This window comes from Coregonus lavaretus (assembly GCF_964263955.1).
Source record: "Coregonus lavaretus genome assembly, chromosome: 24".
In the NCBI taxonomy this organism is placed as follows: Eukaryota; Metazoa; Chordata; class Actinopteri; order Salmoniformes; family Salmonidae; genus Coregonus; species Coregonus lavaretus.
Genome location: NC_140011.1, coordinates 42165644 through 42237732, shown reverse-complemented (window position 1 = coordinate 42237732; position 72089 = coordinate 42165644). Strand labels below are relative to the sequence as shown.

At 44.7% G+C, this 72089-nt stretch overlaps 3 protein-coding genes, 2 long non-coding RNA genes and 1 pseudogene across 6 annotated transcripts in view; 2 read left to right on the top strand and 4 right to left on the bottom strand.

The window, feature by feature from the left end:
- The window catches only part of LOC311099887 (olfactory receptor 1E16-like), a gene marked incomplete at both ends in the record, with an annotated part of 7903 nt that extends 4038 nt beyond the window's left edge, over nt 1-3865 (bottom strand). Inside the window, 5 exons of the mRNA XM_084140607.1 lie at nt 1-117; nt 1443-1581; nt 1780-1944; nt 2666-2843; nt 3649-3865. The exon at nt 1-117 is cut by the window's left edge and continues 10 nt beyond it. Of these exons, the coding sequence (XP_083996733.1) occupies nt 1-117; nt 1443-1581; nt 1780-1944; nt 2666-2843; nt 3649-3865 (816 nt within the window). The remainder of the gene's footprint in view (nt 118-1442; nt 1582-1779; nt 1945-2665; nt 2844-3648) is intronic.
- Nucleotides 3866-22188: 18323 nt separating this feature from the next.
- On the bottom strand, nt 22189-23169 carry LOC311099886 (olfactory receptor 6N1-like; the record flags this gene model as incomplete). The annotated part of the gene is made up of 1 exon (XM_084140606.1): nt 22189-23169. The coding sequence occupies one exon, from the start codon at nt 23167-23169 to the stop codon at nt 22189-22191; it is 981 nt and encodes a 326-aa protein (XP_083996732.1).
- A 5884-nt stretch (nt 23170-29053) lies between these two features.
- On the bottom strand, nt 29054-30072 carry LOC311099930. The gene is made up of 4 exons (XR_014609769.1): nt 29739-30072; nt 29581-29643; nt 29440-29505; nt 29054-29316 (listed from the first exon to the last, which is right to left on the bottom strand). It is a non-coding gene; the product is annotated as an uncharacterized lncRNA (long non-coding RNA).
- Nucleotides 30073-31387: 1315 nt separating this feature from the next.
- On the bottom strand, nt 31388-32665 carry LOC311099802. The gene is made up of 3 exons (XR_014609768.1): nt 32605-32665; nt 32050-32068; nt 31388-31897 (listed from the first exon to the last, which is right to left on the bottom strand). It is a non-coding gene; the product is annotated as an uncharacterized lncRNA (long non-coding RNA).
- Nucleotides 32666-35021: 2356 nt separating this feature from the next.
- LOC311099746 (olfactory receptor 10G4-like) lies at nt 35022-35972 on the top strand (the record flags this gene model as incomplete). Its single annotated transcript, XM_084140486.1, has 1 exon — nt 35022-35972. The coding sequence occupies one exon, from the start codon at nt 35022-35024 to the stop codon at nt 35970-35972; it is 951 nt and encodes a 316-aa protein (XP_083996612.1).
- Nucleotides 35973-42983: 7011 nt separating this feature from the next.
- On the top strand, nt 42984-47346 carry LOC311099885 (olfactory receptor 52E4-like; annotated as a pseudogene). Its single transcript has 6 exons — nt 42984-43130; nt 43794-43846; nt 44661-44882; nt 45073-45189; nt 45308-45505; nt 47088-47346. The product of its transcript is annotated as an olfactory receptor 52E4-like (transcript).
- Nucleotides 47347-72089: the final 24743 nt, after the last annotated feature.

Sequence of the window (72089 nt, the reverse complement as noted above, 5' to 3'; positions counted from 1 at the left end):
GTCCTGGCTGATGGACAAGTTGATGATGCTAATGGTGTAGACGCAGCACCGGGGAACGTAGTACAGAGAGATGATACACAGCTGGGAACTACAGGTGGAGAAGGTCTTCCACTGACTCTGGATGGCAGGGGGTAGAAAGGGACAGGAGGGGAGGGGAGAGGAGAGGGGGAGAGAGGGACAGGAGGGGAGGGGAGAGAGGGACAGGAGGGGAGGGGAGAGAGGGACAGGAGGGGAGGGGAGAGAGGGACAGGAGGGGAGGGGAGAGAGGGACGGGAGGGGAGGGGAGAGAGGGACGGGAGGGGAGGGGAGAGAGGGACGGGAGGGGAGGGGAGAGAGGGACGGGAGGGGAGAGGGGGACAGGAGGGGAGGGGAGAGAGGTACAGGAGGGGAGGGGAGAGGGGGACAGGAGGGGAGGGGAGAGAGGGACAGGAGGGGAGGGGAGAGAGGGACAGGAGGGAGGGGAGGGGAGAGAGGGACAGGAGGAGAGGGGAGGGGAGAGGAGAGGGGGGAGAGAGGGAGGGGAGGGGAGAGAGGGACGGGAGGGGAGGGGAGAGAGGGACGGGAGGGGAGAGGGGGACAGGAGGGGAGGGGAGAGAGGTACAGGAGGGGAGGGGAGAGGGGGACAGGAGGGGAGGGGAGAGAGGGACAGGAGGGGAGGGGAGAGAGGGACAGGAGGGAGGGGAGGGGAGAGAGGGACAGGAGGAGAGGGGAGGGGAGAGAGGGACAGGAGGGAGGGGAGGGGAGAGAGGGACAGGAGGGGAGGGGAGAGAGGGACAGGAGGGGAGGGGAGAGGGGGACGGGAGGGGAGGGGAGAGAGGGACGGGAGGGGAGAGGGGGACAGGAGGGGAGGGGAGAGAGGTACAGGAGGGGAGGGGAGAGGGGGACAGGAGGGGAGGGGGAGAGAGGGACAGGAGGGGAGGGGAGAGGAGAAAAGGACAGGACAGGAGGGGAGGGGAGGGGAGGGGAGAGGAGAAAGGGACAGGAGGGGGAGAGAGGGAGGGAAGGGGAGAGAGGGACGGGAGGGGAGAGAGGGACAAGAGGGGAGGGGAGAGAGGGACAGGAGGGGAGGGGAGAGAGGGACAGGAGGGGAGGGGAGAGAGGGACGGGAGGAGAGGGGAGGGGAGAGAGGGACAGGAGGGGAGGGGAGAGAGGGACAGGAGGGGAGGGGGAGAGAGGGACAGGAGGGGAGGGGAGAGAGATGGACAGGAAGGAAGGGGAGAGAGAGGGACAGGAGGAGAGGGGGAGAGAGGGACGGGAAAGGAGGGGAGAGAGGGACAGAAGGGGAGGGAGGGGGAGAGAGAGAAGGTCAGGTGGGGAGGGGAGAGAGGAGAGAGGTTTAGTTCAGATGGGGAGTTCACAGACAAAACAACGCACACATACTGTTTACACACACGCACGCCCAACATATGCACACACACACACACACACACACTCCCGCTCACCTGTGTGCTGGCCATTCTGAGCACGGCCATAACTATGTTGACATAGGAGAAGATGATGAAGCCAAAGGGGAGGAGGAGGACGAACATGGCTATTGAGAAGGATACTCTGCTCTGGGACGAGATGTCAGCACACGAAAGCCTGTTGAGTGAGTGATTGTTTGACTGTCTAATTGATGGATTGATTGAATTTGTCAATTTTAAAAATCCATACATGTGTACAGACAGTAAACACTGCACATTAAAGGGCCAATCTGGGATTCAAACAACAACAAAGCGGACACCCCTCCACTTTTTGGGGGATAAATTTAACCACAAGCAAACACGCATATACACTGACTTGTTGAGAGATATGGTGTCGCAGTAGCAATGGATGATGCGGTTGGGCCCACAGAAAGGCATCTGGGATGACTGGATGGTGGTGATGCCTGGAGCTATCATGGCTGACACCCAGGACATGGCTGTTAGGAGAGACATGGTCCTGTTGGTCATCAGCTTAGTGTACCTGGTAGAGAGGGAGAGGGGTGGGAGAGGGGGAAGAGAGGTATGGGAGAGGGCGGAGAGAGGGGTGGGAGAGGGGGAAGAGAGGTATGGGAGAGGGTGGAGAGAGGGGTGGGAGAGGGGGGAGAGAGGTGTGGGAGAGGGTGGAGAGAGGGGTGGGAGAGGGGGGAGAGAGGTGTGGGAGAGGGCGGAGAGAGGGGTGGGAGAGCGGGGAGAGAGGTGTGGGAGAGGGGATGAGAGAGGGGTGGGAGAGAGGTGTGGGAGAGGGCGGAGAGAGGGGTGGGAGAGGGGGAAGAGAGGTATGGGAGAGGGCGGAGAGAGGGGTGGGAGAGGGGGGAGAGAGGGGTGGGAGATGGGGAAGAGAGTTGTGAGTGAGGGGTGGGAGAGAAGAGAGCAACACCAGGGTTGTGGGTTTGATGTTTTGTGTGCTTGGTGTTATCTTTAAGTTGTATTGCATAAAAGGCTGATTTTTATCTTAACATAATATAATGTATGCCATTAAGCAGACACTTTTATCCAAAGCGACTTAGAGTCATGCATGCATAATTTTTTTATGTAACAAACCTGATGTTGCAAGAGCCATGCTCTACCAACTGAGCTACAGTGGACCAAAAGTGAAATAGACAGGTACCGGTCCATAGCCATGGTTATCATGATGAGAGAGTTAGGGTTAGGGTAAGGGTTAGGGTTAGGGTTAAGGTTAGGGTTAGGTAAATCTATGTTACCTGAGAGGGTAGCAGATAGCCAGGTACCGGTCCATAGCCATGGTCATCATGATGAGAGAGTTGAGCGTTCCAAAGTAGTGGATGAGTTGTTTCTGTATCAGACACAGATAGAAAGAGATGCCAGCGTCGTCCCACCACCACCGAGCTATCACTTTGGGAAGGGCCACCGTGCAGAACCCTGGGAAAGGACAAGCACCACAACATATCAAAATTTAAATAAATATAAAAAAATGTTGTGCTATGCAGATTCGAAAACAGGCCACACATTTGAACAGGAAGTTCATGGTAACGTCCTTACAGACACACATTTTAACAGGATAACCTTTCTGTCATGACTTCTTCCGTGTCTTACCTATATCTGACAGAACCAGGCTGAGTATCTTACCTATATTTGACAGAACAAGGCTGAGTATCTTACCTATAACTGACAGAACCAGGCTGAGTATCTTACCTATATCTGACAGAACCAGGCTGAGTATCTTACCTATATCTGACAGAACCAGGCTGAGTATCTCTTACCTATATCTGACAGAACCAGGCTGAGTATCTTACCTATATCTGACAGAACCAGGCTGAGTATCTTACCTATATCTGACAGAGCCAGGCTGAGTATCTTACCTATATCTGACACAACCAGGCTGAGTATCTTACCTATATCTGACACAACCAGGCTGAGTATCTTACCTATATCTGACAGAGCCAGGCTGAGTATCTTACCTATATCTGACAGAGCCAGGCTGAGTATCTTACCTATATCTGACAGAGCCAGGCTGAGTATCTTACCTATATCTGACAGAGCCAGGCTGAGTATCTTACCTATATCTGACAGAGCCAGGCTGAGTATCTCTTACCTATATCTGACAGAACCAGGCTGAGTATCTTACCTATACCTGACAGAACCAGGCTGAGTATCTTACCTATATCTGACAGAGCCAGGCTGAGTATCTTACCTATATCTGACAGAACCAGGCTGAGTATCTTACCTATATCTGACAGAGCCAGGCTGAGCATGATGATGTACATGGGTTTCTGCAGGCTGCGCTCCAGGGCAAACAGCACCACCAGCAGGAAGTTCCCCACCACCGTGGTCACATAGATGAAGAAGAAGAACCAGGCCACCAGCTGGTAGAAGGATGGATGAAGCCCCGGGAAGCCCACGATCACAAACTCTGACACACGCGTGTAGTTACTTGGGAGCATACTGCACGGGGAGAGAATATTATGGATTGATCCCACCGCTGCCACCAATGTACTGAGGAGAGAGTAATATGGATTGATCCCACCGCTGCCATCAATGTACTGAGGAGAGAATAGTATGGAGTGATCCCAGGGGCGTCATGCACCCTAAAAATCTGAGGGGGCGCAAAGTACATGAGGGTGGTCTGGAGGGGGGCTAGAATTTTGAATTTTTCAAACACCCGAAACAGCTTTTTCTTACAATCTAGAGCCATAATAATGTATCTGCGTCTCCTACATTCTAGAGCCATAATAAGTTATCTGCGTCTCTAAGCGTACCACTTGTGCTCTTTGTGTCGTGATTGGCTTCGCTGCATCTCTGCTAAAATGTGGGTAAAAGATTGAAAGGAATGTGAGTCTTATTCAGTACATTTAATTGTTGCTTGCTTTTCTAAAGTCTACCAACCTTGGCAGCAGGCATGCCAGCTAAGATAGTTAGACAAGCTGGCTACTCTAACTTGATTGATAGCCTGAAATGGCTTCTTGGTAGCTAGTTATGAGGTTGGGAGATTGGGAACCTATCTGGTATATAGCTTCATAAAATTGCTAGGTGGCTAATAGCATTACAGAGAAACAACAACAACAACAATTAATGGGCATGACGCCTCTGATCCCACCGCTGCCACAATGTACTGAGGAGAGAACAGAATGATTGACAATACAACACCATTATGATAGACAATACACCATCATTATGATAGACAATACACCATCATTATGATAGACAATACACCTTCATTATGATAGACAATACACCATCATTATGATAGACAATACACCAAACACAAGTCAAACACAAATCTAACCGCTACTGTACTCAACTGAGTACAGAAGCAGTCACTGAAAAATGTTTGCCCTGATAAAAGACCATCAGTTAAAAAAGACCTTCCAACACTACAGTATAGTAACAGGTATAATATAACATAATATAGTCATAACATAACAAACAGTATAATGATAACATATATAGACGTACCTCTCTTTTTGATGGTGGCCAGAGAATGGACTCGCCTTCACACACCTTCTGATTTAAATACTATCGACAGGGGCTCCATCCTAAAGAGGGAGTGTGTGTGCATGTGATGCTCTTACTGTACGGGATGGGAGGGGATAATTATGTGACTGGTACAATATGTGCCTTCTATGAGGTTACAGGCCATGCCGCCTCTCCCATTACAATAAATTCATGTGTGTATGTGTGTTTGTATGTTTATGTGTGTGGTAAATATCTGATTCCTTGACCATGTAGATAATGTATTGTATACTACTAGAATGTATAGTCCCTGTAAAACAATATTATTCAAAGTCAAGGTCGCGACCCCGAATTGCAGTGGGGTTGCCAAAATATACTGTACAAAAATATCAACGCAACATGTAAAAGTGTTGGTCCCATGTTTCATGAGCTGAAATAAAAAGATCCCAGAAATGTTACATTCGCACACAAAGCTTCTTTCTCTCAAATGTTGTGCACAAATGTGTTTACATCCCTGTTAGTGAGCATTTCTCCTTCACCAAGATAACCCATCCACCTGACAGGTGTGGCATTCAAGAAGCTGATTAAACAGCATGATCATTAAACAGGTGCACCTTGTGCTGGGGACAATAAAAGGCCACTCTAAAATGTGCAGTTTTGTCACACAACACAATGCCACAGATGTCTCATGTTTTGAGGGAGCGTGCAATTGGCATGCTGACTGCAGGAATGTCCACCAGAGAATTCAATGTTAATTTCTCTACCATAAGCCGCCTCCAACGTCGTTCTAGAGAATTTGGTAGTATGTCCAACCGACCTCACAACCGCAGACCATGTGTATGGCGTTGTGTGGGCGAGTGGTTTGCTGATGTCAACGTTGTGAAGAGAGTGCCCCATGGTGGCGGTGGGGTTATGGTATGGGCAGGCATAAGCTACAGACAATGAACACAATTGCATTTTATCAATGTCAATTTGAATGCACAGAGATACTGTGACGAGATCCTGTGGCCCATTGTGAAGGACATATTTTTTTAAGGTGTCTGTGACCAACAGATGCATATCTGTATTCCCAGTCATGTGAAATCCATAGATTAGGGCCTAAATAATTAATTTAAATTGACTGATTTCCTTATATGAACTGTAACTCAGTAAAATCTTTGAAATTGTTGCATGTTGCATTTAGATTTTTGTTCAGTATATGTTTATACAGTGTATTCGGAAAGTATTCAGACCTTCACTTTTTCCACATTTAGTTATGTTACAGCCTTATTCTAAAATGGATTTAAAAAATGTTTCCCCCTCATCAATCTACACACAATACCCTATAATGACAAAGCAAAAACAGTTATCTTTTAAACGGAAATATCACATTTACATAAGTATTCAGAACCTTTACTCAGTACTTTGTTGAAGCACCTTTGGCAGCGGTTACAGCCTTGAGTATTCTTGGGTATGACGCTACAAGCTTGGCACACCTGTATTTGGGGAGTTTGTCCCATTCCTCGCTGCAGATCCTCTCAAGCTCTGTCAGGTTGGGATGGGGACCATCGCTGCACAGCTATTTTCAGGTCTCCAGAGATTTTCGATCGGGTTCAAGTCCAGGCTCTGGCTGGGCCACTCAAGGACATTCAGAGACTTGTCCCGAAGGCACTTCTGCATTGTCTTGGCTGTCTGCTTAGGGTCGTTGTCCAGTTGGAAGGTAAACCTTCGCCCCAGTCTGAGGTCCTGAGCGCTTTGGAGCAGGTTTTCATCAAGGATCTCTGTACTTTGCTCCGTTCATCTTTGCCTTAATCATGACTAGTCTCCCAGTCTCTGCCGCTGAAAAACATCCCCTCACCATGATGCTGCCACCACCATGCTTCACCGTAGGGATGGTGCCAGGTTTCCTCCAGATGTGATGGTTGGCATTCAGGCCAAAGAGTTCAATCTTGGTTTCATCAAACCAGAGAATCTTGTTTGTCATTGTCTGAGATTCTTTAAGTGCCTTTTGGCAAACTCGAAGCAGGCTGTCATGTGCCTTTTACTGAGGAGAGGCTTCCGTCTGGCCACTCTACCATAAAGTCCTGATTGGTGGAGTGCTGCAGAGATGGTTGTCCTTCTGGAAAGTGCTCCCATCTCCACAGAGGAACTCTAGAGCTCTGTCAGAGTGACCATTGGGTTCTTAGCCACCTCCCTGACCAAGGCCCTTCTCCCCCGATTGCTCAGTTTGGCCGGGCGGCCAGATCTAGGAAGAGTCTTGGTGGTTCCAAACTTCTTCCATTTAAGAATGATGGAAGGCACTGTGTTCTTGGAGACCTTCAATGCTGCAGAATTTTTTTGGTACCCTTCCCCAGAACTGTGCCTCGACACAATCCTGTCTCTGAGCTCTACAGACAATTCCTTCGACCTCATGGCTTGGTGTTTGCTCTGACATGCACCGTCAACTCTGGGACCTTATATAGACAGGTGTGTGCCTTTCCAAATCATGTCCAATCAAATTAATTTACCACAGGTGGACTCCAATCGAGTTGTAGAAACTTCTCAAGGATGATCAATGTGAGCCCCTAATTGAGTACCACAGTTTGAGTCATAATAAAACCTAGCGGTAAAACCTGGAAATGTTTCCAATCATTATTTCACCATTCATTTTTGCTTCAGGGATTTTAGAACTACTTCATATAAGGTTTGTGTTTCGTGTAGGCTTACCCTCTCTCGGACAAGGTCACTTTTATCAATATATTTGATTGTAATTACCCCTGCTAACAAGCAATTTTGGCAAGGTCAAATATCGGTGGTTAGCTAGGTGCTTATGAAAATTCGCTAGATACCCACCGACTGTAGTTACGTGTACAACACACATTACCTTCCTTACAAGTAAAAAGAAAACCAGCATAGGCTAGCATAATGACTGTTGTGACCTTTTTAGTCTTTAGTGAGCTAGCCAGCTACTTTTTCATATGGTGACATGCTAGCTAGTGTTAGACCAACAGGGAAGGGATATTTAGCTAGCTAGTTAATATTTAGCCAGCTAGTTAACCGTTTGTGTAGTCAAACTTGCTAGCTAATGATAGGCTGGTACCATGGCAAGGATAGTTGGTTAGCTAACATGTCACCACTTAGAAAAGTCTGATTACAAGAACGATGAGCTAATGTTAACTAGCTAGCTAGCTAAATATTGCCTGGTGGGCTAGCTAGTTAGGCACCTTGATTGGCTAGTTAGCAACATTAGCTAAAGTTGGCTAGCTGCTCACAAAGGACTTGTGGGCTCAATGCTTTCCCCATACAAAACACAGAAACGGTTTTGTTCCACGAGTGCATCTGTTGTGACCTTTTTATTGACAAGTCTTTAGTGACCTAGCCAGCTAGTTAACTATTTAGAACCCATAGATGCCGTCGACTGCTTTTCTTTAAATTACTATAGCAGCCGCCAACGGCCTTGTTCTTCTAACAATAATATCTATGTCAATATCGCAAAATTAAAAGCTATCAACCTGGCTGTTCTCATCAACCAGAAACCGAGTATGCTGTCATTTGACTTTTCAACGTTTTTTTCACATCATTACTCAAAATGACAGCACCGAAGCGGACCCGACTTTTCACTGTGAAAGTTGGTGATACGGATTCGGACACGTCCTTGCACTTTGAAAAGCGATGATGTCGAGGTGAGTGAAATAAATCAACAGCAGATACATGTTTGGTGTTGTCGATGTTTGGTGCTTTGAAATTTGGGGAATAGCTCTCAGATTAACAAGTCCTGTCATGATAACTTGGTTGGTACAGGTGAGCACATCAGCGGTGAAGCTCGATTGTTTGCTCTCTGTCTCATGGAAATAGTTGCAGTGTTTAGCTGTATATAGTCAGCTAACTAGTTGGTTGTTTTGTCTTGTTTCTACCGATTTAATTAATATGGGAACAGCCCAAGCTGCTTGTTATAGCTAGCTAGCAAGCAAACTAGTCAGTCTGTCAGGCAAGAAAAGCTGGGTGTAGTGGTAAATTTGAGCTCTGCTCACAAACCTCAGCTGTCCTTTTCACTAGCTAACGTTAGCCATACAGACAAGCAGCTAACTAGCCACTGAAATGAAGGCTTGTTCCACCATTGGGGTGCCAGAGCAGCGAATAGCTTTGACTGGGCTGACCGGGAACTGTGCTCCCGTAGGGGAGCTAGCAGGCCAGAGGTGGATGAACGTAGTGCCCTCGTTTGGTTTTAGGGTTTGATTAGAGCCTGAAGGTAAGGAGGTGCCGTTACACACACACACAGAGAGACAGAGAGAGACATAGACAGAGACAGAGAGAGAGAGAGGCGCACAATGCTCTTAACCACTAAGCTACCTGCCGTTACCTGTAGTTACCTGTATAAAAGACACCTGTCCACAGAAGCAATCAATCAATCAGATTCCAAACTCTCCACCATGGCCAAGACCAAAAGACCTACACAAGGCTGGAATGGGCTACAAGACCATCGCCAAGCAGCTTGGTGAGAAGGTGACAACAGTTGGTGCGATTATTCGCAAATGGAAGAAACACAAAATAACTGTCAATCTCCCTCGGCCTGGGGCTCCATGCAAGATCTCACCTCGTGGAGTTGCAATGATCATGAGAACGGTGAGGAATCAGCCCAGAACTACACGGGAGGATCTTGTCAATGATCTCAAGGCAGCTGGGACCATAGTCACCAAGAAAACAATTGGTAACACACTACGCCGTGAAGAATTTAAATCCTGCAACGCCTGCAAGGGCCCCCTGCTCAAGAAAGCACATATACATGCCCGTCTGAAGTTTGCCAATGAACATCTGAATGATTCAGAGGAGAACTGGGTGAAAGTGTTTTGGTCAGATGAGACCAAAATGGAGCTCTTTGGCATCAACTCAACTCGCCGTGTTTGGAGGAGGAGGAATGCTGCCTATTACCCCAAGAACACCATCCCCACCGTCAAACATGGAGGTGGAAACATTATGCTTTGGGGGTGTTTTTCTGCTAAGGGGACAGGACAACTTCACCGCATCAAAGGGACGATGGACGGGGCCATGTACCGTCAAATCTTGGGTGAGAACCTCCTTCCCTCAGCCAGGGCATTGAAAATGGGTCGTGGATGGGTATTCCAGCATGACAATGACCCAAAACACACGGCCAAGGCAACAAAGGAGTGGCTCAAGAAGAAGCACATTAAGGTCCTGGAGTGGCCTAGCCAGTCTCCAGACCTTAATCCCATAGAAAATCTGTGGAGGGAGCTGAAGGTTTGAGTTGCCAAACGTCAGCCTCAAAACCTTAATGACTTGGAGAAGATCTGCAAAGAGGAGTGGGACGAAATCCCTCCTGAGATGTGTGCAAACCTGGTGGCCAACTACAAGAAACGTCTGACCTCTGTGATTGCCAACAAGGGTTTTGCCACCAAGTAGACCCAGGGCCTAGAGCTTAATGATGAGCTTGGAGGGTACAATGGTGTTGAATGCTGAGCTATAGCCAATGAACAGCATTCTTACATAGGTATTCCTCTTGTCCAGATGGGATAGGGCAGTGTGCAGTGTGATGGTGATTGCATCGTCTGTGTATCTATTGGGGCGGTAAGCAAAGTGAAGTGGGTCTAGGGTGACAGGTAAGGTAGAGGTGATATGATCCTTGACTAGTTTCTCAAAGAACTTCATGATGACAGAGGTGAGTGCTACGGGGCGATAGTCATTTAGTTCAGTTACCTTTGCTTTCTTGGGTACAGGAACAATGGTGGCCATCTTGAAGCATGTGGGGACAGCAGACTGGGATAGGGAGAGATTGAATATGTCCGTAAACACACAAGCCAGCTGGTCTGCGCATGCTCTGAGGACGCGGCTAGGGATGCCGTCTGGGCCGGCAGCCTTGCGGGGGTTAACATGCTTAAATGTCTTACTCACGTCAGCCACGGAGAAGGAGAGCCCATAGTCCTTGGTAGTGGGCCGCGTCGGTGGCACTGTGTTCTCCTCAAAGTGAGCGAAGAAGGTGTTTAGCTTGTCTGGAAGCGAGACGTCGGTGTCGGCGACGTGGCTGGTTTTCCTTTTGTAGTCTGTGATTGTCTGTAGACCCTGCCACATACGTCTCCTGTCTGAGCCGTTGAATGACGACTCCACTTTGTCTCTATACTGATGTTTTGCCAGTTTAATTGCCTTGCGGCGTGAGTAGCTACACTGTTTGTATTCTGCCATATTCCCAGTGTCCTTGCCATGGTTAAATGTTTGAGTTTCTGCCTATAGGAAGGGAGGAGTAAAATGGAGTCGTGATCAGATTTGCCAAAAGGAGGGTGGGGGAGGGCCTTATTACCATCCCGGAAGTTCGAATAACAATGGTCGAGAATTTTAGCAGCCTGAGTACAACAGTCGATATGTTGATAGAACTTCGGCAGCCTAGTCCTCAAATTTGCTTTGTTAAAATCCCGGCTACAAGAAATGCAGCCTCAGGATATGTGGTTTCCAATTTGCATAAAGTCCAGTGAAGTTCTTTGCGGGCCGACATGGTATCGGCTTGAGGGGGGATATACACGGCCGTGACTATAACCGAAGAAAGTTCTCTTGGGATATAATACGTTCGGCATTTGATTAGTTGGCTGCTTTGAGCAAAACTTGTATGTAATATAATCTATTCTGGGAGCCTAGTGTGTGTGTGTGTATGAACTGTGTGGAATATATTTTTGAACCATTGGCTTCCCTGAAAACTGGTACTGACAGGAGGAGCAATACGAGTCTGTCAGAGGTTGCTGGATGGGGATGGTGATGGAGGCTTTGGTGGTCCACACAACGAAGAAGCAGGTGTCCCTTCCAGTGATGTGGAGCTGACCTTGGACATGGTGCCAGTAAGGATGGTTTTCACGGAGGCGGTAAGACCCTCCCTCCTTGATATAGAAATACTTCGACTTCACTGCCTCTTCAATGGTAAGGTCCCTTGCACCATAGGGACAATTGACCTCCACCACTGCTGTGGTGCCCACCAGACCATCCAGTGTGGTACCCCAGGATCCCAGACCCTGTGACCCAAAGCCCTGACTCCTGCACATCCATCCCTGTAGCCATTTTGAATGCTTTGATGTCCTCCTCTTCATTATCTGTGCCCCACTTTATAGACAACACCCCATCCAATGACTGATCTGAGGACCCTTTTTAGCAGCGACGGAGTAACACGCTCGGTGCTAACCACTGCTCCATAATTGCTGGCCGTCAACCTCCCTCTCCTCATGGTGTGCCAGTTGGGGTTGGTGCACTGTCCAACTGTTGCCTGCCGTATAGCCTCCTGCTGCTCCACCGACAGCGCCATGCCAGCCAGGATGCCTGCATGCCCCAGGGGTCCTTGGTTTTTGACAATGTCCGGAACAGACAGGGATGACAGGGAGGGTAGCGGTTGTTCTGGCTCAGGTTGAAGGAGACATGCTATTCTACTGTACCTGCCCCGGAGACGGTTCCTTTGCCACTGAAGATTCTCCTCGGTGGGCTCTCGGGACAGAGGGTTGTAGTCTTCGGCCAGGTATAGGCCTTCCACTGACTGCACCTGGTTGGGCACGGCTGGCTTCCTCCAATCGCATTCCACATCTGTACGGCAGATATTGTGAACCGCCAAAATAGGCTGCATGGCTGCACTTATGAGCTCCGCGGAGGCATTCGCATGTGGCAGAGAGAATCTCCTGCTCACCTATAGAGACCTGCCAAAAGGAAGGAGGTTAAGTGCTACATGCCTTTCAATGCAGGACTTTGAACACCGTGAAATGCATTAGTTGTAAGAAATGTTCAGTTTTTCTATAACTTTAATTGATAATTTAGGATGTTATCACTTGACTTATCAATCTTTTAGTGGAAGGATCCTATAATAATAATAATAATATAATATGCCATTTAGCAGACGCTTTTATCCAAAGCGACTTACAGTCATGTGTGCATGCATTTTTACGTATGGGTGGTCCCGGGGATCGAACCCACTACCCTGGCGTTACAAGCGCCATGCTCTACCAATTGAGCTACAGAGGACCACAAGAAATCAAGACTGTGTGAATCCATGTACCACTCCGAATAAATAAATACTGTGCCTTTTGAAGATTTGTCTCTGGTCATGAAACTACAATACAGGCTGGATGTCTAAACAAAGTCAATTCTGAATGTTAATTCATTTTTTTATTAATTCTCATCAATGACAACATTCTAGAACTGAGTTATCACTCATCGAAGTCTGGTATCCGGGGTAATCTGGTTAATGATTATATAATTGATTAGGTGTCTCTTTCCTTGTAGAATGTTGACAGCTGTATAGAACACATTGTATTGCTAAGATGCTCAAACTTAACTTAATAGCTACACTCACCGACACAGGATAAACTGTATCCCTCATGCTGGCCCTTACCAAAACAGTAAGTTGCCCCTCACTATAGCTGCACTTCTCCACATGGTCAGACTTCTAGTGGACTTCTCCCCTTTTAATGCTCTGATGCTCATCCTTGAAGAATGCCATAAGGTCTGAAGTAGACAGCAAAGTCAACATACTCTACAAACTATTATCTAGGCTAAGTAAAACAAAACTATTTTTTGATCTACTGCTCTGCTAACTAGCTAGCTAAAGTGTAGTCAGTGGCTAGCTAAGACAGAGAAAGGGGACGTAAATTAATGGATTGGGCACAGAAGGTCTCTGGGCACAAAGGTCTCTGATCACACTGGTGAATGGTAGCTCACAGTGTTGGCTAGAGATGACGTGGATGAGCTTCCTGCAGGAATTTGTAGTCTCTTGTAGCTGAGGTCTCCGTGCTTCTACATCTGCATTGCTTGCTGTTGGGGGTTTTAGGCTGGGTTTCTGTATAACACTTTGTGACATCTGCTAATGTAAAAAGGGCTTTATAAATACATTTGATTGACTGATTGATTGATTCTCTGTTGCTAATTAACATTTTCGAATTTTTGAAAATAAATTGAGGCAAATATATTGAGAGAACTCACCTTGTCCTAGAGAGAATTACACGGTTATCAAAACTTCACGCCAGGGTAAGCCCACCCAAAACGGGGTTTTACCGCTAGGTTTTATGGGTATTATGACGCGTCCACTGTGCCGGACTATTATGGAAATGTGTTTAAAAAATGACTTGAATGATAGAAAAGTGTATTTGAAAGAATCTGTCCCCTGTTTGCCCTTTCTCTAACTTTTCCTCTCTTTTTCCTGTTTGGAGGACAACTTTAATCCCCTGTCAATCAATGTCCAACTAAAGGAGCCCTGCCAGAAGAGAGTGAATGAGAGAGAGAGGAGGTGGAGTGGGGCTCAGGTCTCAGGTGTGTTAGGCTCCTAATTGAGTGACTAATGAGCACCTGTTGTCTAATTAGCATCTATTCCCAGAGTGTCTGAGGCGCGTAGGGAGGGGGAAGAATGGAGTGTACAGGTGTGTATGAATAACATACTACAGGTGGAAATACAGGACAGGTAGCAAGAGAGAGAAACAGTTGAGGAGGAAGTGATGTCACAATGGGTAGCTTTAGAATCTTGTTCGTTTGAACAGTGTTTATCAAATCAAATCAAATTGTATTTGTCAAATGCGCTGAATACAACAGGTGCAGACCTTACTGTGAAATGCTTACCTACAAGCCCTTAACCAACAATGCAGTTAAAAAAAGAGTTAAGAAAATATGATGAGGAGGGTGACTGTAGACTAACAGGTCCTCAGGTGAGCGCTCCCTCCCCAGACTCAGCTTGTTGTTGAGATGACAGACAGACAGGTGAGTGTCGCTGCTGCAGGTGAGACCAAGGTTCAGCTGAGTTCAGGGCTCGTATTCACAGTCTCAGTGCTGATCTAAAATCAGTTTGACCTTTTAGATCCCAATGAATGTACGTTTACATGGAATGTGGGGCGGGGGGGGGGGGATCTGATCTCAGATCAGCACTTCTGCTTAGAGATGCTTTATTTATACAGGCCCTGGAGTCATTGTGTCTGTATTCTGAGTGCTGTAATGCAGGACTGCCCAACCCTACAGGAGCTACCCTCCTGTAGGTTTTTGCTCCAACCCTAATCTATCACACCTGATTCTAATAATTAGCAGGTTGATAAGATGAATCAGGTTAGTAACACCTGGGGTTGGAGCGAAAACCTACAGGAGAGTAGCTCTCCAGGAACAGGGTTGGAGTTAAAACCTACAGGAGGGTAGCTCTCCAGGAACAGGGTTGGAGTTAAAACCTACAGGAGGGTAACTCTCCAGGAACAGGGTTAAAGTGAAAACCTACAGGAGGGTAGCTCTCCAGGAACAGGGTTGGGCAACCCTGATGTAACGGATGTGTGATGACATCACCATGTTTAACCTTTCACCTCTACAGTGCTCTGTACTGTTCCCCTTTGATCAAACACACCAGGCAGTCACATGCTTCCCCTGTATTACTGGTACCAGACTGGACACTTTTCACCAGGGCCTGTATCTAGGATCAGGTCCCTGCTGCCCATATAATCCTACTGAGTTGCTTTGTGACTACGTGCCTCGGCCTGCTGATTCTCCTCCTCCTCTGGGTTTCATTTACGTCAGTCAAAGGGGACTAACCCTAACTCCCTGTAAGTGGCCCAGTGTATAATAGACACAATGGGTGACTAAAATGTAGCTTGTTATCAATTCAGTGAACAAGGCCCTAATACTAATACTGCTCCTAATGATGTGTATTAGTTAGAGCAGTGGTGGGGCAGACCACTACTCCTGGGGGACTACTGGTGTTACTCCCAGGAGGTGCAGGGAGCCCACTACTCCTGGGGGACTACAGGTGTTACTCCCAGGAGGTGCAGGGAGACCACTACTCCTGGGGGACTACAGCTCTTACTCCCAGGAGGTGCAGGGAGACCACTACTCCTGGGGGACTACTGGTGTTACTCCCAGGAGGTGCAGGGAGCCCACTACTCCTGGGGGACTACTGGTGTTACTCCCAGGAGGTGCAGGGAGACCACTACTCCTGGGGGACTACAGCTCTTACTCCCAGGAGGTGCAGGGAGACCACTACTCCTAGGGGACTACTGGTGTTACTCCCAGGAGGTGCAGGGAGCCCACTACTCCTGGGGGACTACTGGTGTTACTCCCAGGAGGTGCAGGGAGACCACTACTCCTGGGGGACTATAGCTCTTACTCCCAGGAGGTGCAGGGAGACCACTACTCCTGGGGGACTACTGGTGTTACTCCCAGGAGGTGTAGGGAGCCCACTACTCCTGGGGGACTACAGCTCTTACTCCCAGGAGGTGCAGGGAGACCACTACTCCTGGAGGACTACAGGTGTTACTCCCAGGAGGTGCAGGGAGACCACTACTCCTGGGGGACTACAGCTCTTACTCCCAGGAGGTGCAGGGAGACCACTACTCCTGGAGGACTACAGCTCTTACTCCCAGGAGGTGCAGGGAGACCACTACTCCTGGGGGACTACTGGTGTTACTCCCAGGAGGTGCAGGGAGACCACTACTCCTGGGGGACTACAGGTGTTACTCCCAGGAGGTGCAGGGAGACCACTACTCCTGGAGGACTACAGCTCTTACTCCCAGGAGGTGCAGGGAGACCACTACTCCTGGGGGACTACTGGTGTTACTCCCAGGAGGTGCAGGGAGACCACTACTCCTGGGGGAATACTGGTGTTACTCCCCAGACACACCATATCTCTATCCTGGTTCCAGATCTGTTTGGCCTGTCTTGCCAACTCAGGCTGTGACAATGCTGGGCTCCCGAGTGGCGCAGCGGTCTAAGGCACTGCATCTCAGTGCTTGAGGCGTCACTACAGACCCCCTGGTTCGATTCCAGGCTGTATCACAACCGGCCGTGATTTCGGAGTCCCAGAATTTTTGTTGTCCTAGGCTACCTGACTAAATTAGTAAATATGATGTGGCTTGTAGAGAAAAGCCTATGCCATCCTCCTCTTTCATGTTGCCTTTGTCTAAACAGTCTATGACTCTGTCATAGAGTACACAATTTGAATTTTTGTTGTCCTAGGCTACCTGACTAAATTACTTTCTCGCTAGCCTAACTTCCTTTCATGCACAACGATATATCAGGCCAGCTAGTTAACATTAGCATACTACATCTGAACTTCCATCCTCTCAGGCCAGGGGCACAATGTATGAATTTATGGTTGGATCAAAATCGCTGTTATAATCATTGGCCAGTACGGAGAATTAAGTAAGTCCAAAACCTTATTTCCATCTATGGCTAATTTAGGAAAGGGACGATTTTAGCTAGCTAGCCACTGGAGGACAACAACACAATGAGATGCAACAATTCAAGTTTTTTTCTGTCAATAGTGATGTTTGGCTTGTGATGTGATTGGTCTGAAGCCAAATCCAAACAGGCTTCCCTTGACAATTGTTTTATTGTGCGCCAGGACCATTCACAGCTGAGCTCACTCAGTATAGCGCATCGCTGATTGGCTATTATTTTATGGCCAGACAGCATCAGATAGATACGCTACACATACAGAGACAGAGGGGCGCTGTTTCGTTTGCTTGGATGCTTTCTCTGGTGAAATACATTCAGCCTCCTGTGAATTTAAAGAATTTCATGAAACACAGAGAGATGAAAGATAATTATGTTTTTTTCTTTGTCAATTTTTTTGGGGAAGCTTGACTTCCATTGGCTTCCATGAATACACGCCACTAGTTATCTCCCGTTAGTAGCGTTTTAAGAAATCCAGCGCTAACCTGCAGATGCCCGTTAAATTCTGCATGTTCATTGCAATCGACCCCATGTGTCATAAGAAAAGTACAACAATACCAAAACACTTGTAGGGAATTCCCTTAAAAGATATGCTAGACATTAGATTGTTTACCGACAACAAGATTGGTTTTAGTTAGGTAAAACCTGTTGCCAGATATCTTGCCGAATTTGTCTAATGTATCTATAGCGATGGGGATTTAATTACAACGGCAAGAAATAAACAACCAATAGATCATCCGCATAAAACAAAAGTTTATTAGCATCTGTTTGTACCAACAAATTGTTTGTTTGCTCATGGGAATATCCCTGTCTCGTGCCTCTATGCAAAGAAAAGTAGTCTCAATAATATTTTATTTGTTCAATTAAATCAAATGTAAAAAAAATAATTAAAAAAAGATAGTGTGATTGTTTCTTCTCAAGAATGGACTAAACAAACCACACCTTCCCCCAGAAGGACAGCAAGGCAGAAATATCAGTGTAATGCTTAACAATTTTTGGGGAGAAATTAACTTAAAGGGCCAATCCACAGTAGAAATAACAAATCACACCCCGCCTATGTTTTGGTAAAAAGCTAAGGGATGGCCTGGAGAAATGTAACCACTCTCAAATTCATAGACAGAGCTATGGATGCAAGGACTGACCATCCCATGATATCTAAATGATCGTTTTAACCATGTTTTGAGGCTATACGGTGTTTCTTTAGATTTACAATGTTTACAAACGTTGGAGTGAAACAAGCTCATATTTTGGGTTCTGATGGGGTACGACAGTTGAACTAAGCTGATGAGGCATTTAAACGTTCTATTCTTCAAGAATCAATGGGTATAAAATGGATGTAGGAACTGCAGATTTCCCCTTTAAGAGTGAGAGCTGTACCTGTTAGAATGTGCATATTATAATGTGTTAGAATGTGTATTTATATACTGGATTCTTATTTATATATTGGATCATATACCAGATTCTTATTCATATACTGTATTTTTCACATAGCTCATTCTAATATATCTACTACTGTACATTGCATTGTTGTTACACTGTTTATATACTGGATTCTTGACATAGCTCATATCTTCAGTATTTAAAGTGTATATATAGGCATAGATTGCATTTGGATTACTGATAGTGTTATTTGGGTTGTGATTTTTTGTTTATAGTTGTTATTATTATCTGTGTACCTGTTTGACATTCGTACTGCACTGTTAGAAGCTAGTAACACAAACACGCTATTAATCAAATCAACGTTTTTTGGTTGCGTACACAGATTTGCAGATGTTATCTCAGGTGCAGCGAAATGCTTATGTTTCTAGCTCCAACAGTGCAGTAATATCTAGCAACAAAATAACAATACACACATAACTCCCCCCCCCCCCCCCCCCAATTTTTTAATTTTTTTACAAAATATCAGAACGAGGAATATCAGAATGAGCAATATCAAAGTTTGGAGTAAAAATATATGTATATACAGTGAGCTCCATAATTCACTGGACAGTGACCATTCTTTTGTTATTTTGGTTCTGTACTCTAGCACTTTGAGTTTGAAAGGATACAATGACAATGAGGGTGAAGTGCAGACTGTCAGCTTTAATTTGAGGGTATTTTCATACATATCGGATGAACCGTTTCCGAATTATAGAAGCTTTTGTACATGGTCCCCCCCATTTTCGGGCATCAAAAAACATTGGACAGTTTAACATAATGTAGAATAAAGTAATCATTGTTAATATTTGGTCGCATATCCTTTGCATGCAATGACTGCTTGAAGTCTGCGATGCATCGCCATCACCAGACGCTGGGTATCTTCCCTGGTGATGCTCTGCCAGGCCTGTACTGCAGCCATCTTAAGTTCCTGCTTGTTTCGGGGACTTATTGCCTTAAGTCTCCTCTTCAGCATGTAAAATGCATGTTCAATTGGATTCAGATCTGGTGATTGACTCGGCCAGTCAAGGATTTTCCACTTTTTGGCCATCAAAAACCCCTTTGTTGCTCTAGCAGTATGTTTAGGGTCATTGTCTTGTTGCATGATTAAGTGCCGTCCAATGAGTTTGGAGGCATTTGGTTTTATCTGAGCAGATAAAATATTTCTGTAGACTTCAGAATTCATTGTTCTACTTCTGTCTGCAGTCACATCATCGATGAAGACAAGTGAGCCAGTTCCACTGGCAGCCATACAGGCCCAAGCCATAACACCCCCTCCACCATGTTTCATGGATGAGGTGGTATGCTTTGGATCATGGGCATTTCTTTTTTTTCTCCACACTTTTGTCTTTCCATCACTCTGGTACATGTTAATCTTTGTCTCATCTGTCCACAATACTTTTTTCCAGAACTCTTGGGGCTCTTTTAGGTGCTTTTTAGCAAACTGTAATCTTGCCTTTCTGTTCTTCAGGCTTATCAGTGGTTTGCATCTTGTAGTGTACCCTCTGTAGTCCTGCTGGTGTAGTCTTCTGCGTATGGTAGACTTTGACACATCTACACCTGCATCCAGGAGAGTGTTTTTGATCTGTTGGGCTGTTATCAGGGGTTTTTTCTTCACCATAGAGAGTATTCTCCGGTCATCCACTACAGTGGTCTTCCTCTGTCTACCGGGTCTTTTGACATAATTGAGTTCACCGGTTGTTTTTTTCTTGTTAATGATGAACAAAACTGTTGACTTGGGCATGGCCAGGGTTTTTGCAATGTTCCTGAATGATTGATTTTCATTTCTGAGCCTTATGACGGCCAACTTCATTTGCATCGACACGGCTGTCTTCCTCATGTTGTCACACCCCAATAACAACCTCCAAAGGCAATAGCAACGTCTAGAATCATTACTATTCATCAACAGCTCTCCTGCATTCACTAACGACACAAATGAATACACCTGCCTAACGACACACATCTGTGAAGCCAATTTAACAAATACTTGTAGTACCTTAAAATGGGGGGACCATGTACAAAAGGTGCTGTCATTTCTAAATGGTTCATCCGATATGTATGAAAATACCCTCAAATTAAAGCTGACAGTCTGCACTTCACGCTCATTGTCATTGTATCCTTTCAAACTCAAAGTGCTAGAGTACAGAACCAAAATAACAAAACAATGGTCACTGTCCAATGAATTATGGAGCTCACTGTATAATGGTGTGTATCGGCTGTATGGTGTGTATAGACAGTGTGGTGTATGGTGTGTATGTATGGACATTATATGAATAGAAAAGGTGTGTACAGCAGTAGTTATATAGGATGAGCCATGACTAGAATACAGTACATACATATAAAGTTGGTAAAACAGAATGTTAATATTATTAAAGTGACCAGTGTTCAATGACTATGTACATAGGGGCAGCAGTCTCTAAGGTGCAGGGTAGAGTACCGGTGGTAGTCGGCAAGTGACGGTGTCTAAGGTTCAGGGCAGGGTACCGGGCGAAGGCCGGCTAGTGATGACTGTTTAACAGTCTGATGGCCTGGAGATAGAAGCTGTTTTTCATTCTCTTTGTCCCAGCTTTGAGACACCTGTACTGTCGCCGCCTTCTAGATGGTAGAGGGGTGACTCGGGTTGTGGCTCGGGTGGCTGAGGCCCTTGATTATCTTCTTGGCCTTCCTGTGACACCGCGTGCAGTATATGTCCTGGAGGGCAGGCAGTGTGCATCTGCTAAACTAAAGCACCTGATAAACTATAACATCTGCTAAACTATAACATCTGCTAAACTATAACATCTGCTAAACTATAGCACCTGATGAACTATAACATCTGCTAAACTATAACATCTGCTAAACTATAACATCTGCTAAACTATAACATCTGCTAAACTAAAGCACCTGATAAACTATAACATTTGCTAAACTATAACATCTGCTGAACTATAACATCTGCTAAACTAAAGCACCTGATAAACTATAACATCTGCTAAACTATAACATCTGCTGAACTATAACATCTGCTAAACTAAAGCACCTGATAAACTATAACATCTGATAAACTATAACATCTGCTAAACTATAACATCTGCTAAACTATAACATTTGCTAAACTATAACATCTGCTAAACTATAGCACCTGATAAACTATAACATCTGCTAAACTATAACATCTGCTAAACTATAGCACCTGCTAAACTATAACATCTGCTAAACTATAGCACCTGCTAAACTGTAACATCTGCTGAACTATAACATCTGCTGAACTATAACATCTGCTAAACTGTGTACACGACCAATAAACACTGATTTGATAAGTCTGAACGACCATAATGATCCTATGCCGTGACCCCACTCTGTCCCAGGGGGAGTGGGATATGCTAAAAACACATTTCTATTTCACCAAACAATGTACAAGTTACACACGTGTAAAATAGGACAAATATAAGCACCCCCTATTTGACCTTTTTGATAATTAACATCCCTTAAAATTAATTTGACAATATTGTTGCTATTGATTTCATGCACAATTATCAAACCATGCAGAAACTCGTTTTTTTCTGACGAATACCTTTATTGTGTGTCAACATTTTAACCATTTAAATTTTTTCTTGGTTTGTTATTTTGTTGATATTTAAGAAGAGGGCAATTTCAAAATATGTTAGTGAGGGGTTCATACCTGACTCTATACATTCATATTGCATTTGAGATTTGATAAAACATGTCATTCAAGTCACATCTGTATTTGATTATGTGTATCCCAAAATAAATAATAATAAATAAATCACCCTTTTTGACAGTTTATCGATGCAGTTCTTTTTCTAGACAGAATCTGAACCAGTCTCATCCTGATCTTTTTGGTCTTCAGACAGTAGACTGTAGGGTTGATTAGAGAAGGCAACAGCGAGGCTATAATCAGTGAGGCATTACGCTCCGTCAGATCCAGCCTCAGCCCTATCCTCGTCAACAACACAGAGACTAACTTGGGAGCGTAGTAACACGACATCACAATGATGTGACAAATACAGGTATTAAACCCCTGTGCTCTGCTCTCATTTTTAGGAAGTCTCAGTAGTGTGTAGATGATTTTCACGTATGACAGTAGAATTAAGGGAAACTGGCCTGCGATGAGCCATAGAGACAGAATGGTGGGAAACAGGAAGTAAGGTTCAGGGTTGACACATGCAGCCCTGATTAAGGCTGGGTAGTCACAGAAGACGTATCTAATGATGGGCTGGCAGTATGGAAGGCTGTCAAAGTCTGCCCAAGCAAGCTCAATTCCTAAGCACATTATACCTATGAACCAGGAAGCTATGATTAACACAAATATTCGTGGGTTGGTCAGGATGCTGTGGTACCTAAGAGGGGTGCTGATAGCGATGGTTCGGTCCAAAGCCATCAGGGACAGGGCCAGACACTCTGTGATGTCACCCAGGTGGTAGATGTACATGCGTGATATGCAGGAGTAGTAAGAGATGGTTTTGACCTCGGCCAGCAGTACAGAGATCATGGTGGTGCTGGAGCTGGTGGTGAACATGATGTCCACCACGGCCAGGTTACAGACGAGGAGGTACATGGGCGTGTGCAGCCGTCTGTCCGACACGATGATGCAGATGTTGGTGCCGCTTCCCAGAAGCACCAGGAAATAAGTGATGAAGATGAGGAAGCCCAGGAGCTTCTGGTGGGAGAGGTGGTCGAAGCCTGTGATGGTAAACTCCTCCACATTCTGCCCCGTGAAATTCACTAGAAGTTCACTAAAATACATCTTCAAGCATCGACCCTTACGAGTTATTAAAACACTTAACTAAATCACTATATTCCTATAGTTTCAAATAAAAAATGAGTTCATTTGAAAATGTATTTGATTCTTCAAACGAAGCAGTCTCCACAATGCAAACCCTCCATCACCTGTTAATGTTGTGGACCCAACTTAACCCAAGCCCTGAGGTAGGGTTTAGTGGAGCACTGACCCAGCCCTGCAGTTTTTAAAGAGGTCCAATCCACCCAGGGAGTGGCAAAAACAGACCAGGAGGACACAGGGGAGAGGGAACCAAACAGTCATTATGCTTTGGAAAGTTTTCAAAGTTTTCTAATGAAGTAAGCATGACACTACTCAAAAGTTTAAACAGACAGATATACTTGTATCCTATGAAAACATGTTTGGCAAGCCACCAAAGAAGCCATCATTTCTGACCATAGGTTCAGACCAATCAAACAGAGTCACTAACTGACTAATTGGGCCGAACCTACTGTAATAAATGTATTTCAGACAGGAAATGCCATGTATTTGTTTAACCATTTATTAGAAAGTAAATTACAATACATTAGGTCTTGCCGTTAGGCTCTGCAGCTTCAGGGTAGCTAACTGCCATATCAACTCAATCATTACCATCATAATAAACTACAGGCAGTGAGCAAGATTTACAGTGCCTTCAGAAAATATTCATACCTCTTGACTTATTCCACATTTTGCTGTGGTACAGCCTGAATTCAGAATTGATTAAATATATATTTTTCCCTCACCCATCTACACACAATACCCCATAATGACAGAGTGAAAACATATTTTTAGAAATTTTTGCAAATCTATTGAAAATGAAATACAGAAATATCTCATTTACATAAGTATTCACACCGCTGTGTCAATACTTTGTAGAAGTACCTTTGGCAGCGATTACAGCTGTTAGTCTTTCCGGGTAAGTCTTTCCATAGACTTTTAGCCCTCCATAACTGGCTACGAGACTATTGCAGCTCTGTGGGTGTAACATTTATTGACAATTTTGATACCTTCTGGAAACAAAGCTTGAATTATAAGGAGGATGGGATGCACCCAAATCATTTGGGTTCCTGGATCATTCACAACATTATAAGGCTGCGTTGAAACAATTACTTATCAATGACCCAAGTCCAGCTCAGTTATTCCCTACCATTTGTTACGGCTTTACATCTCCTGCTATATTGTGGAAGCCTCTCCAACAAAATCCAGGTAGAATCAGGAATTCCCCAGGGCAGCCGTTTAGGCCCCTTACTTTTTTAAATCTTTACTAACGACATGCCATTGGCTTTGAGTAAAGCCAGTGTGTCTATATATGCGGATGACTTGACACTATACACGTCAACTACCACAGCGACTGAAATGACAGCAACACTTAACAAAGAGCTGCAGTTAGTTTTAAAATGGTTGGCAAGAAATAAGTTAGTCCTAAATATTTTTAAACTAAAAATGATTGGGACAAATCATTCACTAAAAATATGGCCCTTGGTTGTACAAAGACAGCTAACATTAATAATATCTCTCCTGGTGTCACGTTCGTTTAAGGACGGGTCAGACCAACACGCAGCGTGAAATGCATACATGTTTATTACAACGATAAACACACGAACAAAACAACGTAACGTGAAGTCCGAAGGCTAAACACAATACAAGCCTCTAACACGGAACAAGAACCCACAACTAATGAGTGCCTCTGATTGGGAATCACACCCGGCCAAACATAGAAATACACAACCTAGAAAGAGAACATTAAAAAAACAACGTAGAACTCCACACCCTGACTCAAAATACTAGAGTCCCATACGTCAGGGTGTGACAGTACCCCCCCCCCCCCCCCCCCCGCAAAGGTGCGGACTCCGACCGCACAAACCTTACATAACAGGGTAGGATCCGGGTGGGCATTCCGCCTTGGAGGCGGATCCGGCTCCGGGCGTGACGACCACATTCTCTCAGCCTCCCCGTTGCGCCCCTGGTCTGGTCTGGACCTCGGCGCGCTGCTTCCCCTCTCCTTCCTCCCAAGATACTCCAAGCCCTGTCTGGACCCTGGTGTGGGAGACCCCGAACCTGGAAAGGGGCTGACGTCTGGGTCTGGACTGGAGCCGCTGACCGGAGCTGGACTGGGCACCGGTGGAGTGGACTGCTCTGGCTCCTGAGTGGAGCTGCTGACCGGAGCTGGACTGGACCCCGGTGGAGCGGACTGCTCTGGTTCCGGAGTGGAGCTGCTGACCGGAGCTGGACTGGACCCCGGTGGAGCGGACTGCTCTGGCTCCGGAGTGGAACAACCGACCGGAGCTGGACCAGGCACCGGTGGAACGGGCACGGGCCATGCCGGACTGGACACACGCACCACTGGTCTGGTGCGAGGAGCAGGCACGGGCCGGACCGGACTAGGAATACGCACCACTGGCTTGTTGCGAGGAGCAGGAATGGGCCGGGCCGGACTGGCGACACGCACCACTGGCTCAGTGCGGGGAGCAGGCACGGGCTGTACCGGACTGGGAACACGCACCACTGGTCTGGTGCGAGGAGCAAGAACGGGCTGAGCCGGACTGGATACATGCACCACAGGTCTGGTGCGAGGAGTAGGAACGGGCCGGGCCGGAGTGGGAACACGCACCACTGGTCTGGTGCGAGGAGCAGGAAGGGCCGGGCCGGACTGGAGACACGCCCCACAGGTCTGGTGCGAGGAGCAGGAATGGGCCGGGCCGGACTGGGGACACACACCACTGGTTTGGTGCGGGGAGCAGGTACGGGGCGTACCGGGCTGGCGACACGCACCACTGGTTTGGTGCGAGGAGCAGGGACGGGCCGTACTGGAGGTCTGGAGCGTAGAGCTGGCACAACCCGTCCTGGCTGGATGCCCACTTCCGCACAGTACGTGTGTGTCGTGAGCACCGGACGCACTGGGCTGTGCACGTGCACTGGCGATACAGTACGTAGAACCAACGCAGGATTTGCTGGACCGAGGAGGCGTACTGGAGACCAGGAGCGTTGATCCGGCACACCCCGTCCTGGCTGGATGCCCATTTTCGCACGGCACGTGCGTGGCGCTAGCACAGGACGCACTGGACTGTGCCGGCGCACTGGCGACACAGTGCGTAGCTCCGCATAACACGGAGCCTGCACGGTCACACGCTTCCTAACGTGAGTACGGGGAGTTGGCTCTGCTCTGAACCCAGGCTCCGCCAACCACCCCGTGTGCCCCCCCCCAAACATTTTCTTGGGGCTGCTTCTCTGGCTTTCGTCGTGACCGCATCCTCTTGGGTCGCCGTTTCTCCTCTCCTGCCTGGGCTTCCTCCTTCGCCCAGGGTCCTCTATCGGCTACTCTTTCCTTCTCCACCCTCATCCCTTTCAGGGCCTCCATCTGCTTGGCCAGATCCTCTCTTATCTCCCCCCATGTCCATGATCTCTGCTCCACTACCTGTGTCCAGGGTGTCTGCTGCTCCTGGGCACACTGATTGGTCCGTGTTTGGTGGGTTCTTCTGTCACGTTCGTTTAAGGACGGGTCAGACCAAGGCGCAGCGTGAAATGCATACATGTTTATTACAACGATAAACTCACGAACAAAACAACAAAACGTGAAGTCCGAAGGCTAAACACAATACAAGCCTCTAACACGGAACAAGAACCCACAACTAATGAGTGCCAACAGGCTACTTAAGTATGATCCCCAATCAGAGACAACGAGCGACAGCTGCCTCTGATTGGGAATCACACCCGGCCAAACATAGAAATACATAACCTAGAAAGAGAACATAGAAAATACAACGTAGAACTCCACACCCTGACTCAACATACTAGAGTCCCATACATCAGGGTGTGACACCTGGCTCAAAGTGGAGGAGAGATTGACTTCGTCACTACTTGTATTTGTGAGAGGTTTTGACATGTTGAATGCACCGAGCTGTCTATTTGAACTACTGGCACACAGCTCGGACACCCATGTATACCCCACAAGACAGCAGCAGGTAATGGGGATCCATAATAAATACAAATACAAATACACCTGGATTGTGCAACATGTGCCCATTATTATTTTTAAATTCTTTAAACTCTGTCAAATTGGTTGTTAATCATTGCTAGACAACCATTTTCAGATCTTGCCTTACATTTTCAAGATGATTTAAGTCCAAATTTTAACTTGGCCACTCAGGAACATTCACTGTCTTCTTGGCAAGTAACTCCAGTGTAGATTTGGCCTTGTGTTTTAGGTTATTGTCCTGCTGAAAGGTGAATTTGTCTCCCAGTGTCTGTTGGAAAGCAGACTGAACCAGGTTTTCCTCTTAGATTTTGCCTGTGCTTATCTCTATTCCATTAATTATTTCCTAAAAAACTCCCTAGTCCTTGCCGATGACAAGCACACCCATAACATGATGCAGCCACCACCATGCTTAAAAATATGAAGAGTGGTACTCAGTAATGTGTTGTATTGGATTTACCCCAAACATAACACTTTGTTTTCAGGACATAAAGTTAATTTTTTTGCCACATTTTTTGCAGTTTTACTTTAGTGCCTTTTTGCAAACAGGATGCATGTTTTGGAATATTTTTTTCCCTTAGATTCCGGGTTAGAGTCCCGCTCTTGGGGATGGGTGTGGTTTGATGTGGGTGTTTCTTGGGTGTGTCTTTGCCATTCAATCAAAACAGACAAGGGCAGTGGTGAGTACAGGGAGGTAAACTAAGCTAGCTTCGCTATGGAGAGAACAAAGTTTTGGACTTCTCCCCTCCTGACTGACTCGCCATCTCAACATGGTCAGGTAATTCAGTTCTATGTCGGCTAAAGCCTGCACTGACCTTGTTTTTAGCCAAACTCACAGCAGCTAGCTAGCATAGCTTGGTGATAGCTGCAGCTTGCTTTCCTATATAGCTGATATTTCTCTATCAAATCAGTTATGGCAAGATAGCAAGAGCCAGTGTCTGGAATGTATTTCATAAGACACTCGTTTTACAACACCTTGCTACGAAGTAGCTTGCAACTTAGTTTCAACGTTTCATCACATCATGTAAATACATGTTACCGTGGAAACGGTATCAACTGCGAGTTGACTGCCTGGTCTTGAGTCAGCTCAGTTTTCCTACAACACAATATTCTATAACTGGCTAGTTTTGTCTCGTATCATCTCTCCTTATGTCCACTGTTAGATTTTTCCCGGGGGACAAATCCCAGAACTACTAATATCCCTACAACAAGTGTAGGCTACATGTAGACATTGCACAAACAGCTAGAGTGTAGATAGCGTAGAATCCCGTATTATCGGCATATTCAACAGCGTTTAAGAAATATATTACCTTCAACAGTGTTATCTTGTGATCAAGCCTTCAATGTTTTGTGATTATTGGTGTCGTAAAAATGTTAGCTAACGGTTTAGCAATTAGCAAGTTTGACATTTCATTTGAAAATATTACTGTTATCTGCTTTTGATAAGCGGTTAAGCAAAAAAATACGTCCCGTATTATCTGTATACGGCCCCCAGTTATTGGGCACCTTACTATTTTGTTCAATTACAAGATATATCCGTTTAATTTTGTTGAAAAAAGAGACACCAACCACGTACCCGAAGTGTTTACTAGATAGTTGACTAGTTGGCTAGTCTTCCGGTAAAAAATAATGACTTGCCTGTCAACTTTTCATTGCGTAGCCCGGTGCGCCCTCTTGTGGACTCTTAAAAAATGGTTCTTCACCAACATATTCAGTGTTGTAACCAAATGAAATATGAGTATTAATAATTTACATCAAATACACTTTAATTTCAGTTATGTGCATTAACATAAAACAATGAAAACACTGGAGTTTGTGTTGCAGAGGTGCACTTGGACAGTAAAGGAAGAAATACACAAGATGGGTTCAATAAATATATATATTATATTTTAGACATTTATTTTTTTGAACAAATAAATAATTTAATATGAACACAAACAAAACAAACAATTAAATCTCGACCTCCATCCCTATATTGTCACAAAAATCACAATAAAAATCCAGCTCCACCGCTACCTCTGGATCCCACTGCACACACCTGCAGTGGAACCAGTGCTGGCAGAAGTCACAGCACACCCATGGCACCTCGGATCTACACTCCTGAGAGGAGCTTGCAGGCGGATCACGCTCCCCGCAGCGAGCACAGCAGGTGGTGTCTTCTTTTATAAAAAATTAAATAATAATACAAATTGATTAATATGGTTTTGCAAAATGTAGAAGTTCTTCAACAACAATAGTAATTGATACAACTGAGAGAGCGAGAAAAACAGATTATGAAGTACCTGAGAGTGGTGCCATGGGTGGTGTGACAGATGTGACCGGTGTAGCTTTTCTCTTCCTTTTCTGTGCTGCAGTTTGAGAAAAAGTGGTGTTAGACAGAGCATGTTGCATGAAAACCCTTTTCAACTTTTTTACATCAATACCTCTGGAGGAAGCTGCAGAGGTTTTGGAGGAGGCGGAGATGACTTGAGGGCTGGTGCTATTTACTGTAGATATATAAAGATATATATATTTTTTTACATTGCTGTTTTATTAAACAGATAACAAACAGTCATTTTTTCGTAATTTAACATGTGTTTACCTGTGGAGGTGGTGGTATTCAAATTGCAGGGGGCAGGGACACCAGACGAGGCTGCTATGGTGGTGTGACCAGGGGAGACGGAGGAGGCAGTTGGTCCAGAGGAGGCCGTGTTGGTGGTGACAGACATGGGGGGTGGTGTGCATTGGGGTGGTGGTGGACAAAACCGCCGACGATGGCTTGGAGGAGCTGGTGTTTGTAATGGTGGGGTTGAGGGGCCGACGATGGTGTGGCCGGGAGAGTAGGCATGTGGCCTTCTTCTGCAGCTGGGGACTCCGGCGGCTCCTACAGGTGTTGCACACTGGGAGGCACTGGCAGTGGTGATGCAGCTGTCAGGAGTGGTTCCAACAGGGGGTCCAGCAGAGGCGATGGCGTCAATGGTCTCATCCATGGCAGCCCTCTCCTGTGCCCTCTGTGTTCTGAGGGCTGCCCGACGCTCTTTCTCCTCTGCCCCGGCCCTCTCCTTCTCACCCCTCTCCTGCCACTGGCGCGTGTATTCCTCCCCGGTGAGGCATGTGGCGACCACAGGGAGTCTTCTGTATCGGTCCAGCCGATACTTCAGGACAGTAAGGATGTGCCCCAGGTCCTTCGCTATCAGCCCCCCCTCTATTAGGGGGTGCTCTTCTAGAGCTAGGGATAGGACTGGAGCAGCGGCTGGGACTGGGGCAGGGGCTGAGGGTCCTCCTGTGGTCGCTGGGGAGGAGGTGCTGATGGATGGCACAGTGCTGCTGGTTCCAGTAGAGGCGGTGTTGGGACCCGGTAGGGTCCGAGACGGCATTAAACGGGACCCTTCAATGGCTGAAGGGTCAAAAGGGAAGAGGCCACACTTCTTAAACCCTTCCACCACATAGCGCATGTCCTTGCATCGCTGGTACGGGTAGCGGAATACTCTGGCAAATTCTGATTTGTTTACCATGTAGGAGTGGTCAAAATGGCTAAGGTCTCCAGCTACCTTGGAGAACTCAGCCTTTAAAGGGCCAAAGTATGCCACGTCCAGCGGCTGCAGGACATGGGTGCAGTGTGGTGGAAGACAAAGAAGTATAACCCCTTCCCTTAGTGCCACCGCGAGCACTTCCGGGTCCATGTGGCTCTTGTGCCCATCAAAGAGGAGAAGGAGAGGGCGCTCTTTCACTGCATACTTAATGAAGTGCTGAAACCACTTCCTGAACAGGTCCCCGTCAATGTAGCCACTGCTTGACCGTCCATACAAGGCTTGGGGGGGGGCCTCCCAGTGTGTAGTGGCCACCGGGGAAACACTTGGGGTAGATGATAAACGGGGGGATGTCCTCCCCAGTTGCGTTGAAGCAGGCCAGCACTGTGATGTGCTCCTTGGTCCCCGGAGCCTGCTGGTACACGTGTTTTGCGCCCCGGGGAGCCAGCACTTTGTGCCTGCTCTGGTCGCTACGAAACCCAGACTCATCGCAGTTATAGATTTGTCTGGGTTTCTCCCTCAACCCACTCTCCTCCAAGTGCTTCTCATAAGAAGTGAAGAAGGTGTCCATCGTCGGACGTGTGGCACACTCAGCTCTCCCCCTATCCAGGGTGTCCGGCCTCCTCATGCTTAGGTTCTTGTGCCTCCTCCTGAACATTTCCCACCACCTCTTCCCCAGTGGTGGGATTGTTTCCCCTGGGTGCCGAAACCTACAATAGAATAGAATATATAATTGTCCATCCAGGATGAAAATGTTTGTTTTGGCATCACCATACACATCCACATTTACATCACACACATTGATAACAGTCAGTCCAGCATTCTACATACATAAACACATAGAACACCAAATACCTGCGTATTTTGTCGGCGTATTTCATCAGCCTCTGTCTGGTGAAGGGGAACCCATGGCTGGCGCAGTAGATACAGTACTGCACCAGAGACTTTTCATCCTCTGGTGCAAGCAATGTGGGTGGTCCACTGCGACAACCATGGGTCACCCGGCCGCTCAGCCTGTCCGCCAGGGTCTGCCGAGGTACACCATGCACCTTGGTAGATAAGAAAAGAAAACTGTTACTAGCAGATAAAATTCACATACACATGGTAATCTCCTAAAAACAAAAGATGCCTAACCTTGGCAGCCTGGCGGATAGCCATCCCTGCCCCGCAGTCCTCCATGGCATGGAACATGTCCACCTCACTCCACTGCTTCCTCTTGACTTTCTCCATGCTGCAGTGGTAAATACATGTAGCTAAATAACTTGGCATACTATACACATTTTAGAAAGATAACTCAATCTGAATATGTATAAACATTTACATTTCAAAGCTAAGGCATTGAAAGGTGATGAAAGTTTTCACAATAACTGAAAGTGTACCCACGTTTTTTGTTTGATGTTATCTGTAATGAAAATTAGTGTCCCAATTAGTGTAATATTGATGCATACATTGTACCATTTAACTAAATACTGCCTCTATGTAGCTGTTGTAAGATGAAATATAGCCAACAGTGATAGGTGTCGAAAAGTTCATGGTTCAAAGTTCCAAATACATTTTTGCAGATTGTGCAAAACGCCTCCGTCAGAGGACTCCAATTTTGATACGGTAAAGCTTGACAACATGCAGCTGTTTTCATGATATGTATTATCTAACACTTACAATTTCTTTCCTTTTTGCTTACTTAGCAGTTCTATCAACATTTAGCAACTAAGATAGCAACATTAGAAAATCTGTTAGCTATATTTCAGAGGTAAAAAGTTGGATATTAAATTAGGTGTGGTCTGTCGCGCAGTCGAATTTTACAATATGCAGCGTGTTCCACAAAATGTGTACATATAACTTTTTTGAAAACTCTCAAAACCTAACTTAACTTACATAAATTGCACTGAAAATCGGTGGTCAGCTAGCTAAAAGGGTGTCGTTAGTCACAAAACTTACCGTTATTTTTCAGCCCATTTAAATGTTGAGCTCGAGGTGATTCAGTCCTCCAACCGCTAGAAAGTGTCCGAGGTCAGGGGGTGTCTGATGTTTGGGGAAAATTATCAACAAAAAATCGATGTGTGTTCATGTTACAAAGACAAAACATTTTCTGCTGTAAATATCATATCGATGTGTTTATAAAGACAGTTTGCCTACACTTACCCAGCTAGTCAAAATCAGATATTCTAAACAAAGTGTTTTGATAACATTTCCACGTAGAATAAACCATCCTTCATAATACTGTAGAAGCAATGTTCTGCTGATATAACAATGTGCAAATATTATACCTTCCTGTATGGTGACCCGTATAAGACAGGAGTTCCCTGACATGTTTGAAGAATACACAGCCTCCTCCCCCTTTTGACAGTACCATTCGATTCAATGATAACAAAAATGATAAAAAGTAATATGTGTCTTGTATCATTTTAATGCTGAGTGCAATGTCTCTCCCAATTCAGACATCAGGATTAACCTGTCTTTCAGTCAGAGGACTCCATTACAAAAGCATTATCTTCTGTCCTCCATCTGTTGAAAAACGAGGAAGAGTTGTACTGAAAGGGTGGTATAACTAAACTCTTGTGATGTACTGTCTTATTAGATGACCAATGGCTTTTCACTCCCCTCATGTTCTCATTGGCCTGGATTGAGATGGGGGGGGGGGGGGGGGGGACAGCCTTGTCTAGTCCTACATTTGCAGTAGACTGCATGCAAGGTAGGAACAAACGTGCTGACGTGCATTGACCTTGTTCTTTAGCCCCTTGACCCTAAAATGTCCTAACTCTCCCCAGCCTCAGCTGTCTACCTGTAAACACTCTTCTCAGGTGTATCAACATTATAATTGGCTCTCTGATGACTGCCTGTTTGTTAACTCTGTAAAGAGTGACATCAGATCCTATGAGAAGGTTGATTTAACCGTGTTGAACATTTTAGCAACCCACTAACTTTTGGCCCTTTTAGGGACAATGTAGAGAGATGGACAGTCTTTTGGCAAGATTAAGCAAATTTGCACTTTGCAGTAACTTATAATTAGCTTGCCTAAACACATAGCTTTGGCCTATTGCTTACACATGAGTTTCTCTCTCTCTTTCTCTTTCTCTCTCTCTCTCTCTCTCTCTCTCTCTCTCTCTCTCTCTCTCTCTCTCTCTCTCTCTCTCTCTCTCTCTCTCTCTCTCCTAATGAGTGTACAGTAACGAGCTGTATGACGGCAGAGCAGTATTCCCACCAGGTCTAGTGTCCCTGTCACTCTCCTCGGACTCAGTCTCAACAAACAGGTGATCACCAGAGACCTAATTAGAGTGTTGGTTCACCTGGGATGGCTGAGTCACCACCTCACCTGTTTACAGGTAGCCAGGCGGGTGACGATGGAACTGTTGTTGGCTACATCATGCTGCAGATGAAGTAGGGGCCTATGTCTTTAGGCCACGATTCTAGGCCCAACTTTGTGTTTTCACTTTTACCACTACCTTGAGATTCATTACAATCTGATAGTCATAGTTTATTCTTGCAGTATGAATCAGGTGGGGCCATCGACGTTAAGCCTTCTTGTGTGAATTGCCTGGGTATATCTGGAGATAGCGTATACCTTGCAAATCATCTACTGTATCTTTGTCCGTATGGAGCCAGTTGGATGACCACTCTATGATCTATAAGGATCAGTGGGACTATCAATTCAATGAGAAAGTCGTAATTCTGCTCCCTGATGATGTGTATTAACCTTAATAAGAGAGGTGGGAATTCAGGGAAACCATTAGTCTAATGATTAGACCTCTGGACCTGGGGACTGTAGGTGTTGAACCCCAGAGAAAACATAGCGCCATAGCATAGCATGGCATAGCATAGCATAGCATAGCAGAGCGTCTAATGATTGAACCTGTGGTCTGTAGGTGTTTACTCCCCCAGAGATACGATACCACTCACTTTTAAGGAGATGCTATATCCTGAGAGGTAGTCAGATCCAGGCCATTTTTCTTATTGGCAATTCATTTATGGGTTATTGACAGTCATTCCCTGATTAGTTACAAACAAATTCTAGCCAAGACCAAAACTTAGGCTATGATTCAAAAGCAATTGGCTGTGTTCTCCCAATGGGTCCTGACCTATTATTTGGGAAACACCTCCCCCTCCTTTTCACTACGTGGGTTGATCAACTATAAGTGCTGACAGTGTCACAGTATGCAGGCTAGGGGTGTTAGAGTTCTGTCTATTCAGATAGATTCAATGGGGGGCTTTCACTCAGCACAGATACAGTGTCTTCCATGAAGAAACTGTAAAAATATTTATCGTGCGACTTGTGTAACCACTTGTTCGTGTCTTACTTTAACTCTTATTGTGTTATATATTATCTTTATGTCTGTGTAGGCTGACGCTTGTGTAGGATGTCTTCAGTGAATTTCACGGGGCAGAATGTGGAGGAGTTTACCATCACAGGCTTCGACCACCTCTCCCACCAGAAGCTCCTGGGCTTCCTCATATTCATCACTTATTTCCTGGTGCTTCTGGGAAGCGGCACCAACATCTGCATCATCGTGTCGGACAGACGGCTGCACACGCCCATGTACCTCCTCGTCTGTAACCTGGCCGTGGTGGACATCATGTTCACCACCAGCTCCAGCACCACCATGATCTCTGTACTGCTGGCTGAGGTCAAAACCATCTCTTACTACTCCTGCATATCACGCATGTACATCTACCACCTGGGTGACATCGAAGAGTGTCTGGCCCTGTCCCTGATGGCTTTGGACCGAACCATCGCTATCAGCACCCCTCTTAGGTACCACAGCATCCTGACCAACCCACGGCTCTTCCTGCTGATCATAGCTACCTGGCTGATAGGGTTAGGGGTAATGGGGTTAGTAGCAGCCCAAGCAGACAGTCTCCCATACTGCCAGCCCATCATCAGATATGTGTTCTGTGACTATTCTTCTATGGTCAGAGCCGCGTGTGTCAACCCTGAACCCTATTGGATGCTTCCCACCATCCTGGGTCTGTGGTTGATTGGTGCACAGCTCACATTCATTCTGCTGTCATACGTGAAAATCATCTACACACTACTGAGACTGCCAAACAATGAGAGCAGAGCGCAGGGGTTTAATACCTGTATTTGTCACATCATTGTGATGTCGTGTTACTACGCTCCCAAGTTAGTCTCTGTGTTGTTGACGAGGATAGGGCTGAGGCTGGATCTGACGGAGCGTAATGCCATACTGATTATAGCCTCGCTGTTACCTTCTCTGATCAACCCTATAGTCTACTGTCTGAAGACCAAAGAGATTAGAAAGAGATTGTTTCAGATACTTTTTAGAAACAGAATCGCAGCAATGAAATGAAAAGTATTGTTTTTGTGACTTGGCCCGGGATTCAATAAGAAGCCGCACTAATGTGCACTTTAAAAGGTTTTAAAGGTAATTCCCAATTAAGCTCACATCAGCAGCGTTTACGTTGCCTTTAAGAGCTGCATTGTCTACAAGCAAGATCTGATTGGATTTCTGTTGAATAACCACAGTCCAAGGTTTAAATAGTTACAGCTTCTTCTGGTAGCACTTTACATTACAGCCCTTGTAAATTGTCCTGTATTTATATTTTTCACTAAATGTTTTTATTTTATTACCTTGAATACAGTGGAGGCTGCTGAGGGGAGGATGGCTCATAATAATGTCTGGAATGGAGTCAATGGAATGGTATCAAACACATCACAGATGTGGTTTCCATGTGTTTGATACCATTCCATTGACTCCATTCCAGATATTATTATGAGCCGTCCTCCCCTCAGCAGCCTCAACTGATTGGATATTCTTCTTAGTTATTTTATTGTTGTTGCAATGTCGAGAGTTATACCTGCAAGTTAGCATTTCGTTGTACTGGTTACACAACATGTGTCCTGTGCATATGAAAAATAAACATGATTTGATTATATAACCCCTATATATTGTGATGAACCGAGGGGAATAAAGCATTGACTCTCTCCCAGGCTGCATACTCCGGTCACCTGACCCAATAACAAACACACATTTGTTTTTCTGTCTGATATTTTTTTTAATGTATAAACTCAACCACCCAATACACACCACAACACCGATACACACCACAACAAACACCCAATTGAACAAACACCCAAATTGGAAAAGGATGAATCCCTCTCGGAACACATTTTACTCTTCCTTATTTCATGGCAGAGATGCTTATTAGGCCAGGATCACAGCCCCAAGCACACCATGAAGAGACTGTCAATAGTACTAGTGTAGCCATGGTGTTCAGCTATAGTTTAGTAATCAGAGCTGCTGTATGTAAGGTATATCGAGACTTTTATTATGGCATCGCCATCTATAATTTATGTTTTATTCTGAAATTACCCTTCCCATACTCACCTGCGCGTGAGAAGAGATTCAGGAGAGAGATATGTGTGAATGACAGAGAAGTGAAGTGATGGTTTAACCTTTGTTGTGCCACTGAAGTTTGTGCTGCTGATGCTAGTTGGAAGGATTCATCTACAGAAGGGAACTTGATTGTAACCCGACTCTTTATCACTGAACCCACAGGCCCTCTGAAGAAAGTGACATAATAATTAAGTCAAGAAATTATAGCTACACTACGCTGCACAGCTTTGGTAGGTCACAATCCCCACCAGCGTAGTAGTTGTGTCACCGTCATCAACCATAAGGACCATTATTAATGACTGGATGCATTCATTCAATTAGGACCTGGTTATGGAGGCCTATGGGGATGCACTGGAGAGGCTGGAAGACAAAAGGACACTGGGCCTGCGTTCCAAATGGTACACTATTCCCTTTATAGTGCACTACTTTTGACCAGGACCCAAAAGTAATACACTATATAGGGAATAGGGCACCATTTGGGATGCATCCTAGGATGTATGTCTGAGCCACACAGGACCAAAGAGTTTGGTCTCATTTAAAGGATCCCTTTACAAAATACATTTAAGGTTACAGACACAAAGACATATAAAATATGGGTAATGCTTTATATGAGAGAAGACCACTATGTCACTGTGCATTGCTGTTAATGAAATAGCTATATATTTATATATATATTTGATTTGAAGTTTAGTAACAATAAAAACAAGCCATTGTAAGTGTCATAGTGTCAACAGTGTCACCGCAATCTGTAAGCCATTACAGTACTGGTAATACCTGACTGCTGTGTGTGTGAACATGGTTGCCATGTTCACAGAATATAAGATATGAATGTTCTAGACACGTTTCATGGGAATTTTGCAAGAACATTTCTGTGTATCAGTTGTCAGGACATCGCCTGATGGTCCCAAAGAAACGTTCTCCCCCCCCAAAATGTTTTTTCATTACACCTTGTTACTGTTGCCATGCCCATCAAGACCCTGATCCATTCATAGCTCTTTGTCTGTTGGCAAGGTTAGGGATACTCCCACAAACAGTGCTTTTAACATAGTGTTTTCAACTCACATATTTGACACACTATGACATACATGATTACATTGTGCATGTTCTTTTATACAGTAATCATTATTCAACATGTCCTCACCTGGGATTTGAACTCACAACCTCTTGGTTCACGGCGTTCTAATCTTCCTGCTATTCCACCATGTCTCTGTCAGTTATCAGTTAATTTGACGATTCTCTCGTCATCGATTTGATTTACTTATTTCAACAATTTAAAGTCAAACTGACAGAGTTTTAACTACTTTGCAGATATGAATCAAGATTCGTAGATTAACGTGGCTATTAGGCTAGCTTATCTATTTATGTAGCTATATATTTAGCAAGCTAAAAATACGGAGCCTAACGTTAGCTAGAGGGATGTCATGTCATCGGACGAGTGGGTGAGACGCAGGTGTCATTTGGTTATCTAGCAAGAAATGTGAATCACTTTGCTAGATAGCTAAGCTAGCTATGTTATCAACAGTTAGCATATCTCTAGTTGTCAATCAAATGGATTTGGCATTGATCAAATGAGCAGGCACGCAAGTTCTGATTCAGTTGTCAAAACGTGGGTTGGGACAAGCATGCATTGGCAGGCAAGCTGCAGAAGGACTAGCAGGCTACTTTTCCCCATCGTTTATCAGTGCAATTTTGATGGGCCAACTAGAAGCTGGAAAAGTTTGAGAGGGTTTATCTACTGTTCCCTCGTTAGTGTTGGGCTCACCTCGCTCTGGCTAACATTAGCTAGTTGTTGATGCACACAGACAACCGAGGGCGAGATAGCCTACCTCTTCATGGTTGTTTTGATATAGGACTGTAAAGTTCCCAAATGTAAAATGAGAAACTAATTGGAATTAGATCAGATAAGTGCGTTGTAACTGTTGCCAAATAATGACGTTAACATATATTGCTAAGAACGTGACAGTAAGGTGACTCCCCTAGTGGGTCTCCAACCCAGGCCACCAGCACCCAATGAACGCTCTAACCACTGTCCCAATAAGGGATATCTCTAGGGCACGTGCTTATTAGGCCAGTATAGTCAGGCCCTGTCCAGGAGAAACCCTAACCCCTCCTCCCTAGACACTCTGAAACAACTTTGATAGGTGGAAGCAAAAGGGTGATTGCACTTTGAAGTAAACCCCATCTCTGTTAAAAGTAAACTCAAACAAATATTTTATTGATCATAGAGATTCAGGAGTATCATTAAATCAGGTTAATATGCCCCACCAACATTTGCTGAAATAAGTAAATCAAAATTCAAAAGGCACTCGCACATCGGAGCTATCTTTGTTGCAGGTGCATGGCAACAGTTGAATAACATGAGAAAAAATAAGAAACCCAAACACTGCTCCTGATAGTATCACTGCTCTTTAATAAGCTCTGACGAAGGCCATGAGGCCGATACGTGAAGCTTAATGAAGAGCAGTCAAACTAGCAAGAGCAGTGTGCGGGTTTCTTCTTTTTTCTGAAGTAAGTAAATAAAATCAATGATGAGAGAATAGTCCGAATAATTGATACCTTAAACGGACATGGTGGCGTAGCAGGAAGATCGGCGTAACTTGAACCAAGAGATTGTGAGTTCTTAATCCCAGGTGAGGACATGTTGAAGAATAATAATGACTGATTAATTTAACATGCACAATGTAATCACGTATGTCAAAGTGTGTCAAATATGTAAGTTGAAAACACTATCTAAAAAGCACTGTGTGTGAGTATCACTAACCTTGTCAACAGACAAAGAGCGGTGAATGGATCAGTGGTTCACCAATCAGGGCCTTGATTGGCTCAGCAACAGTAACAAGATGTGATGTGTAAGGTTTTTTTTTTTTACTAATGTTTTTTGCAACGTTCTCATGAAACGTTTCTAGAACATTCCAATCTTTTGTTCTGAGAACATGGCAACCATGTTCTAGGTAAGTTCTATTTGACATTAAGGGATTGGTCTCTTGGAAACATTCCTTGCACATCACAGGAACATTCCTATGAAAATGTTAATTAATGACCTAATGAGACTCTTAACGGAACGTTCTTTAAAGTTGTGGGAACTGTTTGTTGTTAGCTGGATTTGGCCTGTTGCTTACACAATAGTTGCTCTCTCTCTCTCTCTCTCTCTCTCTCTCTCTCTCTCTCTCTCTCTCTCTCTCTCTCTCTCTCTCTCTCTCTCTCTCTCTCTCTCTCTCTCTCTCTCTCTCTCTCATCTTCAGAGAGAGTTTCTAAGCAGTGTGGACAAGCAGGTCTTCATTAGTTATCTCATTAGACTGTCTGTGTACTCAGTAGGAGACTCATGTGTTGACAGATAGAGGATGATTACTAGACCTCTATCTATGATACTACAGATATATAGAGGTCTAGTAATCATCCTCTATGATACTGCAGATAGATAGAGGTCTAGTAATCATCCTCTATGATACTACAGATATATAGAGGTCTAGTAATCATCCTCTATGATACTACAGATAGATAGAGGTCTAGTAATCATCCTCTATGATACTACAGAGATAGAGGTCTAGTAATCATCCTCTATGATACTACAGAGATAGAGGTCTAGTAATCATTCTCTATGATACTACAGAGATAGAGGTCTAGTAATCATCCTCTATGATACTACTGATAGATAGAGGTCTAGTAACCATCCTCTATGATACTACAGAGATAGAGGTCTAGTAATCATCATCTATGATACTACAGAGATAGAGGTCTAGTAATCATCCTCTATGATACTGCAGAGATAGAGGTATAGTAATCATCCTCTATGATACTACTAATAGATAGAGGTCTAGTAATCATCCTCTATGATACTACAGAGATAGAGGTCTAGTAATCATCCTCTATGATACTACTAATAGATAGAGGTCTAGTAATCATCCTCTATGATACTACAGAGATAGAGGTATAGTAATCATCCTCTATGATACTACTAATAGAGAGAGGTCTAGTAATCATCCTCTATGATACTACTAATAGAGAGAGGTCTAGTAATCATCCTCTATGATACTACAGAGATAGAGGTCTAGTAATCATCCTCTATGATACTACAGAGAAAGAGGTCTAGTAATCATCCTCTATGATACTACTGATAGATAGAGGTCTAGTAATCATCCTCTATGATACTACAGAGAAATAGGTCTAGTAATCATCCTCTATGATACTACAGAGATAGAGGTCTAGTAACCATCCTCTATGATACTACAGAGAAAGAGGTCTAGTAATCATCCTCTATGATACTACTGATAGAGAGAGGTCTAGTAATCATCCTCTATGATACTACTAATAGAGAGAGGTCTAGTAATCATCCTCTATGATACTACTGATAGATAGAGGTCTAGTAATCATCCTCTATGATACTACAGTGATATAGGTCTAGTAATCATCCTCTATGATACTACTAATAGAGAGAGGTCTAGTAATCATCATCTATGATACTACAGAGATAGAGGTCTAGTAATCATCCTCTATGATACTACAGAGATAGAGGTCTAGTAATCATCCTCTATGATACTACAGAGATAGAGGTCTAGTAATCATTCTCTATGATACTACAGAGATAGAGGTCTAGTAATCATCCTCTATGATACTACAGAGATAGAGGTCTAGTAATCATCCTCTATGATACTACAGAGATAGAGGTCTAGTAATCATCCTCTATGATACTACTGATAGATAGAGGTCTAGTAACCATCCTCTATGATACTACAGAGATAGAGGTCTAGTAATCATCCTCTATGATACTACTAATAGATAGAGGTCTAGTAATCATCCTCTATGATACTACAGTCTGTAGTGCGACTTATAGTACAGTAAGTGCATACATTTTTTTGTATGTGTATGTGACACCTGCAGGGATTGAACCCACAATCTTGGCATTGCTAGCAGCCTGGGTGTGAAGGCTTTTGCTCCTGCTCTGCTCTAACACACCTCATTCAGCTAATCAAGGTCCAGCTGCTAACTAGTATCTAAATAGTAGAATCTGGTGTGTTAGATTAGGGTTGGAGCGAAAGTCTGCACACCCGGCAGCAGACCATGTCTGGTATCAGCTAGCATTGACCTGAGCGGACATTCGTTAGCTCAATTCGTTAGCTCAACTGGATGAGTGTCTGCTAAATTATTTAAATTACTACATTTACTAAAACATAAAAAAATGATCTGAATGGTCATCTCTCTCCTACCCTTTCTCTCTCTTTCTCTCTTTCTCTCTCCTCCCTCCTCTCTCTGCTCAGCCTGTGTGGCTGGTAATTCCAGAAGGGTGTTGAGGTGTGTCCTATGACAACCACACAACAACAACAGCAAGGGTAATAATCTCTGACATGTCTACTTCACTCAATCTAGGCATGTCATACACAAGTACGGTGGCCAACAGGGGACATCCTACTACAGATTCACCATGGGGGCTGCAGGTATAATAGTGGAGGTGGTCTCAGAGCCAGCACCACACGTTGGTCTTCAGTCCAACAGACATCACTAGACTACTGAAGAGAGACAGTTGGATCCAGTCTGTGGTAAGACCAGGTAAGACTTAGTTTACACAGTATGTAGTTTTACCGTGTTAGACTATACAGTGTGTGGGTTCACCAGGTAAGAGTTGATCTAATGGAGGGAACGTGAAACCAATATCACCTTTACAGTGCTATTCCTTGGATCATTCATTAGATTTTTGAACTGTATCTGAAGTAAAAGTCAAATGTATTCTATTTTATACACTTTCTTGTCATTTTCCCACCAGTTAAAATAATTGTATTCTTAAAAAAAAGAAATATAGAATTACATTTAAAAAAATACAATTTAACTTGTTGGATAATTGCCGTTGTACTGATGCTGCTGTACACATCATTGCAATGTCTCAACAGGTGAATAAAAAAACAGTAATGTATTTATTTCCACAGATTATTTACGAGCCAGGAGGAACCACTGATAACACCACCAGTCAGGATGAGTTCCCTGACTTCTGACCCTAACTAGACAGAGAACATCGACACCATTATCCGACCCCCTTACTTCTTCATCAGTGGTTTCATAGACATCCCCCACATTAAGTACTATTACGTCTTCCTCTGCTTCGTATACATCGTCTCTCTGGTTAGTCCATAACTCTGCTCCAGGCTGTTGCTAACTAGCTGTGGTCCAGGCTGTTGCTAACTAGCTGTGGTCCAGGCTGTTGCTAACTAGCTGTGGTCCAGGCTGTTGCTAACTAGCTGTGGTCCAGGCTGTTGCTAACTAGCTCTGGTCCAGGCTGTTGCTAACTAGCTCTGGTCCAGGCTGTTACTAACTCTGGTCCTCTGTAGCTCAATTGGTAGAGCATGGCGCTTGTAACGCCAGGGTAGTGGGTTCGATCCCCAGGACCACCCATACGTAAAAATGTATGCACACATGACTGTATGTCGCTTTGGATAAAAGCGTCTGCTAAATGGCATATTATTATTATTAAACTAGCTGTGGTCCAGGCTGTTGCTAACTAGCTGTGGTCCAGGCTGTTGCTAACTAGCTCTGGTCTAGGGCGTTACGTAAGGCCAGCATCAGCTAGTTGGTCCACCTGATAAGCTAGAAAAGGTTTCACTTTCCTATCGAAAGCACACATGTATATATTTTTAGAGCTTAAGAAAACCTGATATGCTGTAGTGTCATTTCAGCTGGGGGCCTATAGCGCCACCCGTAGTCAACGTCTAAATGCATTTACCTGTATTTCCATTTTAGGTCATGGTTTCTCCTGTGTGTGTGTGTGTGTGTGTGTATTGGGTCTAGGTGGGCAACACCTTCGTCATGATGGTTATCTACGTGGACAGCAGTCTCCACAGGTAATCAGTCCTCTTTTATCTCAGTGGTAATAATACAGCATAATACTACCTTTATTGGACATTCTATCTTTTTTCAGTCCCAGTACCCAACCAGATGAATGACAACACACACAACACAGGCTCGAGCAGCACAGGGGCTCTGGCTGCTAGTTCACTCATTTTAGATTCCCCCCCATCAGCTTGGGATTTGAACTGTATCCCTGGTTACCGGCCTGCCTCTCAATAAGGCTTCTGAATGAAAACCACCAGTAGGTCCAGCTGGCTGGTCTATAGTTGATTCTGAATGAAAACCACTAGTAGGTCCAGCTGGCTGCTCTATATTTTATTCTGAATGAAAACCACTAGTAGATCCAGCTGGCTGGTCTATAGTTGATTCTAAATGAAAACCACTAGTAGGTCCAGCTGGCTGGTCTATAGTTGATTCTAAATGAAAACCACTATTAGGTCCAGCTGGCTGGTCTATAGTTGATTCTAAATGAAAACCACTATTAGGTCCAGCTGGCTGGTCTATAGTTGATTCTGAATGAAAACCACCAGTAGGTCCAGCTGGCTGGTTTATAGTTGATTCTAAATGAAAACCACTAGTAGGTCCAGCTGGCTGGTCTATAGTTGATTCTAAATGAAAACCACTAGTAGGTCCAGCTGACAGTGCACATTACAGATGACAGTGTACAGATATTTAGGATCTGCACATTTTGTCTACCTCTTCACTGATTGATTGTATTTACCTTCTCTGTAATTGTCTATGTCCTGTGTCTATTGCACAAATAACATTTCCCCATGGAGATAATCAAGTCACGATCTTACCTTACAGCCCCAAGTACATTGCTGTGTTCAACCTGGCCTTCGCAGACGTGTGTGAGAGCACAGCCCTGGTCCCCAAGCTCCTGGATACGTTCCTGTTCAGCAGACAGCTCATCTCCTACAACCAGTGCCTCACTAGCCTCTTCTTCATCTTCCTCTTCCTCAGCATGCAGTCCTTTAACCTCACCATCCTCTCCTACGACAGACTGGTGGCCATCTGCTGCCCGCTCAGGTCTCAGATAATACATCAAATCAAATAATTCAATTAAAATACAATTTCAAAAGGCCTACATAATTGCCCCTTGTGGGATAAAGAATGTATTTTGAATCAAATTGACTGCTTTCACTGACAATTCAACCTCATATATGAATACACTGCATCTAAAATCCTTATTAACAGCTTCTTTCCACTGTCCATATAGGTACCACATGATGGTTACTCACAGGTCCATGTTCCAGCTGACAGGTGCTGCCTGGGCCCTTGCTGTGTTCATTGTGTTGCTGGCTGTGTACCTCATCACCCGACTCTCCTTCTGTAGGTAGGTGGCTGAGAAGGTGAACCTGTAGCCGAAAGGTTACCGGGCTGGGTGCTGGAGAAAAATAAATGATAATTTGATCACTGTAACATATGGACACTGAAGATGTATTGTATTGTAGGTCTCTGGTGATCAACAGCTACTTCTGTGACCACGGTCCCCTGTTCCGTCTGGCGGCCCCCTGTTCTGATGTGGTCCCTAACATAGTGATGTCTTATCTCAACCCCTGTATAGTCCTCTATCTCCCCATGGTATTCATCATATCATCCTACATCTGTATCACACACGCCCTGTTCACCATCACACAGCCCCAGGACAGGTGAGAAGTAATACTGATCAGAGTCAGATAGTTAGCGAGATATTTTGTTTATATAACTAAATATATAGCTCTGATACTGATTGTTGTGCTGTCTCAGAAATACACTACATGACCAAAAGTATGTGGACACCTGCTCGTCGAACATCTCATTCCAAAATCATGGGCATTAAAATGGAGTTGGTCCCCCCTTAGCTGCTACAACAGCCTCCACTCTTCTGGGAAGGCTTTCCACTAGATGTTGGAACATTGCTACAGGGACTTGCTTCCATTCAGCCACAAGGACATTAGTGAGGTCGAGCCCTGATGTTGGGCGATTAGGCCGGGCTCGCAGTCTGCATTCCAATTCATCCCAAAGGTGTTCGATGGGGTTGAGGTCAGGGCTCTATGCAGGCTAGTCAAGTTCTTCCATCTCGACAAACCATTTCTGTATGGACCTCGCTTTGCACACTGCAGTGGAGGCTGCTGAGGGGAGGATGGCTCATAATAATGGCTGGAACGGAGCAAATGGAATGGCATTAAACACATGGAAACCATGTGTTAGATGTATTTGATACCATTCCCCCTTTTCCGCTCCAGCCAATACCAAGAGCCAGTCCTCCCCAATTAAGGCGCCACCAACCTCCTGTGGTGCACTGTGGCATTGTCATGCTGAAACAGGAAAGTGCCTTCTCCAAACTGTTGCCACAAAGTTGGAAGCACAGAATCGTCTAGAATGTATGCTGTAGCTAAGATTTCCCTTCATTGGAACTAAGGGGCCTAGCCCGTACCATGAAAAACAGCCCAAGACCATTATTCCTCCTCCACCAAACTTTACAGTTGGCACTATGCATCTGCCAAACCCAGATTTGTCAGTCGGACTGCAAGATGGTGAAGCGTGATTCATCACTCCAGAGAACGTGTTTCCCCTGCTCCAGAGTCCAATGGCGGCGAGCTTTACACCACTCCAGCCGACGCTTGGCATTGTGCATGGTGATCTTCGGCTTGTGTGCGGTTGCTCGGCCATGGAAACCCATTTCATGAACATCCCGACGAACAGTTGACGTTGCTTCCAGAGACAGTTTGGAACTTGGTAGTGAATGTTGCAACCGAGGACAGACAATTTTTATGCGCTTAAGCACTCGGCTGTCCCGTTCTGTGAGCTTGTGTGGCCTACCACTTTCTTGCTGAGCCGTTGTTGCTCCTAAACGTTTCCACTTCACAATAACAGCACTTACAGTTGACAAGGGCAGCTCTAGCAGGGCAGAAATTTGACCAACTGACTTGTTGGACAGGTGGCATCCTATGACAGTACCACATTAAAAGTCACTGATCTCTTCAGTAAGGCCATTCTACTGCCAATGTTTGTCTATGGAGATTGCATGGCGGTGTGCTCGATTTTATACACCTGTCAGCAACAGGTGTGGCTGAAATAGCTGAATCCACTAATTTGAAGGGGTGTCCACATACCTTTGTATATATTGTATGTTGTTAGAGTGATGGACTTCTCTCTCCCTCCTTCTCCTTCTCTCTCCCTCCTTCTCTCTCCTTCGCTCTCTCTCCTTCTCTCTCCCTCCTTCTCTCTCCATCTCTTTTTTTCCCTCAGAATCAGAGCCGTGAAGACGTGCACCTCACACCTGATACTCGTAGCCATATTCTACCTGCCTATTAATTTCACCTTCCTCCTTCACCCAATCATACCAACCAACGCCCGGATCATCAACCTCTCCCTGACCTCGGTGCTGCCACCCATGCTCAACCCAATCATATATGTTCTGAAGACAGAGGAGTTTAAGGAATCGGCCAAGAAGCTGCTTAGTAAAAGAGGAGCCCAGAGAGCTGTGGCGCCGGTCCAATCAACATGAAGTGTTCAACTTTATTTATATATCTATTTGACTTGTTTTTTATTGATATTCTGTGTAAGATAGTGTATCTGCCAAAGTGAATAATTGTTGCTTCACTTAAATGAGAAATATTTTTTTTCTTCCAAATGAAATATTGTCTTTAAAGCCATACAGAAAATGTCATAATAAAAAGTCTGGATACAACCCTAATAAAAATCAAATGTATTTATAACGCCCCTTTTACATCTCAGTTGTCACAAAGTGCTTAGCAAGCAGAAATGGAAGCAGTATAACCAGAAGAACACCCTAGAGTTGAAGAACACCCTAGAGAGGAATAACACACTAGAGAGGAAGAACACCCTAGAGAGGAAGAACACCCTAGAGAGGAAGAACACCCTCAAAGGAAAAACACCCTAGAAAGGAAGAACATCCTCAAAGGAAAAACACCCTAGAGAGGAACCAGGCTCAGATGGGAGGCCAGGGGTAGTTGTTTGGTGGTGCATGCTACTATAGTATAGTATAATTACAAATATTTGTAATTTCTATACAACCTATACGCTATTAATAATAAAATATAGCTAACAGTTGTCTTGATGATTCCATTTACGAAACAATGACATTTCAAGGACATGTCATATAGTACCAGGGTTGACCTGTGTGACCTGTTGACGCCCAGGTGAGTGCTCATCCCTGTTGTCTAGAGAACCTACTAATGGATACCTGTATGTCAGCCAACCCCTCCATGAGGACTTCACCATAGAGATCCTATAACCGGGGATCGAATTGAGGGGGTATGTGGGGGCAGACCCGTCGCCAGACCTCAGTCTTAAGGGGGGCATATGAAATGTAATGAAATGAAAATTCCCTCAAGTGGGGGGGGGGCACAAGCATTTTTGGGGGCGGGCCCGGCCCCCTATGGCCCGCCCATAGCGACGGGTGTGTGTGGGGGTAAGCCCTACCCTTGGTTTGAAGTCTAAAAGCATCGTCATAGATCGCTTCATATAATCATATAATCAGGATGCATTTATCCCCCTTCAATTTCTTAAGCTAACAAGAGGTATGCTTTTTGCCCTTTTCTTTAACAAGTCGTCAAGTTAATTCAACATTTTACATTTTACATTTTACGTCATTTAGCAGACGCTCTTATCCAGAGCGACTTACAGTTAGTGAATACATATTTTTTTTTATACTGGCCCCCCAGATTAGTATTTTATTTTAATTCTATCTTGGTCATAGACCTAAGCCTCCCAGGATTCCAATGACCAATTAACAGCTGCTTTTACAAAAGATAACTCCCCAGGGGTGCCTGCCCACGGACCCCCCCATATCCCCTCCTCCCCGAAAATAGCATGCCCCTTTTTAACTTTTAATAATTCAACCTCTGCCCATAACTCTGTCCTATGTAATTCAGTGTTTCCCAATCCTGTTCCTGGGGACCCAAAGGGTGTACATTTTTGTTTTTGCCCTAGCACTTACACACCTGATTCCACTAATCAAAGGATTGTTGATGAGTTGAGTTGATTAGTTGATGAGGTGATGAGTTGTTTAGTTGATGAGATGATTAGTTGATGAGATGATTAGTTGAATCAGATGTGTTAGTACTAGGGCAATAACTAAAATGTGCACCCTTTGGGTTCCCAGGACCAGGATTGGGAACTACTGATGTAACTCTATGGGCTCCACTAGTGGCCAGCAGGTACCGATGATAGAGTGTATCAGACTGCTGTCTCTAACCAGTATCCACACTAGACCTGGGCTATCAGGTCCACCATATCAACTTTACATCACACTAGACCTGGGCTACCAGGTCCACCATATCAACTTTACATCACACTAGACCTGGGTTACTAGGTCCACCATATAACTTTACATCACACTAGACCTGGGTTACTAGGTCCACCATATCAACTTTACATCACACTAGACCTGGGCTACCAGGTCCACCATATCAACTTTACATCACACTAGACCTGGGTTACCAGGTCCACCATATCAACTTTACATCACACTAGACCTGGGCTACCAGGTCCACCATATCAACTTTACATCACACTAGACCTGGGTTACTAGGTCCACCATATCAACTTTACATCACACTATACCTGGGCTACCAGATCCACCATATCAACTTTACATCACACTAGACCTGGGCACCAGGTCCACCATATCAACTTTACATCACACTAGACCTGGGTTACCAGGTCCACCATATCAACTTTACATCACACTAGACCTGGGTTACTAGGTCCACCATATCAACTTTACATCACACTAGACCTGGGTTACTAGGTCCACCATATCAACTTTATATCACACTAGACCTGGGTTACCAGGTCGACCATATCAACTTTACATCACACTAGACCTGGGCTACCAGATCCACCATATCAACTTTACATCACACTAGACCTGGGTTACTAGATCCACCATATCAACTTTACATCACACTAGACCCGGGTTACTAGGTCCACCATATCAACTTTACATCACTCTAGACCTGGGCTACCAGATCCACCATATCAACTTTACATCACTCTAGACCAGGGCTACCAGGACCACCATATCAACTTTACATCACACAAGACCTGGGCTACCAGGACCACCATATCAACTTTACATCACACTAGACCTGGGTTACTAGGTCCACCATATCAACTTTACATCACTCTAGACCTGGGCTACCAGATCCACCATATCAACTTTACATCACTCTAGACCTGGGTTACTAGGTCCACCATATCAACTTTACATCACACTAGACCTGGGTTACTAGGTCCACCAAATCAACTTTACATCACACTAGACCTGGGTTACTAGGTCCACCATATCAACTTTACATCACACTAGACCTGGGTTACTAGGTCCACCATATCAACTTTACATCACACTATACCTGGGCTACCAGATCCACCATATCAACTTTACATCACACTAGACCTGGGCTACCAGGTCCACCATATCAACTTTACATCACACTAGACCTGGGTTACCAGGTCCACCATATCAACTTTACATCACACTAGACCTGGGTTTCTAGGTCCACCATATCAACTTTACATCACACTAGACCTGGGTTACTAGGTCCACCATATCAACTTTATATCACACTAGACCTGGGTTACCAGGTCCACCATATCAACTTTACATCACACTAGACCTGGGCTACCAGATCCACCATATCAACTTTACATCACACTAGACCTGGGTTACTAGGTCCACCATATCAACTTTACATCACACTAGACCTGGGTTACTAGGTCCACCATATCAACTTTACATCACTCTAGACCTGTGCTACCAGATCCACCATATCAACTTTACATCATTCTAGACCTGGGCTACCAGGACCACCATATCAACTTTACATCACACTAGACCTGGGCTACCAGGACCACCATATCAACTTTACATCACAATAGACCTGGGTTACTAGGTCCACCATATCAACTTTACATCACTCTAGACCTGGGTTACTAGGTCCACCATATCAACTTTACATCACACTAGACCTGGGTTACTAGGTCCACCATATCAACTGTACATAACATTAGACCTGAGCTACCAGGTCCACCATATCAACTTTACATCACTCTAGACCTGGGTTACTAGGTCCACCATATCAACTGTACATAACATTAGACCTGGGTTACAAGGTCCACCATATCAACTGTACATAACATTAGACCTGAGCTACCAGGACCACCATATCAACTTTACATCACAATAGACCTGGGTTACTAGGTCCACCATATCAACTTTACATCACTCTAGACCTGGGTTACTAGGTCCACCATATCAACTTTACATCACACTAGACCTGGGTTACTAGGTCCACCATATCAACTGTACATAACATTAGACCTGAGCTACCAGGTCCACCATATCAACTTTACATCACACTAGACCTGGGTTACCAGGTCCACCATATCAACTTTACATCACTCTAGACCTGGGCTACCAGATCCACCATATCAACTTTACATCACACTAGACCTGGGCTACCAGGACCACCATATCAACTTTACATCACTCTAGACCTGGGTTACTAGGTCCACCATATCAACTTTACATCACACTAGACCTGGGTTACTAGGTCCACCATATCAACTGTACATAACACTAGACCTGAGCTACCAGGTCCACCATATCAACTTTACATCACACTAGACCTGGGCTAACAGGACCACCATATCAACTTTACATCACACTAGACCTGGGTTACCAGGTCCACCATATCAACTTTACATCACTCTAGACCTGGGCTACCAGATCCACCATATCAACTTTACATCACACTAGACCTGGGCTACCAGGACCACCATATCAACTTTACATCACACTAGACCTGGGTTACCAGGTCCACCATATCAACTTTACATCACACTAGACCTGGGTTACCAGGACCACCATATCAACTTTACATCACACTATACCTGGGTTACTAGGTCCACCATATCAACTTTACATCACACTAGACCTGGGTTACTAGGTCCACTATATCAACTTTACATCACACTAGACCTGGGTTACCAGGTCCAACATATCAACTTTACATCACACTAGACCAGGGTTACCAGGTCCACCATATCAACTTTACATCACTCTAGACCTGGGTTACCAGATCCACCATATCAACTTTACATCACACTAGACCTGAGCTACCAGATCCACCATATCAACTTTACATCACACTAGACCTGGGTTACCAGATCCACCATATCAACTTTACATCACACTAGACCTGGGTTACCAGATCCAACATATCAACTTTACATCACACTAGACCTGGGTTACCAGGTCCACCATATCAACTTTACATCAATCTAGACCTGGGTTACCAGGTCCACCATATCAACTTTACATCACACTAGACCTGGGCTACCAGGTCCAACATATCAACTTTACATCACACTAGACCTGGGTTACCAGGACCACCATATCAACTTTACATCACACTAGACCTGGGTTACTAGGTCCACCATATCAACTTTACATCACACTAGACCTGGGTTACTAGGTCCACCATATCAACTTTACATCACACTAAACCTGGGTTACCAGGTCCAACATATCAACTTTACATCACACTAGACCAGGGTTACCAGGTCCACCATATCAACTTCACATCACTCTAGACCTGGGTTACCAGATCCACCATATCAACTTTACATCACACTAGACCTGAGCTACCAGATCCACCATATCAACTTTACATCACACTAGACCTGGGTTACCAGATCCACCATATCAACTTTACATCACACTAGACCTGGGTTACCAGATCCACCATATCAACTTTACATCACACTAGACCTGGGTTACCAGATCCACCATATCAACTTTACATCACACTAGACCTGGGTTACTAGATCCACCATATCAACTTTACATCACACTAGACCTGGGTTACTAGGTCCACCATATCAACTTTACATCACTCTAGACCAGGGCTACCAGGACCACCATATCAACTTTACATCACACAAGACATGGGCTACCAGGACCACCATATCAACTTTACATCACACTAGACCTGGGTTACTAGGTCCACCATATCAACTTTACATACTTCTAGACCTGGGCTACCAGATCCACCATATCAACTTTACATCACTCTAGACCTGGGTTACTAGGTCCACCATATCAACTCCACATCACACTAGACCTGGGTTACCAGATCCACCATATCAACTTTACATCACACTAGACCTGGGTTACTAGATCCACCATATCAACTTTACATCACACTAGACCTGGGTTACTAGGTCCACCATATCAACTTTACATCACTCTAGACCAGGGCTACCAGGACCACCATATCAACTTTACATCACACAAGACATGGGCTACCAGGACCACCATATCAACTTTACATCACACTAGACCTGGGTTACTAGGTCCACCATATCAACTTTACATACTTCTAGACCTGGGCTACCAGATCCACCATATCAACTTTACATCACTCTAGACCTGGGTTACTAGGTCCACCATATCAACTTTACATCACACTAGACCTGGGTTACTAGGTCCACCAAATCAACTTTACATCACACTAGACCTGGGTTACTAGGTCCACCATATCAACTTTACATAACACTAGACCCGGATTACCAGGTCCACCATATCAACTTTACATAACACTAGACCCGGATTACCAGGTCCACCATATCAACTTTACATCACACTAGACCTGAGCTACCAGGTCCACCATATAAACTTTACATCACACTAGACCTGGGCTACCAGGTCCACCATATCAACTTTACATCACACTAGACCTGGGTTACTAGGTCCACCATATCAACTTTACATCACACTAGACCTGGGTTTCTAGGTCCACCATATCAACTTTACATCACACTAGACCTGGGTTACCAGGTCCACCATATCAACTTTACATCACACTAGACCTGGGTTACTAGGTCCACCATATCAACTTTACATCACACTAGACCTGGGTTACTAGGTCCACCATATCAACTTTATATCACACTAGACCTGGGTTACCAGGTCGACCATATCAACTTTACATCACACTAGACCTGGGCTACCAGATCCACAATATCAACTTTACATCACACTAGACCTGGGTTACTAGATCCACCATATCAACTTTACATCACACTAGACCCGGGTTACTAGGTCCACCATATCAACTTTACATCACTCTAGACCTGGGCTACCAGATCCACCATATCAACTTTACATCACTCTAGACCAGGGCTACCAGGACCACCATATCAACTTTACATCACACAAGACCTGGGCTACCAGGACCACCATATCAACTTTACATCACACTAGACCTGGGTTACTAGGTCCACCATATCAACTTTACATCACTCTAGACCTGGGCTACCAGATCCACCATATCAACTTTACATCACTCTAGACCTGGGTTACTAGGTCCACCATATCAACTTTACATCACACTAGACCTGGGTTACTAGGTCCACCAAATCAACTTTACATCACACTAGACCTGGGTTACTAGGTCCACCATATCAACTTTACATCACACTAGACCTGGGTTACTAGGTCCACCATATCAACTTTACATCACACTATACCTGGGCTACCAGATCCACCATATCAACTTTACATCACACTAGACCTGGGCTACCAGGTCCACCATATCAACTTTACATCACACTAGACCTGGGTTACCAGGTCCACCATATCAACTTTACATCACACTAGACCTGGGTTTCTAGGTCCACCATATCAACTTTACATCACACTAGATCTGGGTTACTAGGTCCACCATATCAACTTTATATCACACTAGACCTGGGTTACCAGGTCCACCATATCAACTTTACATCACACTAGACCTGGGCTACCAGATCCACCATATCAACTTTACATCACACTAGACCTGGGTTACTAGGTCCACCATATCAACTTTACATCACACTAGACCTGGGTTACTAGGTCCACCATATCAACTTTACATCACTCTAGACCTGTGCTACCAGATCCACCATATCAACTTTACATCATTATAGACCTGGGCTACCAGGACCACCATATCAACTTTACATCACACTAGACCTGGGCTACCAGGACCACCATATCAACTTTACATCACAATAGACCTGGGTTACTAGGTCCACCATATCAACTTTACATCACTCTAGACCTGGGTTACTAGGTCAACCATATCAACTTTACATCACACTAGACCTGGGCTAACAGGACCACCATATCAACTTTACATCACACTAGACCTGGGTTACCAGGTCCACCATATCAACTTTACATCACTCTAGACCTGGGCTACCATATCCACCATATCAACTTTACATCACACTAGACCTGGGCTACCAGGACCACCATATCAACTTTACATCACACTAGACCTGGGTTACCAGATCCACCATATCAACTTTACATCACATTAGACCTGGGTTACCAGGTCCACCATATCAACTTTACATCACTCTAGACCTGGGTTACCAGGTCCACCATATCAACTTTACATCACACTAGACCTGGGCTACCAGGTCCAACATATCAACTTTACATCACACTAGAACTGGGTTACCAGGACCACCATATCAACTTTACATCACACTAGACCTGGGTTACCAGGTCCAACCATATCAACTTTACATCACACTAGACCAGGGTTACCAAGTCCACCATATCAACTTTACATCACTCTAGACCTGGGTTACCAGATCCACCATATCAACTTTACATCACACTAGACCTGAGCTACCAGATCCACCATATCAACTTTACATCACACTAGACCTGGGTTACTAGATCCACCATATCAACTTTATATCACACTAGACCTGGGTTACTAGGTCCACCATATCAACTTTACATCACTCTAGACCTGGGCTACCAGATCCACCATATCAACTTTACATCACTCTAGACCAGGGCTACCAGGACCACCATATCAACTTTACATCACACAAGACCTGGCCTACCAGATCCACCATATCAACTTTACATCACACTAGACCTGGGCTACCAGGACCACCATATCAACTTTACATCACTCTAGACCTGGGTTACTAGGTCCACCATATCAACTGTACATAACACTAGACCTGAGCTACCAGGTCCACCATATCAACTTTACATCACACTAGACCTGGGCTAACAGGACCACCATATCAACTTTACATCACACAAGACCTGGCCTACCAGATCCACCATATCAACTTTACATCACACTAGACCTGGGCTACCAGGACCACCATATCAACTTTACATCACTCTAGACCTGGGTTACTAGGTCCACCATATCAACTGTACATAACACTAGACCTGAGCTACCAGGTCCACCATATCAACTTTACATCACACTAGACCTGGGCTAACAGGACCACCATATCAACTTTACATCACACTAGACCTGGGTTACTAGATCCACCATATCAACTTTACATCACACTAGACCTGGGTTACTAGGTCCACCATATCAACTTTACATCACTCTAGACCAGGGCTACCAGGACCACCATATCAACTTTACATCACACAAGACATGGGCTACCAGGACCACCATATCAACTTTACATCACACTAGACCTGGGTTACTAGGTCCACCATATCAACTTTACATACTTCTAGACCTGGGCTACCAGATCCACCATATCAACTTTACATCACTCTAGACCTGGGTTACTAGGTCCACCATATCAACTTTACATCACACTAGACCTGGGTTACTAGGTCCACCAAATCAACTTTACATCACACTAGACCTGGGTTACTAGGTCCACCATATCAACTTTACATAACACTAGACCCGGATTACCAGGTCCACCATATCAACTTTACATCACACTAGACCTGAGCTACCAGGTCCACCATATCAACTTTACATCACACTAGACCTGGGCTACCAGGACCACCATATCAACTTTACATCACACTAGACCTGGGTTACCAGGTCCACCATATAAACTTTACATCACACTAGACCTGGGCTACCAGGTCCACCATATCAACTTTACATCACACTAGACCTGGGTTACTAGGTCCACCATATCAACTTTACATCACACTAGACCTGGGTTTCTACGTCCACCATATCAACTTTACATCACACTAGACCTGGGTTACCAGGTCCACCATATCAACTTTACATCACACTAGACCTGGGTTACCAGATCCACCATATCAACTTTACATCACACTAGACCTGGGTTACTAGATCCACCATATCAACTTTACATCACACTAGACCAGGGTTACCAAGTCCACCATATCAACTTTACATCACTCTAGACCTGGGTTACCAGATCCACCATATCAACTTTACATCACACTAGACCTGAGCTACCAGATCCACCATATCAACTTTACATCACACTAGACCTGGGTTACTAGATCCACCATATCAACTTTATATCACACTAGACCTGGGTTACTAGGTCCACCATATCAACTTTACATCACTCTAGACCTGGGCTACCAGATCCACCATATCAACTTTACATCACTCTAGACCAGGGCTACCAGGACCACCATATCAACTTTACATCACACAAGACCTGGCCTACCAGATCCACCATATCAACTTTACATCACACTAGACCTGGGCTACCAGGACCACCATATCAACTTTACATCACTCTAGACCTGGGTTACTAGGTCCACCATATCAACTGTACATAACACTAGACCTGAGCTACCAGGTCCACCATATCAACTTTACATCACACTAGACCTGGGCTAACAGGACCACCATATCAACTTTACATCACACTAGACCTGGGTTACCAGGTCCACCATATCAACTTTACATCACACTAGACCTGGGTTACCAGGACCACCATATCAACTTTACATCACACTAGACCTGGGTTACTAGGTCCACCATATCAACTTTACATCACACTAGACCTGGGTTACTAGGTCCACCATATCAACTTTACATCACACTAAACCTGGGTTACCAGGTCCAACATATCAACTTTACATCACACTAGACCAGGGTTACCAGGTCCACCATATCAACTTCACATCACTCTAGACCTGGGTTACCAGATCCACCATATCAACTTTACATCACACTAGACCTGAGCTACCAGATCCACCATATCAACTTTACATCACACTAGACCTGGGTTACCAGATCCACCATATCAACTTTACATCACACTAGACCTGGGTTACCAGATCCACCATATCAACTTTACATCACACTAGACCTGGGCTACCAGGACCACCATATCAACTTTACATCACACAAGACCTGGCCTACCAGATCCACCATATCAACTTTACATCACACTAGACCTGGGCTACCAGGACCACCATATCAACTTTACATCACTCTAGACCTGGGCTACCAGATCCACCATATCAACTTTACATCACTCTAGACCAGGGCTACCAGGACCACCATATCAACTTTACATCACACAAGACCTGGCCTACCAGATCCACCATATCAACTTTACATCACACTAGACCTGGGCTACCAGGACCACCATATCAACTTTACATCACTCTAGACCTGGGTTACTAGGTCCACCATATCAACTGTACATAACACTAGACCTGAGCTACCAGGTCCACCATATCAACTTTACATCACACTAGACCTGGGCTAACAGGACCACCATATCAACTTTACATCACACTAGACCTGGGTTACCAGGTCCACCATATCAACTTTACATCACACTAGACCTGGGTTACCAGGACCACCATATCAACTTTACATCACACTAGACCTGGGTTACTAGGTCCACCATATCAACTTTACATCACACTAGACCTGGGTTACTAGGTCCACCATATCAACTTTACATCACACTAAACCTGGGTTACCAGGTCCAACATATCAACTTTACATCACACTAGACCAGGGTTACCAGGTCCACCATATCAACTTCACATCACTCTAGACCTGGGTTACCAGATCCACCATATCAACTTTACATCACACTAGACCTGAGCTACCAGATCCACCATATCAACTTTACATCACACTAGACCTGGGTTACCAGATCCACCATATCAACTTTACATCACACTAGACCTGGGTTACCAGATCCACCATATCAACTTTACATCACACTAGACCTGGGTTACCAGATCCACCATATCAACTTTACATCACACTAGACCTGGGTTACTAGATCCACCATATCAACTTTACATCACACTAGACCTGGGTTACTAGGTCCACCATATCAACTTTACATCACTCTAGACCAGGGCTACCAGGACCACCATATCAACTTTACATCACACAAGACATGGGCTACCAGGACCACCATATCAACTTTACATCACACTAGACCTGGGTTACTAGGTCCACCATATCAACTTTACATACTTCTAGACCTGGGCTACCAGATCCACCATATCAACTTTACATCACTCTAGACCTGGGTTACTAGGTCCACCATATCAACTTTACATCACACTAGACCTGGGTTACTAGGTCCACCAAATCAACTTTACATCACACTAGACCTGGGTTACTAGGTCCACCATATCAACTTTACATAACACTAGACCCGGATTACCAGGTCCACCATATCAACTTTACATCACACTAGACCTGAGCTACCAGGTCCACCATATCAACTTTACATCACACTAGACCTGGGCTACCAGGACCACCATATCAACTTTACATCACACTAGACCTGGGTTACCAGGTCCACCATATAAACTTTACATCACACTAGACCTGGGCTACCAGGTCCACCATATCAACTTTACATCACACTAGACCTGGGTTACTAGGTCCACCATATCAACTTTACATCACACTAGACCTGGGTTTCTAGGTCCACCATATCAACTTTACATCACACTAGACCTGGGTTACCAGGTCCACCATATCAACTTTACATCACACTAGACCTGGGTTACTAGGTCCACCATATCAACTTTACATCACACTAGACCTGGGTTACTAGGTCCACCATATCAACTTTATATCACACTAGACCTGGGTTACCAGGTCGACCATATCAACTTTACATCACACTAGACCTGGGCTACCAGATCCACCATATCAACTTTACATCACACTAGACCTGGGTTACTAGATCCACCATATCAACTTTACATCACACTAGACCCGGGTTACTAGGTCCACCATATCAACTTTACATCACTCTAGACCTGGGCTACCAGATCCACCATATCAACTTTACATCACTCTAGACCAGGGCTACCAGGACCACCATATCAACTTTACATCACACAAGACCTGGGCTACCAGGACCACCATATCAACTTTACATCACACTAGACCTGGGTTACTAGGTCCACCATATCAACTTTACATCACTCTAGACCTGGGATACCAGATCCACCATATCAACTTTACATCACTCTAGACCTGGGTTACTAGGTCCAACATATCAACTTTACATCACACTAGACCTGGGTTACTAGGTCCACCAAATCAACTTTACATCACACTAGACCTGGGTTACTAGGTCCACCATATCAACTTTACATCACACTAGACCTGGGTTACTAGGTCCACCATATCAACTTTACATCACACTATACCTGGGCTACCAGATCCACCATATCAACTTTACATCACACTAGACCTGGGCTACCAGGTCCACCATATCAACTTTACATCACACTAGACCTGGGTTACCAGGTCCACCATATCAACTTTACATCACACTAGACCTGGGTTTCTAGGTCCACCATATCAACTTTACATCACACTAGATCTGGGTTACTAGGTCCACCATATCAACTTTATATCACACTAGACCTGGGTTACCAGGTCCACCATATCAACTTTACATCACACTAGACCTGGGCTACCAGATCCACCATATCAACTTTACATCACACTAGACCTGGGTTACTAGGTCCACCATATCAACTTTACATCACACTAGACCTGGGTTACTAGGTCCACCATATCAACTTTACATCACTCTAGACCTGTGCTACCAGATCCACCATATCAACTTTACATCATTCTAGACCTGGGCTACCAGGACCACCATATCAACTTTACATCACACTAGACCTGGGCTACCAGGACCACCATATCAACTTTACATCACAATAGACCTGGGTTACTAGGTCCACCATATCAACTTTACATCACTCTAGACCTGGGTTACTAGGTCAACCATATCAACTTTACATCACACTAGACCTGGGCTAACAGGACCACCATATCAACTTTACATCACACTAGACCTGGGTTACCAGGTCCACCATATCAACTTTACATCACTCTAGACCTGGGCTACCATATCCACCATATCAACTTTACATCACACTAGACCTGGGCTACCAGGACCACCATATCAACTTTACATCACACTAGACCTGGGTTACCAGGTCCACCATATCAACTTTACATCACACTAGACCTGGGTTACCAGGACCACCATATCAACTTTACATCACACTATACCTGGGTTACTAGGTCTACCATATCAACTTTACATCACACTAGACCTGGATTACTAGGTCCACTATATCAACTTTACATCACACTAGACCTGGGTTACCAGGTCCAACATATCAACTTTACATCACACTAGACCAGGGTTACCAGGTCCACCATATCAACTTTACATCACTCTAGACCTGGGTTACCAGATCCACCATATCAACTTTACATCACACTAGACCTGAGCTACCAGATCCACCATATCAACTTTACATCACACTAGACCTGGGTTACCAGATCCACCATATCAACTTTACATCACACTAGACCTGGGTTACCAGATCCACCATATCAACTTTACATCACACTAGACCTGGGTTACCAGGTCCACCATATCAACTTTACATCACACTAGACCTGGGTTACCAGGTCCACCATATCAACTTTACATCACACTAGACCTGGGCTACCAGGTCCAACATATCAACTTTACATAACACTAGACCTGGGTTACCAGGACCACCATATCAACTTTACATCACACTAGACCTGGGTTACTAGGTCCACCATATCAACTTTACATCACACTAGACCTGGGTTACTAGGTCCACCATATCAACTTTACATCACACTAAACCTGGGTTACCAGGTCCAACATATCAACTTTACATCACACTAGACCAGGGTTACCAGGTCCACCATATCAACTTCACATCACTCTAGACCTGGGTTACCAGATCCACCATATCAACTTTACATCACACTAGACCTGAGCTACCAGATCCACCATATCAACTTTACATCACACTAGACCTGGGTTACCAGATCCACCATATCAACTTTACATCACACTAGACCTGGGTTACCAGATCCACCATATCAACTTTACATCACACTAGACCTGGGTTACCAGATCCACCATATCAACTTTACATCACACTAGACCTGGGTTACTAGATCCACCATATCAACTTTACATCACACTAGACCTGGGTTACTAGGTCCACCATATCAACTTTACATCACTCTAGACCAGGGCTACCAGGACAACCATATCAACTTTACATCACACAAGACATGGGCTACCAGGACCACCATATCAACTTTACATCACACTAGACCTGGGTTACTAGGTCCACCATATCAACTTTACATACTTCTAGACCTGGGCTACCAGATCCACCATATCAACTTTACATCACTCTAGACCTGGGTTACTAGGTCCACCATATCAACTTTACATCACACTAGACCTGGGTTACTAGGTCCACCAAATCAACTTTACATCACACTAGACCTGGGTTACTAGGTCCACCATATCAACTTTACATAACACTAGACCCGGATTACCAGGTCCACCATATCAACTTTACATCACACTAGACCTGAGCTACCAGGTCCACCATATCAACTTTACATCACACTAGACCTGGGCTACCAGGACCACCATATCAACTTTACATCACACTAGACCTGGGTTACCAGGTCCACCATATCAACTTTACATCACACTAGACCTGGGTTACTAGGTCCACCAAATCAACTTTACATCACACTAGACCTGGGTTTCTAGGTCCACCATATCAACTTTACATCACACTAAACCTGGGTTACTAGGTCCACCATATCAACTTTATATCACACTAGACCTGGGTTACCAGGTCCACCATATCAACTTTACATCACACTAGACCTGGGCTACCAGATCCACCATATCAACTTTACATCACACTAGACCTGGGTTACTAGGTCCACCATATCAACTTTACATCACACTAGACCTGGGTTACTAGGTCCACCATATCAACTTTACATCACTCTAGACCTGTGCTACCAGATCCACCATATCAACTTTACATCATTCTAGACCTGGGCTACCAGGACCACCATATCAACTTTACATCACACTAGACCTGGGCTACCAGGACCACCATATCAACTTTACATCACAATAGACCTGGGTTACTAGGTCCACCATATCAACTTTACATCACTCTAGACCTGTGCTACCAGATCCACCATATCAACTTTACATCATTCTAGACCTGGGCTACCAGGACCACCATATCAACTTTACATCACACTAGACCTGGGCTACCAGGACCACCATATCAACTTTACATCACAATAGACCTGGGTTACTAGGTCCACCATATCAACTTTACATCACTCTAGACCTGGGTTACTAGGTCCACCATATCAACTTTACATCACACTAGACCTGGGTTACTAGGTCCACCATATCAACTTTACATCACTCTAGACCAGGGCTACCAGGACAACCATATCAACTTTACATCACACAAGACATGGGCTACCAGGACCACCATATCAACTTTACATCACACTAGACCTGGGTTACTAGGTCCACCATATCAACTTTACATACTTCTAGACCTGGGCTACCAGATCCACCATATCAACTTTACATCACTCTAGACCTGGGTTACTAGGTCCAGCATATCAACTTTACATCACACTAGACCTGGGTTACTAGGTCCACCAAATCAACTTTACATCACACTAGACCTGGGTTACTAGGTCCACCATATCAACTTTACATAACACTAGACCCGGATTACCAGGTCCACCATATCAACTTTACATCACACTAGACCTGAGCTACCAGGTCCACCATATCAACTTTACATCACACTAGACCTGGGCTACCAGGACCACCATATCAACTTTACATCACACTAGACCTGGGTTACCAGGTCCACCATATAAACTTTACATCACACTAGACCTGGGCTACCAGGTCCACCATATCAACTTTACATCACACTAGACCTGGGTTACTAGGTCCACCATATCAACTTTACATCACACTAGACCTGGGTTTCTAGGTCCACCATATAAACTTTACATCACACTAAACCTGGGTTACTAGGTCCACCATATCAACTTTATATCACACTAGACCTGGGTTACCAGGTCCACCATATCAACTTTACATCACACTAGACCTGGGCTACCAGATCCACCATATCAACTTTACATCACACTAGACCTGGGTTACTAGGTCCACCATATCAACTTTACATCACACTAGACCTGGGTTACTAGGTCCACCATATCAACTTTACATCACTCTAGACCTGTGCTACCAGATCCACCATATCAACTTTACATCATTCTAGACCTGGGCTACCAGGACCACCATATCAACTTTACATCACACTAGACCTGGGCTACCAGGACCACCATATCAACTTTACATCACAATAGACCTGGGTTACTAGGTCCACCATATCAACTTTACATCACTCTAGACCTGTGCTACCAGATCCACCATATCAACTTTACATCATTCTAGACCTGGGCTACCAGGACCACCATATCAACTTTACATCACACTAGACCTGGGCTACCAGGACCACCATATCAACTTTACATCACAATTGACCTGGGTTACTAGGTCCACCATATCAACTTTACATCACTCTAGACCTGGGTTACTAGGTCCAAGATATCAACTTTACATCACACTAGACCTGGGTTACTAGGTCCACCATATCAACTGTACATAACACTAGACCTGAGCTACCAGGTCCACCATATCAACTTTACATCACACTAGACATGGGCTACCAGGAAAACCATATCAACTTTACATCACTCTAGACCTGGGCTACCAGGTCCACCATATCAACTTTACATCACTCTAGACCTGGGTTACCAGGTCCACCATATCAACTTTACATCACACTAGACCTGGGCTACCAGGTCCAACATATCAACTTTACATCACACTAGACCTGGGTTACCAGGACCACCATATTAACTTTACATCACACTAGACCTGGGTTACTAGGTCCACCATATCAACTTTACATCACACTAGACCTGGGTTACTAGGTCCACCATATCAACTTTACATCACACTAGACTTGGGTTACCAGGTCCAACATATCAACTTTACATCACACTAGACCAGGGTTACCAGGTCCACCATATCAACTTTACATCACTCTAGACCTGGGTTACCAGATCCACCATATCAACTTTACATCACACTAGACCTGAGCTACCAGATCCACCATATCAACTTTACATCACACTAGACCTGGGTTACCAGATCCACCATATCAACTTTACATCACACTAGACCTGGGTTACCAGATCCACCATATCAACTTTACATCACACTAGACCTGGGTTACCAGATCCACCATATCAACTTTACATCACACTAGACCTGGGTTACTAGATCCACCATATCAACTTTACATCACACTAGACCTGGGTTACTAGGTCCACCATATCAACTTTACATCACTCTGGACCAGGGCTACCAGGACCACCATATCAACTTTACATCACACAAGACATGGGCTACCAGGACCACCATATCAACTTTACATCACACTAGACCTGGGTTACTAGGTCCACCATATCAACTTTACATACTTCTAGACCTGGGCTACCAGATCCACCATATCAACTTTACATCACTCTAGACCTGGGTTACTAGGTCCACCATATCAACTTTACATGACACTAGACCTGGGTTACTAGGTCCACCAAATCAACTTTACATCACACTAGACCTGGGTTACTAGGTCCACCATATCAACTTTACATAACACTAGACCCGGATTACCAGGTCCACCATATCAACTTTACATCACACTAGACCTGAGCTACCAGGTCCACCATATCAACTTTACATCACACTAGACCTGGGTTACTAGGTCCACCATATCAACTTTACATCACACTAGACCTGGGTTTCTAGGTCCACCATATCAACTTTACATCACACTAAACCTGGGTTACTAGGTCCACCATATCAACTTTATATCACACTAGACCTGGGTTACCAGGTCCACCATATCAACTTTACATCACACTAGACCTGGGCTACCAGATCCACCATATCAACTTTACATCACACTAGACCTGGGTTACTAGGTCCACCATATCAACTTTACATCACACTAGACCTGGGTTACTAGGTCCACCATATCAACTTTACATCACTCTAGACCTGTGCTACCAGATCCACCATATCAACTTTACATCATTCTAGACCTGGGCTACCAGGACCACCATATCAACTTTACATCACACTAGACCTGGGCTACCAGGACCACCATATCAACTTTACATCACAATAGACCTGGGTTACTAGGTCCACCATATCAACTTTACATCACTCTAGACCTGGGTTACTAGGTCCACCATATCAACTTTACATCACACTAGACCTGGGTTACTAGGTCCACCATATCAACTGTACATAACACTAGACCTGAGCTACCAGGTCCACCATATCAACTTTACATCACACTAGACATGGGCTACCAGGAAAACCATATCAACTTTACATCACTCTAGACCTGGGCTACCAGATCCACCATATCAACTTTACATCACTCTAGACCTGGGCTACCAGGTCCACCATATCAACTTTACATCACACTAGACCTGGGTTACTAGGTCCACCATATCAACTTTACATCACACTATACCTGGGCTACCAGATCCACCATATCAACTTTACATCACACTAGACCTGGGCTACCAGGTCCACCATATCAACTTTACATCACACTAGACCTGGGTTACCAGGTCCACCATATCAACTTTACATCACACTAGACCTGGGTTTCTAGGTCCACCATATCAACTTTACATCACACTAGACCTGGGTTACTAGGTCCACCATATCAACTTTATATCACACTAGACCTGGGTTACCAGGTCGACCATATCAACTTTACATCACACTAGACCTGGGCTACCACATCCACCATATCAACTTTACATCACACTAGACCTGGGTTACTAGGTCCACCATATCAACTTTACATCACACTAGACCTGGGTTACTAGGTCCACCATATCAACTTTACATCACTCTAGACCTGGGCTACCAGATCCACCATATCAACTTTACATCACTCTAGACCAGGGCTACCAGGACCACCTTATCAACTTTACATCACACAAGACCTGGGCTACCAGATCCACCATATCAACTTTACATCACACTAGACCTGGGCTACCAGGACCACCATATCAAATTTACATCACTCTAGACCTGGGTTACTAGGTCCACCATATCAACTGTACATACCACTAGACCTGAGCTACCAGGTCCACCATATCAACTTTACATCACACTAGACCTGGGCTAACAGGACCACCATATCAACTTCACATCACACTAGACCTGGGTTACCAGGTCCACCATATAAACTTTACATCACTCTAGACCTGGGCTACCAGATCCACCATATCAACTTTACATCACACTAGACCTGGGCTACCAGGACCACCATATCAACTTTACATCACACTAGACCTGGGTTACCAGGTCCACCATATCAACTTTACATCACACTAGACCTGGGTTACCAGGACCACCATATCAACTTTACATCACACTATACCTGGGTTACTAGGTCCACCATATCAACTTTACATCACACTAGACCTGGGTTACTAGGTCCACTATATCAACTTTACATCACACTAGACCTGGGTTACCAGGTCCAACATATCAACTTTACATCACACTAGACCAGGGCTACCAGGTCCACCATATCAACTTTACATCACTCTAGACCTGGGTTACCAGATCCACCATATCAACTTTACATCACACTAGACCTGAGCTACCAGATCCACCATATCAACTTTACATCACACTAGACCTGGGTTACCAGATCCACCACATCAACTTTACATCACACTAGACCTGGGTTACCAGATCCACCATATCAACTTTACATCACACTAGACCTGGTTTACCAGGTCCACCATATCAACTTTACATCACTCTAGACCTGGGTTACCAGGTCCACCATATCAACTTTACATCACACTAGACCTGGGCTTCCAGGTCCAACATATCAACTTTACATCACACTAGACCTGGGTTACCAGGACCACCATATCAACTTTACATGACACTAGACCTGGGTTACTAGGTCCACCATATCAACTTTACATCACACTAGACCTGGGTTACTAGGTCCACCATATCAACTTTACATCACACTAGACCTGGGTTACCAGGTCCAACATATCAACTTTACAGCACACTAGACCAGGGTTACCAGGTCCACCATATCAACTTTACATCACTCTAGACCTGGGTTACCAGATCCACCATATCAACTTTACATCACACTAGACCTGAGCTACCAGATCCACCATATCAACTTTACATCACACTAGACCTGGGTTACTAGATCCACCATATCAACTTTACATCACACTAGACCTGGGTTACTAGGTCCACCATATCAACTTTACATCACTCTAGACCTGGGCTACCAGATCCACCATATCAACTTTACATCACTCTAGACCAGGGCTACCAGGACCACCATATCAACTTTACATCACACAAGACCTGGGCTACCAGATCCACCATATCAACTTTACATCACACTAGACCTGGGCTACCAGGACCACCATATCAACTTTACATCACTCTAGACCTTGGTTACTAGGTCCACCATATCAACTGTACATACCACTAGACCTGAGCTACCAGGTCCACCATATCAACTTTACATCACACTAGACCTGGGCTAACAGGACCACCATATCAACTTTACATCACACTAGACCTGGGTTACCAGATCCACCATATCAACTTTACATCACACTAGACCTGGGCTACCAGGACCACCATATCAACTTTACATCACACTAGACCTGGGTTACCAGGTCCACCATATCAACTTTACATCACACTAGACCTGGGTTACCAGGACCACCATATCAACTTTACATCACACTAGACCTGGGTTACTAGGTCTACTATATCAACTTTACATCACACTAGACCTGGGTTACCAGGTCCAACATATCAACTTTACATCACACTAGACCAGGGTTACCAGGTCCACCATATCAACTTTACATCACTCTAGACCTGGGTTACCAGATCCACCATATCAACTTTACATCACACTAGACCTGAGCTACCAGATCCACCATATCAACTTTACATCACACTAGACCTGGGTTACCAGATCCACCATATCAACTTTACATCACACTAGACCTGGGTTACCAGATCCACCATATAAACTTTACATCACACTAGACCTGGGTTACCAGGTCCACCATATCAACTTTACATCACTCTAGACCTGGGTTACCAGGTCCACCATATCAGCTTTACATCACACTAGACCTGGGCTACCATGTCCAACATAGCAACTTTACATCACACTAGACCTGGGTTACCAGGACCACCATATCAACTTTACATCACACTAGACCTGGGTTACTAGGTCCACCATATCAACTTTACATCACACTAGACCTAGGTTACTAGGTCCACCATATCAACTTTACATCACACTAGACCTGGGTTACCAGGTCCAACATATCAACTTTACATCACACTAGACCAGGGTTACCAGGTCCACCATATCAACTTTACATCATTCTAGACCTGGGTTACCAGATCCACCATATCAACTTTACATCACACTAGACCTGAGCTACCAGATCCACCATATCAACTTTACATCACACTAGACCTGGGTTACTAGATCCACCATATCAACTTTACATCACACTAGACCTGGGTTACTAGGTCCACCATATCAACTTTACATCACTCTAGACCTGGGCTACCAGATCCACCATATCAACTTTACATCACTCTAGACCAGGGCTACCAGGACCACCATATCAACTTTACATCACACAAGACCTGGGCTACCAGGACCACCATATCAACTTTACATCACACTAGACCTGGGTTACTAGGTCCACCATATCAAATACATTTATCATAGGATAAAGTATTCCCTCTAACCCCCCCCCCCCCCCCAAATTGTAAAGTGGTTATCCCACTGGCTATAGGGTGAACGCACCAATTTGTGAGTCGCTCTGGCTAAGAGCGTCTGCTAAATGACGTTAATGTGCCCTTGAGCAAGGCACTTAACCCTAATTGCTCCTGTAAGTCGCTCTGGTTAAGAGCGTCTGCTAAATGACTAAAATGTAAATGTAAATATCAACTTTACATCACTCTAGACCTGGGCTACCAGATCCACCATATCAACTTTACATCACTCTAGACCTGGGTTACTAGGTCCACCATATATACTTTACATCACACTAGACCTGGGTTACTAGGTCCACCAAATCAACTTTACATCACACTAGACCTGGGTTACTAGGTCCACCATATCAACTTTACATCACTCTAGACCTGGGCTACCAGATCCACCATATCAACTTTACATCACTCTAGACCTGGGTTACTAGGTCCACCATATCAACTTTACATCACACTAGACCTGGGTTACTAGGTCCACCATATCAACTTTACATCACTCTAGACCTGGGCTACCAGATCCACCATATCAACTTTACATCACTCTAGACCTGGGTGACTAGGTCCACCATATCAACTTTACATCACACTAGACCTGGGTTACTAGGTCCACCAAATCAACTTTACATCACACTAGACCTGGGTTACTAGGTCCACCATATCAACTTTACATAACACTAGACCCGGGTTACCAGGTCCACCATATCAACTTTACATCACACTAGACCTGAGCTACCAGGTCCACCATATCAACTTTACATCACACTAGACCTGGGCTACCAGGACCACCATATCAACTTTACATCACACTAGACCTGGGTTACCAGGTCCACCATATAAACTTTACATCACACTAAACCTGGGCTACCAGGTCCACCATATCAACTTTACATCACACTAGACCTGGGTTACTAGGTCCACCATATCAACTTTACATCACACTATACCTGGGCTACCAGATCCACCATATCAACTTTACATCACACTAGACCTGGGCTACCAGGTCCACCATATCAACTTTACATCACACTAGACCTGGGTTACCAGATCCACCATATCAACTTTACATCACACTAGACCTGGGTTTCTAGGTCCACCATATCAACTTTACATCACACTAGACCTGGGTTACTAGGTCCACCATATCAACTTTATATCACACTAGACCTGGGTTACCAGGTCGACCATATCAACTTTACATCACACTAGACCTGGGCTACCACATCCACCATATCAACTTTACATCACACTAGACCTGGGTTACTAGGTCCACCATATCAACTTTACATCACACTAGACCTGGGTTACTAGGTCCACCATATCAACTTTACATCACTCTAGACCTGGGCTACCAGATCCACCATATCAACTTTACATCACTCTAGACCAGGGCTACCAGGACCACCTTATCAACTTTACATCACACAAGACCTGGGCTACCAGATCCACCATATCAACTTTACATCACACTAGACCTGGGCTACCAGGACCACCATATCAAATTTACATCACTCTAGACCTGGGTTACTAGGTCCACCATATCAACTGTACATACCACTAGACCTGAGCTACCAGGTCCACCATATCAACTTTACATCACACTAGACCTGGGCTAACAGGACCACCATATCAACTTCACATCACACTAGACCTGGGTTACCAGGTCCACCATATCAACTTTACATCACTCTAGACCTGGGCTACCAGATCCACCATATCAACTTTACATCACACTAGACCTGGGCTACCAGGACCACCATATCAACTTTACATCACACTAGACCTGGGTTACCAGGTCCACCATATCAACTTTACATCACACTAGACCTGGGTTACCAGGACCACCATATCAACTTTACATCACACTATACCTGGGTTACTAGGTCCACCATATCAACTTTACATCACACTAGACCTGGGTTACTAGGTCCACTATATCAACTTTACATCACACTAGACCTGGGTTACCAGGTCCAACATATCAACTTTACATCACACTAGACCAGGGTTACCAGGTCCACCATATCAACTTTACATCACTCTAGACCTGGGTTACCAGATCCACCATATCAACTT